Here is a 72089-nt window from a genome sequence, read left to right on the forward strand (position 1 = left end):
TTATTTTGTGTTCTGTTGTCTTTGTTCTTGTTTCATGCAGTAAATATATAAATAAATTATATTTTGTTGAAACTAAATGGGTTAATCAGCAGCATCCTTCCTGGAATATCTGCAATAAACCTGCTTAAAGCAAGTTCTAAAGTTAGGTTTGGGGCACGTTCATGAAATGCTCCTAATGTGGCTGATCTGATCCAAAACAGTGTTTGTTAATGAGAGAATGGATGTTATTTGCGTCAGTTTGCAAGTTATGTGGAAGGGTTTATTTCTCAAATTTGATTTTGAGATTTTTGTCACCATCCGAAATCAGATAAAAGACGTCTGGTTCCCTTACGTGAGACAAGCATTAGCCAAGCAACACTGACAAAACTTATATGAAATACAGCAGATAATGGAGAGCTGAAACGTGGGAAAATTTGGTGAAACTGCAGATGTGGCAGGGTCACCGAAAAGACAAAATGCATTAACGTTTCCAATCTGACATGTCTCTTTTGCAGAATAACAAAGAATGGTAAATAGTTTTCAGGCATACACTTTGGTTAAAGGAGGAACGAGGAGCGTTTGGAAGCTCTCCAACTTCAGTCATGATGCCCATTTTGATCTTCCAGCTTTGTATACTCCATCCGCAGCTCCAAAATCCTGCTTGAACCTCCCCTGTTTGAAAAGATCGATATTTTATATTAATTTGTACTTTGTGTATCGGATGAACTGGGAAAACAAACCATGAAAGCAAAACAAAAGGAGACTTTTCATGATACAGTTGATGCACATTTTTGAGGCACGGAGTCTCCCCAGTATTATGCAGCTGCTCGTTGATGAGAACCTTACGATGGGGAAAACTTGAGACTGTGCAAGAGTGAAGTTTCGCCTGACAAGTAATAACTGATTCAACTGCGGATTTCTGAGATATTGTTGATTAAATTCTTCTGGCTGAGAGTAACTATGTTATGGGTCTGAAAAGCTAAATATCTTGAGTTGTGAACAAAGCATTCAGAGGTTATCAGATCTTCACAAAAGCAAGAGCTGTTTTTAATCCCTCAAATGCAGTAACATGAAGAAGAAAGGAAATGTGTTTTTTTCAGCAGCTGCTGTGAATTTTACGTTTAATGATTAAGTGAATAGATCAGAGACGTTTCTCGCAACACCGAGCCTGCACGTCCAGCAGCCAAGTGAAATATGCCAAACTAAATTGCACAGAAGCATTGTTCTGGACAACTTCGAAATAGTACAAAGCATTTTTTTTATCGGAAGCTATGGGTAAGTTGAGGATAGAGATAATAAATGGGTTTGCAAATGGCAGGACGTTTATGTTGGTGTTCAAAAGTGCAGAAGCAGATATTCGGTTAAAGGAAGTTTTAGACGGTTTGCTCAAATGGGCAGATCAGCAGCCGATCGAATTTTTTAATGAAAGCTGTTCAATAATGCACTTTGCAAGACGCAACACGACAAAGAGTTACTCAATAATTGGAAGAACTTTCGAAAGCTCTGAGTAACAAAGGGAACTTGGGGTCCTTGTCCATCGACAATTGAAATCGGTACCAAACGTTGAAACTGTGCTTCAGAAGACAAATAAAGTTTCTGTTCTTTCCTGCAATGTGTACATCAGTGCAGAGAGCAGGGGCGTTTTCGATTAGAGTTGTACAAATATTCGCGTATGCCAGAGCCAGTTACAGTGTGCAGTCCCATTAGCCATGCCATATGATGCTGTGAATGCTCCGGCGAGGGTGCACCACATATTCGCCAAGGTGTTTGCTGGACAGAATAAATTTAGCCAGTAAGACAGTGTGGATAGACCTGAAGGGTTTCTTTAAAGCTGAGACGACTTTGTGGTTCCAGAGTGAGGATTAGGAGTTTATGAGAGGCAACGGAACTGTGGAATTATGTCGCAGTTTAGTAAACTGATGGATGAATAACGAAGAGGATATAATCTTACGTTAAGTGTTCAGGGGCTGTCAAGGATTTTGTTTCGCAGCCAAATGGTTTGGATGTCTGGAAGTGGCTGCCGGGGAGTGTAGGGGTCAGTCAGAGTGCTAAACCTCAACAATGTTAAAAAGAATGTCAATGAGCACTTGAATTGTGATGGCAGAGAACGTCATGGGCCAAGCCTTGGAATGTGGGATTAGTGTCAATAGGACAGTGCAAGATAATTTTTGAAAGTTCATTTTCATTGCTGATTTAGCCATGACACGATGCGTCTGGGAAACGTGTCAACTGATCTGTGGGCCGCGAGCACGGCTTTCCAATTCTTTCCCTTCAGCCAAAAACAGTTGAAACCACACACTAATTAACAGAATGTGCTTTCGACTTTGCCAGTCTCTCTGCATAGATCACAACATGGGAATCGATGCGGGAATGACAAGATATGACATTGCCAAATTGGACAGAGCATGAACATCTGATGCTTCGCAGCTAAGGAACATTTCTTAGCTTGTGATCTTTCCACATCATTTAATACTATGCATCAGGTATGGCTAGATGAGACAGAAGTAGGTTTGTACTGGGTAATCTGTGATTGTTGGAAATGCAGCAAAGAAGCATGAGTGGGGAATCTGGTGGAGGCATGCACGACTTTGAATGACATTGATTCGTTGAAACAAAAAAAAATCGCGTTGGTCGAGATGTCAATAAGACGATTGCATAAAATTGAAGGAGAAGACTTCCTGTTAAAAAAATACCTTGCTTTAAAATAGAATAAAGTTGACAAGCACACACACATAGGTGTGTCAGTTTCATATCATTATGTGACATATTACATTGAAAGCAATTATTTTGATTGCATTTGCTGTATGGCAGAAGACATAGACGAATAAAAAAGACAAGTTCCCCTGATGAGACACAGCTGTTCTAGCAAATTCTGTGGAAAGAAGACTCCGTTACTGTTTTGAGCACTGATTCCCTTCTTCAGAATCCATGAGACAGACCTGAAGTCATCAGTGTCGTACCACACAGAATGATTGATCTAAAGCGTTTGATGCGATGGTTCCAACCTTCCAACCCCCCGGATTACAAAACAAGCATAGCTGAACATCTGGTTCGGTTGTCGTTAATTGGTATAAAAATTAGATGGACTGATATGAATGTCGTACTAATTCTAAACGGGATTTTAAATGGGAATTTGGTTTGAAGATCACTCGAATGACATTACCTCTCAGCTCTGCTGAACTAAAGCATCCCTTCGGCTTTATGCACCTCCAGCATTGAGGTGGAGTGCGATACGACAGAGATGGGAGAAAACAATATTCGGTTTCCTCCTCCGCAAATCTTCATCATCAGGTGGCTTGCTTTCGCATGGCTTCTGACAGGGACAAATCTGAACGGTTTCCACTTTCACAAAGGGTTCGGAGAAACAATTTTTTTTGTATGTTATTTATAAAAAAAGTGAATGAACTGAAAACTTATTCACAATGACACCACCAAGAAGTAGAGTGGAAACAGATGACAAGAATGTTTGGATGGCTTTAAAATTTTTCAGGTGATATTTGAAAGTGTAACACAATGCAGAGAGCATGCAATTACTTAGGGGAAAAAAAGCAAGTCGGAGTTTATTCTAATATTATTTAAAATGTAAGAATCAACCAAAAAAAGAGAACGGAGCATAAACCCATGTCCAGCATTATACCGTGATAATCAACGTTTTGTTTTTGGTTAGATTGTGACAAATTGCCACTAAATTGCAGCATACTGTTTTCAGACGAAGATTTAATGCACATATCATTGAATACATTGTGTCAGGATCTGTTTTATGCAGCGATGACTGCATCAGTTGTTTGTGGTCTCTGTTGGTGGTCATGCCGCTGACAGTATCGAATACCACAATGAACATAGCTGCTAATTAACATAACCAGGATGTACAGAGTTGCCAGTTAAAAAAGTGATTTTCGCAAACCCGTGTCTGGGATTTCTTTTTGCATTGATCATAGGAATCAAAAATGCGCATGATAAATGCAGAAAATTTAGAATGCTTTAACTGCAGCGAATTGGCAGTGGCTTTGGTGAATTAGATTAGCCTGTGAATTAGATTGCAGATTGATGAGTCAAAGTAAGAAATTTCATCAAATGAACTTAAAATAACATTGTATTCAGACTCAGAAACCTGTTTGCATACTACCAAAGAAACCAGGAAATGTCATAGGAAATTTCACGGAGGTTACATTTGGGACAAATATTGTGGAGAAGCGACATAATTTCCAGATTTAAAGTTTGCACTTGCAAAACAACAAACTTTAGCAAGACTGGGGTTTTTGGAGGGTTTGGAAAATGTGTAAGGCCACTCAAAAAGCAGAACTCTAGTTTCAGTTTCATTAATAAAGGACAGCATACAGAAACAAGAAAGCCTTGCACAAATTATGCATTTCCCAATCACAGCAGTAATACTTTCATTTCTTCAATTACAACCTCAAATACATCTCTGGGTCAACCGTGACACATCTTTTGTGCACCTATATTTCATGGTGCATGAATCGAATTGGAAAGTCTAATTTTACTTTCTTGCATGCGAGAAGTGATGATTGCAACATGAGATATTCTGTCGTTTTCCGATCTTTATTTCTGCTTATGTTACAGTCCATTGCATTTTTTTCTAACTCAGTTTCGTTGATTGTAAACATGCATTACCGTGAACGTACAATTTATAAGGTTTGTGGAATATTTCATTTAATTCATATCCTGCAAGTATGTCACAGGCATCCTTGACATTTCCAGCAAAATCAAAATCGAAAAGTGTTAAATATGCAGCAGCAAGCCGATGTGAATTTCTTTTTAAATGCGCTTTATAATTAAATGGCAAATTTAAAATCACAGGAAACAATTATAAGTTTGGTAAGCTATTTTCCAATAAAAACAGAGGATACTCTTATAAGCCTGCTGAACAACTTTTCCACAATTAGTAGGACTTTGTATTACCTGTTTCCGAACATGCAGTTTCTTTGACGTTTACTTGATAATAATATCCAACATACTTTCAGCGATTCCACTGGGATGACTGTTCGTACCTTTAAAAAGCACGTTTTGATGACAGCCTCTTTACTCCTTCTGATTTCTCATCCTGATCTTATATTTCATCACATATAAATTGATCGCAGTATTCCTTTTAATAGTATGTTGTAATATATTTTCAATCAGCATTTCTCATTAAATATTCCCTTTCAACTTTCTACAGGTATATTTTCAATTTGAATTTTGTGACTACCATGCACAGGGTTAATTCCTTCAGCGTGTTAAATGCACTTGCAAATTCTCACTTCTCGGGGACAACCACGCCATTAAATCAGAATTGGAAATTGTTGACTATTACTTTAATAAGCAGTATTCATTCATCTACTTAGATTTCACAAGCAGAGAGAACATGTTACAGTGAAACATAGTCAATGCATGGATTTTAAACTAATTTACTAATCTCAAGAATACATGGTGTAATTATGAACTTTGTAGCATTCCACTTAAGTCGCTGCAATGTTTTACTCTTATATTTGTGGGAAATTCTTCCAATAATGTCTCACATAGTGTAAAGTCACTAATAAGCTGCTGGGATCGGGTGGCATTGAAAACTGAGAGCCAAAAACTGTGACATTTATGCAGGGGTCAGATTTTGAGAATTTTGCTCGAATTCCAGGGAAATATATTGGAGTGTGTCCTATTTGTCCGATTATGTTTGGGCAGATTGTTTGACGCTGGAATATGGCATTAGGTTTGTTCTTCTCATTATCCAGTCGTTATAGGTTTCATCGCACCTTCGCTGTTTTTGGCGTCCACAGTAAGTGAAGTATCGATTTCTAAACTTTACGAGCTGCCATGCTTGACATGTACTGGCCTCTCTGCTAGACTATTCCTGTGTCTGCAGGATACAGTAACCAGTTCTGGAGTTGCAGTTGAATGACCTCCTTCACCGCCAAACCATTATCACACGACACCTGTAGAAGGAACACGTTATATTCGGCCTTGGGACTCTGCAGCAACAGGGATAAATGTGGACTTCAACAGCTTCCTCATTTCCCATCCCCCACCATTATCCCAGTCTCAAGCGTACAAATCGGCATCGCCCTGTGGACCAGTCCATCACTCCTCCTCTGAAATATTACCTTGGGCCTCACCTTCACCAACCTATCACTTTTACAGCTACCTTCCCGCAACTCCATCTCCTCCCATTTATCTCTCAGCCCCGACTCACACGCCTCATTCCTAATGAAGTGCTTATGTCCGAAACATCAATTCTCCTGTTCTTCGAATGCTGGCTGACCTGCTATGCTTTCCCAGCACTACGTTCTCGACTCTGATCTCTCGCATCTGAAGTCCTGACTTAACCCCTAGACCTAAGTCCACCTTGCTTACCACACTTAACAACAACTTAACCAACTGCTAATTGCAATTCTGTCAAACCCCTCCTTCTATTGTCTCAATGTTGCAAAATACACCTCAATATGCTGCGGTGAATTCCGCAATTTGACAACGCTTTTGGAATGGTAATTCATCCTCGCCTTCGTTTTCTGTCTGCCATCCTGCATTTTTTTTCACATGAGGAAGCACCTATTCCATGTTTACGTTATGTACTGGAGGGCTGAAAATATTCAATGGTTTCCTTAATGTTTTCACAAAATATATGCAACGAGAAATGTCCACACTTGTGCGTATCTATGTCCCCTTCAATCCTTGTAAGATTCTGTAAATTCCACTTTGGAAATACAACGACTCTGACGCAAGATTTGTACACAGATAGACTATAACTTCACAAACCGAATTTAACCCGTTAAACTCTGATGGGGTAACCCTGACGAGTGGGACAACGTGTCTGCAACTAATACTGCATTGACTACAGAAGCATTGCAACAGTAGCCGTCCATTATGGGTGGCACGGTGGTACAGTCGTTAGCACTATTGCTTTTCAGCACCAGAAACCCAGGTTCAAATGCTGCCTCAGGTGTGGAGTTTGCACATTCTCCCCGTGTCTGCGTGGGTGTGCTCCAGTTTCCTCCTACAGTCCAAAGACGTGCAGTTAAGATGAATTGGCCATGCGAAATTGCCCATAGTGTTAGGTTAGGGGTATGGGTGGGTTGCGCTTTGTTGGTTCGGTGTGGACTTGTTGGGCCGAAGGGCCTGTTTCCACACTGTAATGTAATCTAATCGAATCTTAACCCGCTCTGCCATTCATCAGGATTATGGCTAAACGTTTTAACTCTACAGCCGAATACTTCTTTCACTCCATAACCTTTGATCCCTGTCGCCTCAGATTCTGTATTTAGCCTCTTTTCCGGTCACAATAATTGTTTTGGCATTCATTACTTCTGTTGGTAATGAATTTCAGAGTCTAACTGCACTTTTGGTGGCCTTAAAACTTGTTGTTGTCCTATACAGTGAACGCTGGATCCTCTGATTGTGATCTCCGTGTTCTCGACAAGCACTCATACCGTCAGAAACATCCTCCCTATATCTACCTTGTATAGTCCTGCTAGAATTTTATAACTCTCTGAGAGTAAACTGAGAGATTGTGAGTTTACTGAGACTTACCTACGGTGGTAAGCCTCGTGGAAATGATCGCTCAACGCGATGCGAAGATCGACGCTTTCATTGAAGAATCCCGAAGTTGATTGGACTCACTCTCGGCCGCGCTGCAAAAGCACGACCGAGTCATTAAAGAAATCGAGCGCCGAGTCGGAGGGGCGGAGCTAAAGGCCGCGGCCTCCGAAACTGCAGCACAATCGGTAGTCGATCGGATGCGGACTCTCAAACAGCGAGTCCGGACCATAGAGAATCATATTGATGACCTCGATAATCGAGGTCGTTGAAAAAATATTCGTTTGCTGGGCTTTCCCGAACGGGAAGAGGAAGGCCAGCTTACAGCGTTTCTCGAGCAGTGGCTGCCTTAGCTTTTAAATTTGGAAGCTGGATCAAGCCTGTGGTCGGCACGGTGGCACAGTGGTTAGCACTGCTGCCTCACAGCACCTGAGACCCGGGTTCAATTCCCGCCTCAGGCGACTGACTGTGTGGAGTTTGCACGTTCTCCCCGTGTCTGCGTGGGTTTCCTCCGGGTGCTCCGGTTTCCTCCCACAGTCCAAAGATGTGCAGGCCAGGTAAATTGGCCATGCTAAATTGCCCATAGTGTTAGGTTAGGGGTATGGGTGGGTTACGCTTCGGCGGGGCGGTGTGGACTTGTTGGGCCGAAGGGCCTGTTTCCACACTGTAAGTAATCTAATCTAATCTAATCTAAAAAAAGCCAGGTCAGGATGGAATTGGCCTACCATGTCGCAATACGCGGGCCGGGCTTGAACCAGCGTCCCCGCCCGGTCCTGTTCTGGCTGCAGAGCTGTAGGGAAAGGCAGATACTCCTATAAACCTCGAGACATCTTGGAAAAGATTCCGAAGCCATGATCTATGAAGGATCCAAGATCATGTTATTCCAGAACTTTTCCCCAGCTCTGGTCGAAAAGAGGAAGGCATTTGATGAGGCGAAGAAGTGTTTAAGGGATTTAAATATTCCCTACTCCTTACGCTACCAAGCGAGGCGACGCTTTAGCAATGAAGGATCCGTGTACAACTTCGGATCGCCAGAAAATGCTATGGAATTTTTGGACTGTCTGAGATAAATTGTAAGAGACAATGGATATTGGTTTGCCTTTCCCCCACCCCGGTTTATATCCTCCCCATTTTTCTTTTTTCTTACCTTACTGTTTAATATTATCTTGGGGGTGGTGAGAGGGATTTATTCATTTGTTCTCTATTTAACTATGTATGTATGTGCCGGGGGTTTAGTGAGTGTTGGTGGGGGGAGGTGGTGATCTTATTCTATTTTACCTCTTTCTCTAGGAGCGGGGTTGTTTTTCCCTTGGTATTTTGTATTATTATATGTAATTATTATTTGCTGAGGTTGTAATTTTATAGTTATGTATGTTTATACATGGTATTAACGTTACCAAATATATCCAGGTGTGAGTGGGGGGGTGGGGGTAGGGTGCTCACTGTTAACTCTAGCTTTGTATTATATCTGAATTCTCCTCATCCTATTGAGGAGTGCCTCGGTCAAGGGTGAGGTATTGGTTGAGAGACGATACGCTGGACCTTTGGAAAGGAAGTGACACCCCCTGGAAACAAGGGGGAAAATCTCCATTTAAATACGTTTCATATTTTTTTTTATTATTTAGAAACAGTTTTTTGTTATACTGTTGTGAGTGTATTCGAGAGCCTTTATTTTTGTGAATTTTATATGCTCTATGCTCGGGATGTTCTGGATAAGATTTCCCCTCCCGAGGAGTCTCGGATTTGCCCGGATGATTATGGTTGATCAGTCGGTTAAGTGGTGCACCTGGAATGTAAAGGATTGTAATTCGCCAATCAAAAGGAAGAAAGTATTATCAAATCTTAAGAAAGAAAGAGTTGATATAGCTCTCCTACGGGAGACACGTCTGTTGGATAAAGAACACTTGAAATTACGATAGGATGGATTTGATCAGGCCTTTGTTTTCTTCTTTTAGCCCAATAAGTAGGGAAGTTGTTATTCGTATTCGGAAGAAATTCCCTTTCAAAATCCTAAATCAGATAAAAGACGAAACTGGACGATATATTCTAATTAAAGCCCTTATAAATGGAGAAGAATATGGGATATTAAATTTGTATTGGCCCCAGGTACACTCCTTTAAATTTATAACGAAAGCCTTCTCAAAATTGATGGCTCTTGGTGCCCGTCATACAATTATAGGGGGAGACTTTAATTGTATTATGGATCCGAAAATAGATAGGATTCCCAAGAGTACTGCAGGAGTATCTCCCAGATCTAGAGAATTGGTGGATCTGAACAAAGAATTAGGATTAGTAGATGTATGGAGATTTCTTTATCCACAGGGCAGAGATTTTTCATTTTACTACAATCCATATAAATGCCATACCAGGATTGATATATTTTTTGCCCCCTTGATTTTTTTAAAATTCCATATCATCCTGTAAAATAGGTAGTATAGTAATTTCCGACCATGCTGCTGTATATTATGGAAACCAAAGCGAGAAATAATGGGACAACCCCTCTGCATTGCCGTATGGACCCCTTCCGAATGAAAGACAGTACATTTGGAAAGTACTTATCTCAAGAATTTAAAACTTATTTAGAAATTTATTTAGGTACGGCTCGCAACCAATCAATGATGTGGGAGACCATCAAAGCTTACGCACGAGGTTTGATCATCTCCTTCTCAGCGACCCAGAAAAAATTAAAGGGAGAACAACAGCGTCTGCTCGAAGCTCGCTTAAAAGCAGCTGAAACTGCATAAACTGATAGACCTTTAATTACTAAATTGCAAAGGACTACGGCCCTTAGGACAGCTCTAAAGACTACGCTTAACCAAACGGCTAAGCGGGAAATATTATTTGCAAAACAAAGGTTATATGAATTTGGCGACAAACCAGGTAGATACTTTGCATTTCTTGCAAAGAAAATAAAGGCTCCTCAAACTATCACGTCTATCAAGGAAAGTACGGGTATTTTGACTCATGATCACAAAAAGATGAATGCAATCTTTAGAAAATTTTATTCTGATTTATATAAATCACAGGATTGTGATGACAGGACTAGGAGGATGCAATCATTTTTTAAAACATTTGACCTTTCCTGGCCTAACTCTGGAATAGGTACCTCACTTAAATGCTCCCCTAACAGTCCAAGAAATACTTGACGCAATCAGGCCACTTCCGAGCGGTAAGGTACCTGGCCCAGAATGTTTTCAAGCTGAATTCTAGAAAGAATTTACAGAAATATTGGCTGGTCCACTTATGGACGTGTATAACTATGCATATAGTCAGGGCTGTGTCCAGCCTTTGCTGAAAGCAGCAAATATCTCTCATCCTTAAAAAAGGAAATGATCCAAAAGATTGTACGTCATACAGACCGATATCCTTGCAAAATGCAGATTTTATAATCCTTTCTAAAACGTTAGCATTGAGACTAGAAAGGGTACTGCCATATATAATAAAGGAGGATAAGACGGGGTTTATTATGGGCCATAGATCATCCAATAATATTAGAAGGATTTTGAATATAATTCAAGCCTGCCATCAGGGAAAGATACCAGGAGTAGTAGTTTCATTAGACGCGGAAAAGACATTTGATAGGTTTGAATGGTCCTGTTTTTTCACACATTGGAAAGGTTTGGTATTGGAAAGGTGTTTACCAAATGGGTCTCAATATTGTATAGTAATCCCAAAGCAGTGGTAGTTACCAATGGATTAGGTTTGGATAGCTTCAGTGTGTGTCGGGGCTGCCGTCAGGGATGTCCTCTCTCGGCATTGTAATTTATGCTAATTATTCAGCCACTAGCAGAAGCTATACGGGCTGATCGTAATATAACGGCCGCGATGATTGGTGCAGGTAAACATAAAAGTACCCTGTATGCAGATGATGTTCTTCTATTCCTCAGTGATCCTCTGATGTCCGTACCTCCCCTAATCCAAGTTATTAATACAATTAGTGCATTCTCAGGCTATAAAATTAATTTCTCAAAATCGGAGGCTATGCCAATGGGTGGTTTGATATGTTACCCCACTTAGTGGATGGATCCCATTTTCCCTTTCGTTGGTCCCTGGAGGGTTTCTTATATTTAGCCATTTTTATTCCCCAAGTATTTGGTCAGTTATACAAGGCTAACTTTGTGCATTTACTGGAAAGGATAAGGCAGGACCTTCAGCGATGGGGAGACCTTCCAATTTCCTGGCTGGGTAGAATAACACTAATTAAAATGTATGTCCTGCCCCGTCGCCTATACCCTATGTGAATGCTTCCGGTGATGCTGCCGAGGCTGGCACTACGTAAATTATATGGCTAATTGGGTTCCTTGATCTGGAATCATAGACGGACCCTCATACAGCTTCCACAGGCAACGGGAGGATTGGACTTTCCAGATTTTAGGAAATATCAGTTAAGTTCCTTATTAAGTTAAATAGCTGATTGAGTCTTGTCTGATCTACAATCAATCTGGCTGGACATAGAGACTTCTTAAGTAAAATGTCCACTTATTAACCTTTTATTTTCGACAAGAGGAAAATTATTACGGATTACTGTAAACACCCTATAATACTAAATACAATTAACGCTTGGAATATAATGCGGCAAAATGAGGGCAACTCACATAAAACATCCCCCTATGCGCCGATAGTGGGAGCATGTGGATTCCAACCGGGGTTTACAGATGCCACTTTTAAACTCTAGAGATCCAGGAGTATCTAATGTCTCGGGGACCTATTTAAAGATGGGGTATTGATGTCTTTTGAACAGCTGCGTCAGAAATTCGGATTACCGAATGGAGACCTCTATAGATACCTCCAAATTCGAGACGATATACAGAATAAGACAACGTTATTAGACAGTCTTTCTAAATCAGATAGAGAATATAGAGTACTTCGACCAAAGGGGTCTCCTCCATCAGTACCATTTATCATTTACTACATGATGAAATATCGTGAGATATGGACAATCTGCTTCAAACATGGGATCAGGGACTGGGACCAAAAATCTCTGTAGAAACGTGGAATGACATTTTGGAAAACGCCAAAAGAATCACCATCTGGAACAGAACTCAGGCTATCCAGCTGAAGATACTTCATAGGGCTCATATAGAACCGGATCGATTGGCATAATTTAAGACAGGAGTTTCTCCAATGTGTCCCAAATGGAAAATAGAGGTGGGCACTCTTGTACATTGTCTATGGACCTCTCATAAGATCCGTAGATACTGGACTAAAGTAGCAAGTGCCCTGACAGAAATTTTAGGAACGGAAATTAAAGTGGACCCCGTATCTCTCCTTTTGGGTTTTTCGTACTTATCCTCCCTGGCCATGGAAGAGACTATTTTCTATTCTCTCTTTCTGTGCAAGGAAAAAATATTTTGGTAAACTGGGTGGCTGAGCGCCCCCCCTGGACTTTCTTCTTGGCACAGATTAATTATGGAATGTATTCCCCTTGACGTCCTTACAAATATGGTGCTCCGAAAGACCAAAGTATTTTATAAAATATGGCAGCCCTTCTTGAATTATATGAATACAGATATTTCGGCTATCCTAACAAGGGCTCTTATTTAATTGAGATTACGAACTTGGCTGGTCCGGGGCCCCTTGGGAGAGGAATCCCGCACGAATACGGGTTTTGTTACACTTGATGTTAACACATTCCGAGCATGTATCTCACCACCCAATTTCTATGTTATCCACTGTGTTTTTTTTCTCTTTCTCTTGTTTGAATAATGTAAGAGACTGAAATATACATTCTGGTAAGTTCTAGGTCAGATTAGTAGTTAGTTGAATTTTGTTTATTTTTCTCGATATTTTTCTTTTGTTAAATTTTGGTTATTACATATTTAAGATTTAATTGTATATCAATGTTTGCACAGAAGAGTTTTGTTTATTTTTGTAAACTTGTAAAAATGTTAAAATTCTAATAAAAATATCTGTTAAAAAAACAAACCTGAATGATGTAAACATCCCAACAAAATGCAATGGTTCAATCTTGACCCTCTCAAAGTATTTTCAGAAGGTGGCCCTGACTGTTTTTTGTATGAAGGTTGATGTGAAGTGATTGATCCCCATCTGATATAAGTTATCAAAGCATTGGACTTTCAGGGAAAATACAAACAGTAATTTCAGGACAACAGTTGCAACCCCAACAAATGAAAACGTAATTTTGAATAACGTAACTGTTGAAATATTACACCAATCCGCTCCAATAGCTATCAGCAATAAACTTTTCCAATACTTTAACATTCCATGAACATATCCATGGCAAAAACAAATCAAACACAGACTCTTATAGACGGAAGAAAACAACTTCAAAATCATAACATTCAATATAAATTCAGAAAAGTCTTTTAAAGAAACTGGCGACTTCCCTGCACTCCACCAACTTGTGTCTGCTGCAGCTGAAATAAGTCGAAAAAAAGGGCATGAACTGAGAGCACTGTCCATTCCTTTCCCAGGTTTGAAAGGAAAAGTAATGCATGAAAATAAAACTGTTGGAGTATCACCTGGTGTTTTAATGCAACGATACCTCCAAATCATTATTAAAATCGACACTGCGGCAACTATGCCTTTATGACCTCTTCAAATAAAATAGGCAGAATGTCATTTATAAAGTAACAGCATTGTCACCAGTTTTTTTTTTCTGATCCCACATCTCTGGCAAAGGTATTGATGTTTAATTCCACACGCATATCCTTTATCATTCGTCAGTTGCTTAAATATCGTAGAAAGTATGCATGTCGTTAGTAAGGAATATTGATATTTATTCAGTGTTTCTTTGTCAAGTCCCAGGCGTTCAGATGAGTTAGAGTAAATTTCCAACTGGTCTGGAATGTGTTACTGGATAAGAGGATTGCATTCTTCACATGTGATGCATGAAAAGATATCCAATGTGGTAAGTCAATCTCTTCGTGTGCATTTTACTCTATTCGCCACTCAGTATGCAATTTCAGAAATTGGACAAATATTCGAATTTGATGAGCTCCGATATGCGTAAGGATTCAACACTTGGCAGCGATGAAGCACGGAGTACAATTGATAAACGTATTAATAACAAAAATAGTCAGGAGGCGGTGTTACTTTTCATAAAATTCGTCTGTCTAAATTCTGAAATAAGGTGATGTACATGACATCTGGCGTCCAATGCATAGAGAGCACAACGAAAGTGAAGTCGAGAATGTCAGGGCCAGACCTTATTTTGTTTCATTGTGGTATGCAATACAAAAACATTCTAAATGAGCGGAGCTAATGTAAGTGATGATTTGACGTAATCGACTCAATGGAGGTCTGATGTGTGCATGAATACAGCTTAGCATTTCCATGTGTTGGTCATATGGCAGCCAGAGACCTTCAACAACTACAACAGTCATTAATTTTCAGAAATGAGGAAACCATCGCTTTTGCTGTTGCAAGAGATTTACTATCCAATTCTTGCAGCTGCCGGTCTTCCAGGTCAGCCATTGAACTTGTTTCTTTCCGGTTGATTTTACTTTACCCGTGTAAGCGTTGAATAATCTATTTTTTCCACTGTCAGTTTTCACAGAAGATTGTCAAACCAGTGATTGAACACTTTCGGCTCCTCCATTTTAAATGGGAGCATAACTCGTGTATTAACAATTGCCACAATGTGCCGCCTGCAAGGAGTCGTGTCGTTCTTTAGACAGTCTGGTAATACCAAACAAAATGATGACTACAGCAGCATATTAAACATTTGCGTAAATGTAATGTTTTGTAAATCACTCAGAATGTGTTCACATCCTCTTAATAAATATCTACACCTCTATTTCAATCATACTTTGACATATTGCCGACTCTGTCTCTTATATCTGTCTTGATTACAGCGAAGACAATGACTATTTTACTTATTTTACGAAGAAACTGTGGTCTTTCCAAATGCATCACTGCTTCTATCGTGGCCATGGCAACATCGGATCTATTGGTCGTCATCAATAATGTTGTAGTGTATCGCATTTTAAGTTATCACTTTCCATTTTCCTTCTTCTCCCTTACACCTGTTTGCAAGCTCATGATATACATGACTGTCATCAGTCTCGATTTAACTGTTTGGTTCACTGTGTCCTTCACATTTGACAGATTTTTGATGATCGGCTGCCAGAGAATTAAAAGATTATATTGTACCGAAAGCACTGCAACCACGGTATTAATAATCATTTCGGTCTTGACTATGTCAAAGAATATTCCAATTTTGTTTGCATATAAGGCAGAAGAAATCATTGATGGAATCCAATGGGGCTGCCGATCAAATGTAACATCATCTGAATGGGTAGCGTTGGTCTGGCTTTGTAGTGCCTGGCTTGCTTGGCTTCCATTTCTCTTAATTTTCTCGTTTAATTCTTTAACCATCCACTGTATTGTGATGGCGAATCGAACTCGGATTAGGCTCAGTGGTCACAGAAATAAGAATGAAAGCAGTGCAGAGACGGAGAACAGGAGGAAGTCCATCGTTTTATTATTTTCGGTATCCGTCAGCTTCATATTGCTTTGGTTGACATATTCTGCTATTTTGGCCATTACCAGACTGGGAATCCCGAATTATTACGGAGGTGACTTTAACGAGCCTGAATATATCGCAACTGAAACAGGAAATATCCTCAAGTTATTGAGTTGTTTCCAGAATCCCTGTATTTATGCCACAACCCAGAAAAAATTCACCGAAGAACTAAAGAATGCAATGGAATCCCGATTGAAACAAACTCTCAGAGTATTTATAAAAAACGTGGACAAGAGCAATATATTTTAGCTGATTGTCTTTGTACCTGAGGCTAGATTTCACCCTGTTTTCCTTAATTCCCCGGATTGTTAAAAATGCTTTGCACAATTATCCCTTAGATTTTCAATCAGCATTTTGACATGTGATAATTTCAGTTTCGTGCGATTTTTGTTTGAAATATATATATTACACATCATTGAAAAGTGACATTTTCCAACTCAGGTGTCAATGTTCTAAAATTTCTCTTGAGCAGGATACTTTTCAAATAAATACATTAATATAAAATGGATACCGTGATTAAATACGTAAGTCTACAATCGAACTCATATTTATTGCTTTCAGAAAAAATTATCAAAGAGAGTATTGGTTCAAATTGGAAATTGGCTATTTTTGTGCAAATTTTGCAAGGGAAAGATTTTATAGTCTGACAAAATTACACATTTGAACGCCATAGTCGACAACTTCCAACAGGCAAGAAGAAACAAAGGAAACGTTCTGGCGGACCTGGCTCTTGTATGATACGGAACGGAGCATTAATTCATTCAATAGACAGATCAGACAACCTCTGTCAATCAGCCTACTATATACACAGAAATAGTGCCTATAACGCTCAGTGATGCGTACACGAACGAAAGGCAGATTTAGAGATATCGAAAATAAGACCAATCTTCCATCTCAAGATTTTTTTTCGTATTCTCCCGATGCTCAAGCATCCTCGGAGCCCTCAGAAATACGCATTGCTATTTCTTTAATACATTTAAGAAAACGACCACAACTGGTTTCTCTGACAGAGAACGCCACAGTCTCTGTTTTAAAACTCTCTCTTCATTGCAGTCATAAATATTCTGTCTCATCTTCCGAGATACTGAAGCATGACTCCATCCGACAGTGGCATTGTGATGGATCTTTTTTTTTGTTATCAAACATAAAGTAAAATTATCGGATGGAAACCCTAAAACTTCATATTTGAATCAATTTTCAGTCAGTGTCTAAGGCAAATTTAAAGTCTAATCCTTTTTTGCCTGCCTGAAGTTACATTGTACTTTCTTCTGTAACTTCTGAAATTGATGTGGGAATGCCAAACGTGCGAATGCAGGGTCTTGAGGTGGAAGAAGGGCATTTCGGGTAATTCCTCTTTATTTTAAATACAGATACAAACATCAATGAACAGTTGCTCTCTGAAGATTACAACATGATCACATAAATAACGCGTAGTGTCAAAGATTCACACAGCACAGACGCAGAAACGTTCATCTCGCCAGTTTGTGCCATCCACAATCAAAACTAAATTAGTCTCTGTGCTTGGCTCATCGACCTTCCAACAATTCTTGTTATTATACTGACGTTAATGAATGTTAAAAGTCGTAACTCGATGTCCAACTCTACCTGTGCAAGTTCATTCCACAATCGAACCATTCTTTGTGTTAAAAATACCAGCATGTATTTATAAAAGTTTCTCCTCTTACATTGAAAATATGTGACGGTTTTTTAAACTCCCCCAGACAATGGAAAACGCACCTGCAATTCTCCTCATCTGTGCATCTCATGATTTTAAAAACCTGTATAATTCCATCACTCAACGGCACACACTTCAGTAAAAATATCCTTGCCTATCCAGTCAATATTTCATAGGTAAACCCTTCATTCACAATAACATCTGACTGAATCTCTTCGGACGACTCTGCAGCTGAGCTACTAATCATATTCGGGGCTTTGACGGGTTGAAACTGAATGCTCACCCTTTCAACATTACAATCATGGTAGACTTGTCAAAGGAAGATTGTGAACAAATCGGTGCCCCATTTCATCTGATGTACCTTGGCAGGAACAACCTCGACCCTCCTGAGAAGCGAGTAAGGGGATCATTCTGCTGTACTTCCCAGTTGCTTCTATCCTCCATTAAATTAGCATAGTCAGCATTAACCGATCATCTCTCGTTCTAAATTTTAACACATTCTGGACAACATTGTTAACCAATCACATTACGATTTCGGGCGGATGACAATTCACTCCTTCATTCAGTGATGAAACGTTCGATGATGGATTGGGAATCGGTTTCCCATATCCTAACACCAAGAGAAAGGGGTATACCAGATGTTGCTTGGATAGGAATTCTCCTTCCTTTGACGTAAGCGCCATCAATGCTGAAAGAGGCTGCGTAACGTTTCCTGATTTCTTTCTGGGAAAACTGCGATTCCTCACATTCAGACCTGACTCCTCATCAAACAATTTCCTCTCTCTGCAGGGAGAGGAGATGCTGAAAGATCATCTCCCTTGCAAGAAACTGTTGCGAAAACTCCACATAAAACTGAAAGAAGGAAACCGTATTAGACAATAACATGAATAATAGTCAGTGTTTGTCGGGCTCTCAGAACTAGATCAATGAATAGTATGTTGTTGGGATACGTTATTGGTGCCGTAGTTTCGTGGAAATTGTTTTATTGTAGTTTATTTCTGGTATTGTGTTGGTGAAGGCGTTTTCTCATTTTGTGGAAAGTGAATTATTGTGTCCATGAAGGGGCTTTTAATGTCGTGTGACTTATGATTTATTATGTTGGAGTACTTTGCATAATACCCTTTTGCAGTGGAAGGAGGAAGATGTGAGCACGCAAAACTCGGGATCTCAAAGAAGATCAAAGCCAATTTTCGACAGGCAACAACGCAAAAAGAAAAATCACGCCGAATTCTTGATTCATTCTGCCAATGGATAAGGCATAGGAATGGACGACTTAGTCTCTGTGAAATAACTCTGGAAACATATTCGAATATGGGTAGAATGGCAAGTTTTTTTTTCAAAGAAACGACTGTGAATGCATTTAATGTCGTTCTCCAGAAGAAGATACTCTTGCCTCTTCTTCCAAATAAAACAGGAATAAAATATATTTTTGCAACTGTTTTGAAGGCATGAAGCTCATCAGAGAATTCGGAGAGGATTTTATCCTATATGAGCTCACTGAGACTGTGAAGTTGGGAGACTTGCAGACAGAGCAAATCTGATATGTGTGCTTTAGAATTTTGCCAGTATTTTGGAGGGAATGTAGTTGGAGCAAAGGCCTGCTTCATGAAATAAGCAGCATAGTCGAGCACAACTAGATCAGGAGGCTCTGGTTGGAGGCGAAATAAACTCGTGTTGCTTACTGTGGAGCAATAACAGTCTATGAGAGGCATGGTCATGGTGATAAGGAAATCGCTGTCTCCCTTCGACCACGGGATACAACAAAGGGGGCACAGTTGCCTTGGAAAGCAGGATGTTTACCGGGGCGTTGAGATATAATCAGTTAAAACCCGAAATGTTGGCATTCTCGAACGGATTGCCTCGGAGAATATTTGAGACGGGTATCATCTAAAGTTTTAACGATACGTGCATGAACAATTACAGTGTCATGACTTCCATGCCTATTGACCAAATCTGCAAATTGCACACCTGTAGTTATGGCATAGCTAAGTCAGAGTAGAATCGATGGATCGAAGTGTCTCTTCCGCACTATGTTATTCTAAAATTCCATAAGAGTTGGGAGACATGGGATTGTGCATGAGCAAAGACTCACTGATATCAACACAGGTTGGAACATATTTGAGGAAATTGTAGTTTCAAACATAAAGTATATGATGTTTGAACTGGTAATACAATATAAATTCAAAAGTTTGTATAAGTTAATAAACAAAATATGTTCTATACCACAGAAAATACCTTAAAGTCTTGGGCACAGAGACATTAAAAGCTTATCCAAAAAAAATGCACATAGTAGGCACGTGCGAATTGCTCTAACATTCAAGCCAAGGTTTCATTTGTTACAAGCTAGACACTGGAAGTGAAAAGAACGCTAATCAGAAAAATACATTTTTAAGGTTGCTGAGACCTTACAAGGGCAAAATAATTTGACAACTCCTTCTGAAAGGCAAGCCTGACTGTTCAGACGATGTATCAGTATTTTTAATTGTATCCTAACGTCCTCTTTACTAACAATTTTCAGCAAATTGACAAGTGGACTTTGTAACTTTGGTGACCGTCTTTAACATTACTCTCGAACTGAATTGAACACTCATCGAAAAAATAATGAATGAACAATGCAATTTCAGATAGTTTTATGAAATTTTGGTTGTTCACGTGTTTTGTTTATTTTGATGAATATATTAATGAAATCTCATGACCAGTTCAGCAACTGACATTGTTTTGAGTACACATCGCTGACAGGTGACGTGCATAAAATGTGGCAAGGCATTTAATAATGTTTCCCATGGTAGGGGCATTCAGAAATTACGAGGCATTGAATGTAAGGAAACCTCTCAGTCTGGATGCCGATCTGCCTGACCCACAAAAGACAAAACGCAATGGCAGATGATGAGTATACTGGTTGGAGCTTGTTGACCAGTGGTGTTCCACAGATATCTGTTTTGGAACCTCTGCTGCTTCTGATTTTATTAATGACTTGGATGAGGAACTAGAAGGAAGGATTATTCGTTTGCCCATGACACGAAGATTCGTGGTATTGTGGGTAGTGTGAAGGGCTGTTGTAGGTTGCAAGAGAACATGAACAGATTGCAGAACTGGGCTGATCAGTGCCAGCTGGAGTGCAACGAAGAAAAGTGTGAATTCTTTCACTTTGAAAGTTCGAATTTGAATGGTGAATACATGTTTGAACGTAACATTCTTGACAGTGTGGAGGAACAGAAGGATATGAGGTCCATTATCATGCATCGCTAAAAGTTGCCATCCAAGTTGATTGGATTTTCAGGACGGCATATTGTGTGCTGGCTTTTATTCGCAAGGGGGGGTTTTGATTTAGTGTTGCAAGTTAGTGCGGCAGATCTGTAGAGTTTGGTTAGACCACACTTGGAATGCTGTGTTCAATTGTAGTCACCTCATTATACGAAAGACGTGGAAGCTTCAGGCAGCGTGCAGAGGAGATTTAATAGGATGCTGCGTGGACTGGATGGCATGTCTTATGATGAAAGGTTGAGGGAACGAGGGCTAATCTCATTGGAGTGAAGAAGGATGAGAAATGTTTTGAAAGAGGTGTACAAGACGTTGAAAGTCATAGATGGAATAGATAAGTATAGACTGTTTCCCAGACCAGACATATCAATCAGGAGAAGGGATAACTTTCTGGAATTTCAATACAATGAAGTATTTCAGGCAGGTGATGACCATGGGACCATTGTTGATTTTAGGGTAAAAAAACAAACCAAACGAATCCCGTTGACTGTTGTCTTTGCGGAAGTCATTAGCTGCTCTTGCCTGAAGATGATACCAGATCATTAACAATTTACTTAATTCTAAACACCTCTATTGGCAAAAAGGGTCTGTCAATCACTTGTGTAATAGGCAGCAACACATATGCCCGAGGAATAAGTAACAAGAAAAAGTAAATCATGGAATGAAAATTAACAGAAGAGGCACGGCAGCACACCAGGTCGGTAGCATCGAAGTGACATGAAGTTTACATTCGTCCCATGGGCTCCAATGTTATCGCACTTCAAGAGATCACATGATGTCAGGTTTACACCTCAGTGGTCCTGTTGGCAATGCATTCCACACACCCATGATACTCTGGGTGAAAAGGACTTTTCTTCAAAGCCCCTTGAAATCTGCAGCCATATAAAATTATGGTCCCTTGCTATTCTCTCTTCAAATACGATGAACAACTGCTTCTCATCCACTCTTCCATTACACCTCATTTTATTATACATTTGATGTTTCATAAAAGGTTATCTCGTGTCTTCTCTGTTAACAGATGGCCTGTGCAACCCAAGGTTGAATTTGTTGTACAACAACTCCAGTGTAATCACATCCTTTACATCATGTGGTTTCCAGAAATGCATGAAGTACTGCGGCTGTTGACTGCACAAAGTCCTATAACAACTCAAACATAATCTCACTGCTGAAAGTCAAGGTCACATTTGAGTATGCAGAAAGGTTTACTCTGTGTTAACAAGATTGGAGGAATTGAGTTTTCAGAAGAAGCAGGATAGGTGGGGATATAATTCCCTTGGGGAGTAGAGGCTGAGGGATAGTTTTACAGATTCGGAGAGATCATTCGATATTTAAATTGCAATGTATTTTAACTAATGTATGGCATTCAAAAACTAGAAGTCATAGATCTAGCGGAGAGACCACAAAATGCAGAGACCCAAGGGACCAAGACGGTGGTCTGTATGTGAAACGAACTGAATAAAGGAAGTTAAAAATGGGAGTACAATAACAATAATTAATGAAAACATCTTTCGAATACATGGAAAGGAAAGGCTTTGTGGAATATTGGACGAATGCAGACAAATAAGAATTTTTCAGTTGAGGTAACCTGGACAATTTGGTTTGAATCGTCTGTTTCCATGTCGTTTGAATCTGTGACTGTACTATTCTGAATATATTTACAAGTTATAACTGACAGCAATTTTATCATGCGACCAAGTAAGATGACACTCTTGAGCACAATTGTTACACATTTTCTGATTCAATACACGTATAGTGACTCTCAAAGTACTGCATTGTCTATTAGAGTCATCGAGATGTATATCGTGGAAATGTATTGATGCAATTGACTGCAGTTACAGGGCGTGCCTGACGATTGTGATTGCCATCGTTAGAGTAACATAAGGACACAAGAACTGGGAGAAATAGTAGGTCATCAGTCACCTGCGTGATTCTACTATTTACTATTGAAAGAACTGCAACCAACATGGTCATTTTAAAAGATCAGAGACTTAACACATAATCCACGATTTTGTAGATATGATATTTCATCTGCAAAGCACTATGTAGTTTTCCTAGACATTCTTTGCCTTGTGCTCTCACACTCCGCAACCACCTGATAAAGGAGCAGCTTTCTTTCTTGGAATACAACTGCCTCCAAATAAATCTGTGGCAGAATAACCTTGAGTTATGTGCAGTTTAACGAAGTAAATCCGAGTCTAACACCTGCAACTCCAAATCATGTCTTCTTGGACACTTTGCGTTGTTAGTTGTCCCGATATCCGGCCGAATGTCCAGGACAACGGTCGTATTCCCGAACTGTGAGGGAACACCTTTGCCTGGTGATTGTTGTGCGGTGTTCATTCATGAGTTGTCTGCTCCGTTTCACCAATATACACTCCTCCACTTTGCGACTGTAAATAATTGCGAAATCTTGAAGAGATCATTATTCGCAGCTAAATGTCCAGCTTTCAGGAAGACATTGCCCACAACACCTTACAAGACTGTCAGGGTAGATGCTGCAAGACGTCTCAGGGTGAAGACTCAGAACCCACCATTACACGTGGCGACCTTCGCACTACCATCTTCCAAGGCAGACTTTGGGAAAAAGAAACAAATGCGTAAAGTAACCAAGCAGAGGCTGATAGCTTAGTTTGGTACACTGAGAATGATCTCAATCGGCAGGGTGGGTTCATGTCACACGACAGATGCCCCACTGCAGGACACACCCTCTATCTCTCTCTCACACACCCACACACAGACAAGCACAAGCTCACATACATATTTGCTCACAAACTGTAAGCATTTGCATACACTCACATGCACACAATAGATCTGTGTCTTATGCACGCGCACACATCTAAGTTTATACGGTATATGTTTTTTTGGAGAATCCGTATTTTATTTTGTTCAATATGCATAATGTACAGTCAATCCTTGTAAAATTCTGTAATTTCGACTTTCGAAACAGAACTAGTCCGACTCTAGATTTGGATACAGACTATACCTTCAAACCTTTCATGCATTGCCTGAGCTGAGATGACACCATATGTCAGGAAATCTGACGTTTTCTTGTAATGTGACTTAAAAGGTGATTTGGGATTTGCAGAATGATGAACCGAAACTAGAAAACCCATTTCACATGTGTCCAACACATTTGAGCTGCACGACACATTGATCTTTTGCTTGCAAATCTGTGTCTTAAGGTGCAGCTCCACAAATACCTGATGACGAGTTAGCGCTACGGAAGCTCGTACATACAAATACACCTGTTGAACTACAATCGGATGCTGTGTCATTTCTACCGTTATATGGTAACTAAATCTCTACGCAGCAATCCAGATGCAAACAAACCAAGGCCTTGCATAATTCAATGAAAAATGTTTAGTTTTTGTTTACTTTCTTCAGCAACATGTTCCAAAATTTAATTTGCCTTCCTTTTCACCTATTGGACGATAACAGTTTAATGAACGCTGAGAAATTCAGTACTACACTTCTGCAGACTTTGCCTGGTTCATAGAATTCGTACTCAAACAGAAGATGACTGTTCAAACATTGTTCTACAGGCACGTAATCGATGAAACTTCGGAAAAAAATGCTACAACATCAAAAGGCAAGAGTGACCAGTGAGACACGGGCATTTGTCTGCCTTTGTCAGTCATGTCGGAGTAAGTGAGTGCTGCAGATGCTGGAGATATAGGGCCTAGGTCATACGACTGGGCATATGACATAAAGATAAAAAATGAAGCATTCATTTTTTTCAATAAATATAAATAGTCTCAAAACTAAAGATGTATGGTAAGGCTGGATCTTTATTCTGAAGCTGTGTGATGTATTGCTGATGGTTCGTTTCTTTAACTCCCGAACGGTGGATCGAACATCATTGTCAAGTAATGAAACATTTTAGGCCCATTTACCCTTACGTTTAGAAGAATGAAACAATATATACTTGAGTTGATTAATGTGCGGAAGGAGGAAACAGAGTTCATAGTGGGTATAAACTTCATTTCTGGTAACGAGACCAAGAAGGGTTAATGGGTAAAATTAATAGAACATGGCAATGAATATTTAACGTGAAGTGGAAAATTCACAAACAGAGAACTGCTTGAGGAAATAAGACATGATTTTTTCAATGAGGCGGTGTTGGTGGCAGATGCCTTCCAGCTCAGCACGGTCGCCATGAACTGTCATACAGGCCTATCTTTCTTTCCACCTATCGACTCGTCCCTCCTCTCTGACCTAGCACCTTCATCCCCACCCCAAACTCCCATTGTCCATTTTGCTAACTTCCCCTAACCACGTCTCTGACCTTTCACCGCCATCCCATTCCCATTCACCTCTTGTATTCTATTCAACTTTCTCCACACCCACACCCTTCTCTCATTTATCCCTCTCTTGCAGAGTCCCTGCCTCTACTCCTGACGAAGGGCTTTTGCCCGAAACGTCAATTTTCCTGCTCCTTGAATGCTGCCTGACCTGCTGTGACTTTTTCCAGCACCACTCTAATCCAAGGAGGTGAAACTTGATTATCTTGATAACCCAGAGAACGGTTTCTTTTCGGTAGTTTTCATAAAACCAACTGGAGGTAGTTTCACCTTAATTTCTCCAAAATAGAATATTTGAAATAGTCTGTAAGTGAAAAGAATTAGTAATGCTGCACATATCTTGCTCTCAATGGTGTAGCTGTTGAAGGAGTGCAATGAACGTTTCCCAGTCTGATTCCAGGGATGGTGGCACTGAGGTATGGAGTGAGATTGATTGGTCAGGATTGTTTCACTCAAGTTCAAATTAATTAATGGGAAATCTCTCAGAGACTTATAAAATTCTAGCAGATCTATACAGGGTCGATGCAGGGAGGATGTTGCCGACGGTATTAGTGTATGTCGAGAACACGGAGATCATAATCTGAGGATCCAGCGTTCTCTGTATAGGACAACGACAAGTCTTAAGTCCACCGAAAGTAGAGTTAGACTCTGAAATTCATTACTATCGGAAGTAATGAGTACCAAAACAATTAATGTGATCGGAAAAGAGGCTAAGTAAAGAATCAGTGGTGACAGAGATCAAAGGCTATGGGGAGAAAGCAGAATTAGGCTGTTGAGTTCAAAGGTTTCGCCATAATCCTGATGAATGGTGGAGCGGGTTAAGGAGCAGAATGGCCGACTTCTGTTGCAATGCGTCTGTAGTCAATGCAGTATTAGTTGCAGGCACGTTGTCCCGCTCGTCAGGGTTACCCCATCAGAGTTGAACGGGTTTTATTCGGTTTGTGAAGTTATAGTCTGTCTGTGTACAAATCTTGAGTCAGACAAATTGTATTTCCAAAGTAGAATTTACAGAATCGTGGAAGGATTGCAGGGGACATAGATACGCACAAGTGTGCCGTTTCTCCATGCATATATTTTTGTGAAGATATTAAGGAAACCATTGAGCCCTCCAGTACATAACGTAAACATGAGGTGCTTCCTCATGTGAAAAAAAATGCAGGATGGCAGACAGAAAACGAAGGTGAGGATGAATTACCGTTCCAAAACGGATGTAAAATTGCGGAATTCACCGCAGCACATTGAGGTGTATTGTGCAATATTGAGACAATAGAAGAAGAGATTTGACAGAATTGCAATTAGCAGTTGGTTGAGTTGTTGTTAAGTGTGGTAAGCAAGGTGGACTTAGGTCTAGGGGTAAAGTCAGGACTGCAGATGCTAGACATCAGAGTCTGGAACGTAGTGCTGGGAAAGCATCGCAGGTCAGCCAGCATCCGAAGAACAGGAGAATTGATGTTTCGGACATAAGCGCTTCATTAGGAATGAGGCGTGTGAGTCGGGGCTGAGAGATAAATGGGAGGAGATGGAGTTGCGGGAAGGTGGTTGGAAAAGTGATAGGTCGGTGAAGGTGAGGCCCAAGGTGATATGTCAGAGGAGGAGTGATGGACTGGTCCACAGGGCGATGCCGATTTGTACGCTTGAGACTGGGATAATGGTTGGGGAAGGGAAATGAGGAAGCTGTTGAAGTCCACATTTATCCGTGTTGTTGCAGAGTCCCATAACGAATATAAGGTGTTCCTTCTCCAGGCGTCGTATGGTAATGGTTTGGCGGTGGAGGAGGTCCAGCAACTGCACCTCCAGAACTGGTTAATGTATTCGGCAGAGACAGGAATAGTCGAGCAGAGAGGCGAGTACATGTCAAGCATGGCAGCTCGTAAAGTTTAGAAATCGATACTTCACTTACTGTGGAAAAGCAGCGATGGTGCGATGAAAACTATAACAACTGGATAATGAGAAGAGCAAACTCAATGCCATATTTTAGCGTCAAACAATCTGAGCAAACATAATCAGACAAATAGGACACACTCCAATATATTTCCCTGGAATTCGAGCTAAATTCACAAAATCTGACCCTTCGCATAAACGTCACAGTTTATAGCTCTCAGTTTTCAATGCCACCCGATCCCAGCAGCTTTTAAGTGACGTTACACTATGTGAGACATTATTGGAAGAATTTCCCACAAATATAAGAGTAAAACATTCCAGCGACTTAAGTGCAATGTTACAAAGTTCAAAACTACACCATGTATTCTTGAGATTAATAAATCAGTTTAAAACCCATGCATTGACTAAATTTCTCTGTAACATATTCTCTCTGCTTGTGAAATCTAAGTAGATGAATTTGTCAATGAATACTGCCTTTTCAAGTAATAATCAACAATTTCCGATTCTGATTTAATGGTGTGTTTGTGCCCGATAAGGGAGAACTTGCAAGTGCATTAAAAACGGAGAAGTAATTAACCCTGTGCATGGTAGTCACAAAATTCAAATTGAAAATATACCCGTAGAAAGTTGAAAGGGAATATTTAATGAGAAATGCTGATTGAAAATATATTTCAACATACTATTAAAAGGAATACTGCGATCAATTTATATGTGATAAAATATAGGATCGGGATGAGAAATCAGAAGGAGTAAAGAGGCTGTCATCAAAACTTGTTTTTTCAAAGGTAACAACAATCTTCCCAGTGGAATCGTTCGAAATATGTTGGATATTATTATCTAGTAAACCTCAAAGAAACTGTATGTTCGGAAACAAGTGATACAAAGTCCAACTAATTGTGGGAAAGTTGTTTAGTAGTCTTATAAGAGTATCCTCTGCTTTTATTTGAAAATGGCTTACCGTACTTATAATTGTTTCCTGTGATTTTAAATTTGTAATTTAATTATAAAGCGCTATAAAAAGAAATTCACATCGGCTTGCTGCTGCATATTTAACACTTTTCGATTATGATTTTGCTGGAAATGTCAAGGGTGCCTATGACGTACTTGCAGAATATGAATTAAAGTAATATTGCACAAACCTTATAAATTGTACGTTTAAGGTAATGCATGTTTACAATCAACGAAACTGAGTCAGAAAAAAACAATGGACTGTAACATTAGCAGAAATAAAGATCGGGAAAAGACAGACTATCTATTATTTCAATCATCACTTATCGTATGCAAAAAGTAAAATTAGACTTTCCAATTCGATTCATGCACCAATAGATGTGTCACGGTTGACCCAGAGATACATTAGAGGTTGTAAACGGTCTATCCTAATTGAAGAAATGATAGTACATCTGCTATGATCGGGAAATCCATATTTTGTGCAAGGCTTTCTTGCTTCTATATGCTGTCCTTTATTTATGAAGCGAGAGTCCTGTTTTTTGAGTGGTCTTACACATTTTTCAAACCCTCCAAAAACTCCAGGCTTGCTAAATTTTGTTCTTTTGCGAGTGCAAACTTTAAATCTGGAAATTATGTCGCTTCTCCACAATCTCCCAAATTAACCTCCGTGAAATTTCCTATGTGATTTCCTCGTTTCTTTGGTAGCATGTGAACAGGATTCTGAGTCTGAATACAATGTTATCGTAAAGTTCATTAGATGGAATTTCTGCCTTTGACTCATCAATCAACAACCTAATTCACAGACTAATCTAATTCACCAATGTCATTGCCAATTCGCTGCAGTTAAAGCATTCTAAATTTTCTGCATTTATCATATGCATTTTTGATTTCCATGATTAATGCGAAAAGAAATCCCAGACATGGGTTTGCAAAAATCATTTTTAACTGGCATCTCTGTACATGATGGATATGTTAATCAGCAGCTATGTTCAATGCGGTATTCGATACTATCAGCAGCATGACCACCAACAGAGACAACAAACAACTAATGCAGTCATCGCTGGATAAAACAGATCCTGACACAACGTATTCAATGATATGAGCATTCAGTCTTCGTCTGAAAACAGTATGCTGGAATTTAGTGGCAATTTGTCACAGTCTAACCAAAAACAAAACGTTGATTATCACGGTATAAGGTTGGACATGGGTTTATGCTGCGTTCTCTTTTTTTGGTTGATTCTTACATTTTAAATAATAATAGAATAAATTCTGACGTACATTTATTTCCCTTCGTACGATTATGTACTTAATCGCATGCTCTCTGTGATGTGTGATACTTTCAAATATCAGCTGAAAAATTTTAAAGCCATCCAAACATTCTTGTCATTTGCTTCCACTCTACTTCTTGGTGGTGTCATTGTGAATATGTTTCCAGTTCATGAACTGCTTCTGTAAATAACATACAAAAAAATATTTCGTTTCTCCAAATCCTTTGCGAAATTGGAAACGATTCAGATTTGTCCCTGTCGGAAGCCATGCGAAAGCGACCCATCCGATGATGAAGATTTGCGCAGGAGAAAATTGATGCTGCTTTCTCCCATCTCCGTAATCTCGCACTACATCTCAATATATGAGGTGTATAAAGCCGCAGGGATGCTTCAGTTCAGCAGAGCTGAGAGGTAATGTTATTCCAGTGATCTCCAAACCAAATTCCCATTTAAAATCCTGTTTAGAATTGGTACAAAATTCATATCAGTCCATCTAATTTGTCTACCAATTTACGCCAACCGAAACTGATTTTCAGCTATGCTTTTTTGTAATCCTGGGGGTTGGAAGGTTGGAAACATCGCATCAAACGCTTCAGCTCAATCATTCTGTGTGGTATGACACTGATGCGTTCAGGTCTGTCTCATGTATTCTGAAGAAGGGAATCAGTGTTCAAAACATTAACGGAGTCTTCTTTCCACAGAATTTGCTAGAACAGCTGTGTTTCATAAGGCAAAGTTGTTTTTGTTTTATTCGTCAATGTCTTCTGCCAAACAGCAAATGCAATCAAAATAATTGCTTTCAATGTAATATGTCACACAATGATACGAAACTGACACACCTATATATGTGTGTGCTTGTCTACTTTATTTTGTTGTTAATCAAGGTCTTGTTTTAACAGTAAGTCTTCCACTTTAATTTACGCAATCGTCTTATTGGCATCTGGACCAACGAGAATTTTTTTTTGTTTCACAGAATCTATGCCATTCAAAGTCGTGCATGCCTCCACCAGATTCCTCACTCATGCTTCTCTGCTGTATTTCCAACAATCACAGATTACCCAGTACAAACCTACTTCTGTCTCATCTAGCCATACTTAATGCATATTATTAAATGGAGCAGAACGATCACGAGCTAAGAAAAGTTCCTTATCTGCGAAGCATCAGATGTGCATGCTCTGTCCAATTTGGCAATACCGTATCTTATCATTCCTGCATCGATTCACATGTCGTGATCCTTGCAGAGAGACTTGCAAAGTCGGAAGCACATTCTGTTAATTAGTGTGTGGTTTCAAAGCTTTTTGGTTGAAGGGAAAGAATTGGAAAGCCGTGCTCGCGGCCCACAGACCAGTTGACACGTTTCCAGGACGCATCGTGTCATGGCTAAATCAGCAAAGAAAATGAACTTTCAAAAATAATATGCACTGTACTATTGACACTAATCCCACATTCAAAGGCTTGGCCCATGACGTTCTCTGCCATCACAATTTAAGTGTACATTGAACTCTTTTTAACAATGTTGAGGTTTAGCACTTTGACTAACCCCTACACTCTCCGGCAGCCACTTCCAGACATCCAAACCCTTTGGCTGCGAAACAAAATCCTTGATATCCCCGAAACACATAACGTAAGACTATGTCCTCTTCGTTATTCATCCATCAGTTTAATAAACTGCTACATAATTCCACTGCTCCGTTGCCTCTCATAAACTCATAATCCTCACTCTGGAAACCCAAAGCCGTCTCAGCTATAAAGATAACCCTCAGGTCTATCCACACTGTCTTCCTGGCTAAATTTATTCTGTCCAGCAAACATCTTGGCGTATATGTGGTGCACCCTCGCCGGAGAATTCACAGCATCATATAGCATGGCTAATTGGACTGCACACTGTAATCTGGCTCTGGCATACGCGAAGATTTGTACAACTCTAATCAAACGCCCCTGCTCACTGCACTGATCTACACGTGGCAGGAAAGGACAGACGCTTTATTTGTCTTTTGAAGCACAGTTTCAACGTTTGGTGCCAATTTCAATTGTCCATGGACAAGGACCCCAAGTTCCCTTTGTTACTCGGAACTTTCGAACGTTCTTCCATTCATTGAGTAACTGTTTGTCGTGTTACGTCTTGCAAAGTGCATTATTGAACAGCTTTCATGGCAAATTTCGATCGGCTGCTGATCTGCCCATTTGAGCAACCCGTCGAAAACTTCCTTAAACCTAATATCTGCTTCTGCACTTTTGAACACCAACATAAACGTCCTACCATATGCACACCCATTTATTATCTCTATCCTCAACTTAACTATAGCTTCTGATAAAAAAAAATGTTTTGTGCGATTTCGAAGTTGTCCAGAACAATGCTTCTTTGCAACTTAGTTTGGCATATATCTTTTGGCTGCTGGACGTGCAGGCTAAGTGTTGCGAGAAACGTCTCTGATCTATTCACTTATCTTTAAACGTAAATTTCACGACAGCTGCCCGAAAAAAGCACATTTTTTTCTTCTTTATGTTACTGCATTAGAGAGAGTAAAAACAACTCTTGCTTTTGTGAAGATCTGATTATCTCTGAATGCTTTGTTCACAACTTAAGATGTTTAGCTTATCAGAGCCATAACATAGTTCCTCTCAGCCAGAAGAATTTAATCAACAATATCTCAGAAATCTGCAGTTGAATCAGTTATTACTTGTCAGGCGAAACTTCACACGTGCACAGTCTCAAGTTTTCCTCATCGTAACGTTCTCATCAACGAGCAGCTGCATAATACTGGGGAGACTCTGTGCCTCAAAAATGTGCATCAACTGTATCATGAAGAAGGCTCCTTTTATTTTGCTTTCATGATTTGTTTTCCCAGTTCATCCGATAAGCAAAGTACAAATTAATATAAAATATCGATCTTTTCAATCAGGGGAGGTTCAAGCCGGATTTCGGAGCTGCGGATGGAGTGTACAAAGCTGGAAGATATATATAGGCAACATGACTGAAGTTGGAGAACTTCCAAATGCTCCTCGTTCCTCCTTTTACCAAAGTGTATTCCTGAAAAATATTGACCATTCTTTGCTATTCTGCAAAAGAGACATGTCGGATTGGAAACGTTAACGCATTTTGTCTTTTCACTGACCCTGCCACATCTGCTGTTTCACCAAAATTTCCCACGTTTCAGCTCTCCATTATCTGCTGTATTTCATATAAATTTTCTTTGTGTTGCTTGGCTAATGCTAGTCTCATGTAAGGGAACCAGACATCTTATATCTGTTTTCGGGTGGTGATAAAATTCTAAAAATCAAAACTGGGAAACAACCCCGTTCCCATAAATTACAAAGTCACGCAAATAACATCCATTCTCTCATTAACAAACACTGTTTTGGATCAGTTCAGGTACCTTCAAAGTATTTCAAGAACGTGGCCTAAACCTAACTTTAGAAGTTGCTTTAAGCACGTTTATTGAAGATATTCAAGGAAGAATGCAGCTGGTTAACCCATTTCGTTTTAAACAAAATATAATTTATTTACATATTTACTGCATGAAACAAGAACAAGCCAACAGAACACAAAATAACTTAAACTATCAGAAAAGCCAAAAGATAATCACAACATTCTCCTGTTGATTTCAATGCTTGCAAAAACACCTATTTACCTCTTGTCAAAAAAGGTAAAATCAAACAAAAGGTCTCGCGGGGAAGAGGTCACAGAGCGTTGGCGAGTATGGACCAGCAGTTTAAAACTGTCTCACTGCTTTTAGTGAGCAACCAGACGATCAAACACGACATCAAACCAGAGAAAACCTCAGCTGGGAAAACGAAAAACCCTTAACTCCACTTTCATTGGACAGGTATTTCTTTTGAGACTACGGTTTTTTTTTGCCTTCGGCGGTATCAGTTAGCTGTGATCAAATTGGCCCTAAAGCTCTTTAAACTTAAACGTTTCAGAGGCTCTGTCTATGACGAACTCGACGAGTAAATGCCAAGGACAACGTAAACTATTTACAGGCGCAGCAACATCACAACATCTGCATTGGCCCTGACTGATGCGCGCGCGCATGTGCGCACGCACACACGCACACACAAATACACACACACACTCTCTCTCTCACACACACTCTCTCTCACACACACACAAACGAACACACACACACTCTCATACAAAAACATACACACACACGTATCTGTACATCTCTCACACATGCACAGACACACATGCACGAATGAACGTTTCATTTTGTATTGAGTGTGAAGTTCAGAATCCGAGATCGTTTGCAGTGATTTGCGTTCAGTTTTCATTCCGTCTTCCCCAACGTATTTTCCTGGGATTTTGAATCAGCCCAACGGAAAATGTGACCTTTCCTCCTGTACTGTTCACTACTTTGTGGCCATGGCAATAGCCAATCTCCTTGTTATTGTCACGGAGGTTATCTTGAGGCATATTAGTAATGATTGCTTCCCATTGTCTTTCCTGGATCTCGCTTCCAGGTGAAGTTTTATTGCAGTCCTTCTTCCTTCAGCCTCAGACTGTTTCCTGTTATGTTATCTTTCGATTGATTTGTTGTCATTTGTTTACCAGCAACTGAAAACAAGATATTCCACTACGACAATTGTAACAGTTGTTCTGGCATCAAAATGTGTTCTACACGTTTGAAAAAACATTGTTTTCTCCTCCAACCCCTTCACCCTTCCCTGTCTCCCTGTCTCCGTTACCCAACGTTTCCCTACACCTCTCCAGATATCTCCGATCTCCTCCAACCTCGACAACATTCCTATATATCTAAAACCCAGAACCGACATTGCTTCCTTTCACTCTCAACTCTTTCAGACCCCTCACCTCTTCCGACATTTTTCACATACACACCTCTACACCCCTGTCTATCTCTCCAGTGCCCAGCCGTTACCCCTCATTCTACCTGGTGCAGAGCAACAGAGGAGATCATTTCCTCATTTCCTCATCAAATCAATCACATAAAGTTTGCTGTAGGTTGGAAAAATGCTCGTGAAAAATGGGCCTGGATACAAAAGAGTCCCCTCCTTTGTCTTTACAGTTCCACCAGCAATGAGATGGTGACTAATCTGCGTGGGGTCGAAGCAAACATTCCCGTCTATACCCCAATACACAGACACATGCCTGTACAGTCCGTCAATGTGAAAAAACTTTGTCCAAACAATACCTAAACACTTGAGAAATGAAAAAAAAAATGATTCCCAAATAGTATTCTGCACCTGAAAGTTATTCTGCTCAAATATTCTGTTGGCAATGGGATTTCCACCTTGAACAAGTGGATTTTACGGATTTCCTTCAATTCAGATTTTGGGGAAGTTTCAGTGCATCGTCGATTGGAATCCTGTTCGAGTGGTAAAGATGAGTGAAAAGTTTTCTGTTGCCCCAGTTTGGTCTGAGGAGGAAGAGAGAACGACCGAATGGGCAGCAGACCATTCCTTCTCAGGCAGGTTCCATTTTCTCCCTCTTTCATCTGAATCGTACAATAGTCTTACTCGACCCTCAAATTGGAACATGTTGAGGTCAGCATGGGGAAGCTGCTCCTACGCCACAGTTAAAAATGTTTGAATGTCTTCGGCCCTTCCTTTGTCATTACGTAAAGAGCTGAGTGGCTTCATTCTATTCCTGTGTAACTCTCGAGGGGATAGAATAGTCGTCTCCTAACTGGTTGAATGGGATATTCCTCTCACTGCGCAATGATGTTGAGGGCTTGAGTGAGAACGAAACGCATAGAGTTGGCCACTCCGCTGCGCGGACTGTTGCCCAATTCAGAATGCTCATTGATGATATGATTGTGTCTGAACATTATTTGCTCAATAATTATTGATTGTAATGCCCAAAGGTTCGTTGAGCTCAGCCTTGAACAGCTACAAAGACACAGTTTTTGCTATTCCCTGGGGATGAGGGCCTCTGCAGACGGCACAGTGCAAAAGAGAAAGGGACAGATTTATCTCAATCGGGATTATGATCAAAGTATGTTAAACCCATACTAAGGAACCAACTATTTTGAGACCTACAGGCAACAATTAGAAACAGAAATATATAATTCAAGCTCTTAAACCTCTCCCACATTACCATTTAATCCTCAATCAAATGTTCAGCAGCCTTAATGGACTCTGGACTCTAAGGACGCGTTTTAAGATCCCATAATACAATAAGAGCGTAAAAAGGAACAGAATGCAGCCATTTGTACCGTTAAGTCCGCTCTGCTGTCCAATAATGGTTGCTATGTTCCTCAACGTCATTATCCTGCTGTTCCCCATAATGCTTGATCCCTTATGAATCAAAAACTTTTTTTTTATTTTTTTATTAAGAATATATTGTTTCTGTATGACTCTGTGATTAAGGTTTTATGTATTTGTCTGTATCTGTGTTTTTTATGTGGCACTGGGTGTATACCTGTTCCATATGCCGCCGTAATTATCTGCTGCACCTGCAAACCAATTTGTTCTGATTAATGAACAAGGACACCCAGGTCCCTCTGCACTGCAGAATGCTGCAATGTTTTTACGATTTAAATAATAGGACAATTTATTAATTTGAACATGCGCGTGAATATTGTGCATTTAAGAGAGCATGAAACCTGGCAAAGAAAGACTGAAAGCACAGAGTGTGCTGAACAATTTAAAAAGGTAACATTTGGTTGTGAAAAGTATAGCTTGAGCTGCGTTGCCATCGTACACAACGAATTAGAATTTGAACAATCAGTTTATATTTTGTCTCAAGATACCAAAATGCATTCGAATTTGAATTTTAATCTTTTGATGATATTAAACCAATTCGACGATTCGATGTTATGGGTGACAAAATCGGGCACTTTGACTAGTTGCGAGAAACGCAAAGATCAGCCAACTGCTAACTGAATAGCTCTTTGAAAGCTACCTGCCCATCAGAGATTTGTGCAGAAGACCAAAGAATAGATGACACTGAAAAATCGACTGAGGAAAATCAGCAGAGGAATATCGACGCAGAGAAAATGATAGAGGAAAATGACAGAGGTAAGTCGACATCGAGAATTGATCATGCTGGCTGGCTATGAAACGCGTTTTTTTTTATTAATCTCATACGGTGATTTTATCAAACCAGTGTTGTAGAGTGGGATGTAACTGATATGTTTAAGAGTAAGATTTTCAAACAGTTGTTGACTAATGTTCTTTGTTTGTTCTTAAAGAATGAAATTATTATTTTTATTTTCTTGAGGTGGTGAAATTTGGAATATTTCTTTTCCTCTCCAAATTTAACAGATTACGGAACGAGGTGTCAGAATTCTGGCTGAGCAAATCCTCCTTAATAAATTTCAACTAACCTCTCACATCATGCCTAAAATTGGTTTAAATAGACTGAATTTCATCGATTCGTGTAGTGCATTTCTGATCGCAAGAAAGCACAAACAGAATTTTCTTACCCCATGCATCAGGATAGTCTTCACTCTAAGTAGTTAACGTGGCATTTAATTTCCGTGCCACCAATCTAGTACTCGCTGTGACTCAGGATGGTATGCAGTAGATTTAAATTGTTATATTGCGAGCTGTCCATAACTTAATTGAATACTGTTGATGTGAGTTTTGACACTGATGTGATTGTATCACTGTGGGTAGTCCGTATCTTGTGAAACATTTGAGTCATTTTTTACAATTATTCATTTAGCTGTGATATTGCATCATGGAACGGTCTTTGGAAATCCATGAGACACATCCATTTTTGTTAACTAATACTGAATACACCTTTTGTTTTGGGTACGGGTGTTGCACAAACAATTCAGACTCTTGGAATAGGTAGTATGGTGCGAATTTGATTTTCCAATTACCTGACATGTAACACACGGCTGGCAAAATGTAAATACTTCCTTGTGCACTCGAGGCTAATGAAAACGCTTTTATTTGTTTTAATTTCAGTTGTTCTCAATCGTAAATGAGCGATTGGTGGTAGCATCTGTGCCACCCGCAACAGCTCTTTCCATAAACCAATGGCAATCGAATTTGATGAACTTCTGCACGTTACACGTCTGCCTGAATATGTGATGGTCTCCATTTGCCCATTAAGACATAATTTTAAAGATGAAGGAATACATTCCAATTATTTTTTGTGTATGAATTTTGACATTATTAATTTCAGCGTTCATATTTCTGCTCTAAGTGAGTTAATTTATCTGAGCTATAGATACTTGCTTAGTCATTTTCCTGCTCCTGAAGTGTTTCAACCATCTGATCAAACCAAATCTCTGCTAATGGAACGTCAACTCGCTTATCTGTGATCTAGTTTTCTCGTCTTTCAGCTTGTGACTTTGTAACCTCGATACCACTGAGTCAGCAAAAATTCTCGATTATGTGTTATGGAATAATTCAGTTACCTGAGTTCCCATTCAGTTTCAACCACTTCGAGCGGTGAATCATCTTTATCATTATCAATGACAAATTACATTCCTGGAACAGAGCGCTTGTCCGACCATGACTTCCCCACTATTCTTGAGACATTGTAACATCACTTTACATCATTGAGCGTTCCTTGTTTCACCATGAATGATTGTCTCTGGGACCTGTTCCAGCAATAGATTTTCAGAGATATATAACGCCTCATTTTTCAGCATCAGATATTGAGAGGTATTTCGGAATTTTGTCAATTTTTCACTTCCTGCTCCTGCCATATGGGAGTAAATTTTACATACGCAGGAAAATGATTTAAGAAAATATTTTCCTCCTCAACCAAACTCCGACCAGATTGTACGTTCTGTTTCAGTTTTATAGCCTTAACTCGAGTTTCTGTCACCAGTGCAACAAATGTTTTTGGCGTATCGTGTTTCCTTACTGTTGGTTTCCCAAAGCTTTTCCTCACCTACCAGCAGTGTGATTTCCTAAGTCCTACTTTATTGCAATGCCATCACGGGAGGTTTTTTTTTTCTTTTCTCTGTTCCTTTTAACGGATTGATTTTAACCTGTGGTAAGTTATCCTCATGAATTTCATCGATATCTTCCTTTCCATGTCCACGTGAGAAATTCTCTTTTGCAGAACTTAAGTCCCTGACTGATTGAAAATTTATTACGGAAGCCAAACTTGACAACTGACCCAATTCATAGCCATCAGCCATTTCAGCTGCAAATCTGTCCGTCTTGATCGTCTGCTTTTCCGCATGGATTTTTGCTATTTCATGACGTGATTTTGTGAATTCCTCCAAACTGGTTTTGTCTCGTAGAGCGTCGTAGGTTGGCTCTATATTGAATGCCTTACCCATAAACAAAATTACTTTATTTGATCCTTTCAAACTCAATGGAAGTTTAACCAGGTCCCCTCCTTATATTCCTGAAGCGTTTTCTGTAGGCTTCTTGCACCAGTTTCAATGGAATTGCGATGGCTTTCTTCAACTCCTCATAAACCCCAGATCCGTCCTGTTACAGTAATGGAAATACCTCATCAGCTCAAACCACAAATTTTGTTTAGATCAGCATAACTCACATGAGATTAACAAAAAAGGCATCCACATCCTTCTCATCAAAACTAAGTGATACATGAATGCATTTAAGCAGATTGTCACCATATCTTTGAATGTCAGGGTTTTGCTCATCTTCACTCTCTTCCTCACGAACATTATCTTCAGCATTCATCTCCATCCTTTTACGTCGAATTTCCTGTATAATTGCCAATTTCTAAAATTCAAAATGCCTGTCTGCCTTCCTTTCCTCTCTCTCAATTTCTCTCTTCCGACTGTCTTTTCTTTTCTCTCTCACCTGCTTTTATTCCTGCATCAAAATCTTTTGTTTCTGTTGTACCTCATTGTATTTAGCCTCTAACTTTAGGTACTTTGACAATTGAAATTTCACCAGCTTTAATTTCTTTTGATTTTGATTACATTTCCAGCATGTTTGAATGCTGAGCAATTACTGGACTTATCTGTCCTTTCCTCGGGCAAGAAATAATTTCTAAATCCAGGGTGTCTGCTCATCCCAGCAGGTTGGCCTTGATCGCCTTTTGTAAAACCCCGAATAATAATTCTTCCACTCTTCACAAACTCTTCGTAATTTGTTGTTTCAAGCGTAGTTTTAACCAACTGAACTCTACATTTGGGGGGGAAAAACGAGCCTAATACCTCCCATATGCTTCCGTCGAATCCAAGATTTCGTATTTCAAATCGAAAGTACAGAACAAATCCCTCAACGAGCCCACAAACGGTTACGGACCAAGGAAGACACCCCCCAAAAATTCAAGACGACCATAACTTTGCTGGTTTGTTTGAAGCAGCTTGAACGTGATGTTTTAGGTAAAATGCCAATGTTGAAATCATTTACTTTTAAACAAGGCAGAACTTATTGAGGGGATTATCGATGAACCACATTTAACAGAAGACAGCATACCGAGTAACTTAGTCTCTCCGAAAACCCAACCTATCATCCCAGTTAATAATGGGCAAATATTTGCAACAATCCGCATAAACATTCCGGAAACATGAAGTAAAGTCAATTAAAGCTTCTTGCAGGATAGAAATCAGAAGGAGAATACCTGCCTGGATCTGCTTCTTTGTGTCCAGTAACTTCTTCCACACTCGTGCTAGAAACCAAGCCAAAACTGACAAAAGTTCAGCTGCGTGAACTGGCAACTCCCCTTTCACTTCGCAACTTTTCTTTTTAAAGTGAAAGCCTTAAGCCTAAGAAAGCATCGGTTATCTATTATCAACTTGGCCCTCAATCTCTTCAAACGTTGAGTTTTTGTACTCTGTCACGTTTACGAACTCTGGAAAGAAAAATAAAACTAAGGCCAACATAATGTTTTTAGTCAGCAGCCTCTTCGCTTATTTACGCACAACAGTGTATTAACCTTTGACTAAAAATCCTTAAAGGTTTCTGCATTAACTTCATTTTGTCAAAGTGAATTGCAGAGAACCAAAAAACGTCTGAGGTATTTATTTTGCCAGTATTTCTCTCCAGATTAGGTCATCTCCTTTTTTAAAAAAAAGAAATGTTGTATCTTCACATGTTGGTGCTCTTTAAAAAGGAAGCACGATTTCCAAATGCAACGAGTGAATTCTCCTCAGGATCCTTTTTTTTTGTTTCAATTATGTCACCTCTGATTCTCTCAACTCCAGCTTCGCTGGTCGAGGCTCTCCATTATGTTTCGAACACAGCAACATACCAGTGCCATCACAAATACCATTCTCAAATCCAGATTTGACATTACCAATTAATAATACGACCTAAAACATTTATGTCTCCTTTACAATAGAAAGAGTGTTTTTGAATTTTGAAGGACCCTTGAGGTGCATGCTCAGGTGCACAAATGGAAAGGCTGTGAATCAAGATAGATACATGTGACAGATGGCTGTGAAATTGGTAGCTGAGTTTTGGTTGCTGAATCGCAACAATTCATATATAACCAATTTGTTTATTAAGTCTTATGATACAACAAACAAATCAAATTTGAATTAATTGTTTTGACAACATCAGTCCAATGCAAAGTTCCGACGTTGGGGGTGCCTGAAATACAAGGGAATTTTGACAATTGGAAGAGTGTGCAACTGCCACCGATCAGCTAAGTATCGGTCATCAAGCTGGAGACGTTGCTGGCCATCTAACATCTTTCTTTCAACGAAATTAGAAAACGTCTCTACTGAAGGTGCCTTTTCATGTAAAACATGCTAACAATTAAAACCAAATAAAGTTGAGCGATCAGCTGACAAAGATTAAAGTCAGCTAACAAGACAGATACTGTGTGGTCTTGAGATTAAGATGGGATGTATAATAATTGCACTGGAACAGCAAATTGTTTTGATTTGCGTGAGTGAGTAAAACGTTAAGAAAAGGGAGCTTGCATTTGAAAACAGCTTCTTTGTTCAGTGTTCACTATTAGAATGAGGGCAATCAATTGATATTTTTATTTAAATGTGACATGGGAACTCTCCTCGACCGCATATTGAATATATTACAAGGCAAGGCGTTGTCTGGTTGTTTTGTTTTAACTAACGCCAGAACCTATGGCAGCACTTAGTTTGTCATCCAAGCTCGAGCATATCTCCTCAGGAATCCCTAAGTTTCTTCTCTTCCCAACCATCTCCAGCTGCTTCATCAATGATCTTCCCACAATAACAGCGATTTTCAACAATGACATATTTATGTACTGTATCAAAATCAATTCTTGAAATCCACAATCTTTCCATATCCAATTGAAGGAAGATCTGGACAAAGTCAAGACATGCATTGGGAAGTTTGGGAGAAGATTTGTCGCTCGGGTGCTCGTTGTTGTGGTTCTGTTCGCCGAGCTGTGAATTTGTGTTGCAGACGTTTCGTCCCCTGTCTCGGTGGCATCCTCAGTGCTTGGGAGCCTCCTGTGAAGCGCTTCTGTGATGTTTCCTCCGGCATTTATACGGATTTGTTTCTGCCACGTCCGGTTGTCATTTCCAGCTGTCCACTGCGGTGAGCGGTGTATTGGCTCCAGGTCGATATGCTTATTGATTGAATCTATGGATATGTGCCATGTCTCTAGGAATTGCCTGGCTGTTCTATGTTTGGCTTGTCCTATAATAGTAGTGTTGTCCCAGTCAAACTCATGTTGCTTCTCATCTGAGTGTGTGGCTACTAAGGAAATACCAAATAAACAACCAAATATATGAACAAATCAACGGCACACCCATGGGCTCACCCATCTCTGGACTCATAGCAGAAGCGGTAATGCAAAGGATAGACCAAACAGTCTTACCTTAAATTCAGCCCAAACTCTGGGTCAGATATGTCGATGATACCTTTGTAATCATTAAAAACACAGAAATATAGAACACACGCCAGATCATCAAAGTCACACTCACAGGAATCTGATTCACGAGAGAGGAAGGAAAGGCCAACCAACTCCCATTCCTAGACGTGATGGTACAGAGAACACCGAACGGAGAATTCACCACAAAACTATACAGGAAAGCCACACACACAGACAAAGTCCTAAGCTACGAAAGCCACTACCCCAACACACAAAGAATTTGCATCAAGACACTGTTCAAAAGGGCCACAACACTCTGCAGTACACCAGAACTGCAAAAAGAGGAAGAAGAACACCGATACTCTGTATTCGCCAAAAACGGATACCCCCGCAATTTCATCAACAGATGCCCAAGGGAAAGACAACGGAATGAGAACATGTCACAATCCAAAGGACTAGCCACACTACCATACATCAAAAACATTTCTGAACTGACAGCCAGACTACTGCGACCACTAGGACTCTTAAAAGCACGCAAACCAACAGCCACTCAGACAACAACTCTCCAGGACGAAGGACCCGATACCTATCATGAGCAAAACCAATGTAGTGTACAAAATCCCATGCAAGGATTGCACAAAAAAATTACATAGGACAAAAAGGAAGACAGCTAACGATCCGCATCCATGAACACCAACTACCATGAAACGACATGACTAGCTATCCTTAGTAGCCACACATTCAGAAGACAAGCCACATGAGTTCGACTGGGACAACACTACTGTTATAAGAAAAGGCAAACAGAGAACAGCCAGGGAATTCTTCGAGGCATGGCACTCATCCACAGATTTTATATGCCTCCAAATAATTCCAGGGATGTATTGGAAATGATAGCAAAGATTATTCTCGATAGGAGTGAGAGACACAGGGTGGTTTTCACAGGGGTCTTCAACTTTCAAAATATTGACTGGGAACTGTACATTACTAATCCTAGAGATGGGTCAGTTTTTGTCCAGTGTGTGCAGGAGGGCTTCCTGACAATATGCAGACAGGCCAACAGGGGGCGAAGCCACATTAGGTTTGGTACTGGGTAATGGATCCCGCCAGGTATTAGACTTGGAAGTGGGTTAGCACTTTGGTGATACCGATCACAATTCTGTTATGTTTACTTTGGTGATAGAAATGAATAGGTGTATACCACTGGGCAAGAGTTACAGCTGGGGGAAAGGCAATTACGAGCAATTAGGCAAGATTTACGAAGCATTGGATGGGGAAGGAAACAGCAGGGGATGGGCACATTAGAAATGTGGAGCTTATTCAAGGAAAGTCTCCTGAGTGTCCTCGATAAATATGTAGCTTTCAGGCAGGGAGGAAGCTGTAGAGTGCGGGAGACGTGGTTTACAAAGGAAGTTGAAACTCTGGTCAAGAGGAAGAAGAAGGCTGATGTTAGGATGAGAGAGCTCAGAAGAGCCAGGTGGAGGTACGAGAAGTTGTTGGCGGATAAGATCAGGGTACGCCCTAAGGCTTTCTAAAGGTATTTATGGAATAAATGAACGATGAGATTAAGATTAGTGCCAATCAAGGATAGTAGTGGGAAGTTGTGCTTGGAGTCAGATGAGATTGGCGAAGCACTAAATGAATATTTTTCGAAAGTATTCACTCTAGAAATCGACAATGTTGTCGAGGAGAATACTGAGATATAGGTTAGTAGACTAGGTAGGATTGAAGTTCAGAAGGACGAGGTATTAGAAATCCTGGGGAGTGTGAAAATAGATAACTCCCATGGGCCCGATGAGACGTATCCGAAGAACCTCTTTGAAGACAGCGAGGAGATTTCTGAGCCTCTGGCACTTGTCTTGAAATCGTCATTGTCTTCTGGAAGAGCGCCAGAAGACTGCAGGATGGCAAATGTGGTTCCCCTATTTCAGAAGGGGAATAGAGACAACCCTGATAATGATAGACCAGTGAGCCTTACTTCAGTATTTGATAAAATCTTGGAAAAGTTTATAAGAGATAGGATTTGTAATAATTTGAAAAGAATAATTTGATTAGGCATAGTCAGAACGGTTTTGTGAAGGGTAGGTTGTGCCTCACAAACCTTACTGATTTCATTGAGAAGGTGACCAAACAGGTAGATCATAGTAAACCGGTTGATGTGTTGTGTATGGATTTCAACAAGGCGTTCGATAAGGTTCCCCAAAGTAGGCTATTGTGCAAAATGTGCAGGAATAGGATTGTGGGAGATACAGCAGTTTGGATCAATAATTGGCTTGCTGAAAGTAAACAGAGGGTGGTGGTTGATGGAAATGATCATCCTGGAGTCCAGTTACTGGTGGTGTACCGCAAGGGTCGGTGTTGGGACGACTGCTGTTCGTCATTTTTATAAACGACCTGGTTGAGGGCGAAAAAGGGCGGGTTAGTAAATTTGCAGACGACACTAAGTGGAGTTGTGAATAGTGACGTAGGTTACAAAGAGGCATAGATAAGTTTCAGAGATGAGTCTGAGACATGGAAAATAGAGTATAATGCGAACAAGTGTGAGGTGATTCACTTTGGTCTGAGTAACCGGAATGCAAAGTACTGGGCTAATGGTAAGATTTGTGGTAGTGCAGATGAGCAGAGAGATCTCGCTGGCCAGGTACACAGATCCTTGAAAGTTACCATCCAGGTTGACATGGTTGTTAAGAATGCATACAGTGTTCGAGCTGATATAAATTGAGTCATTGGGTTCCAGAACCATGAGGTTATGCTACAGCTTCCACCCTCCCTCATCTCCCTTCCCAATTCTCTGTCCTTTCCCATCTGTTCTGCTTCTCTCCACCCACCGTCATTGACTTTCAACTACCTCACTCACTGTCTCTCTTCCCCCTTTCACTCTCCCTGTCCACACACTCTGTCCCCTTCAGTATCTCTGACCACGAGCATGCCCCTCTCTTTCCTACCCCTCCTCCCACCGCTTTTTCAAGCCCCATCTCTTCCTCTCTCTCTCCGTCCCTCCCTTTCACTCTCTCCTTCCACTTTTTGACTCTCTCCTCCTCGCTCTTCGCTCCCTTTCCACTCTTCCACTCTCACTACCTTCCTTCCCGCTCACTCATCCTTCTTGTACTCGTTGTACCTCTCCATCTCCCGGTCTCTCCCAACCCCTCTCTCTCCTTCAGGCTCGCTCCTCGTCCCCTCTCCCAAGTACACATCAGTGCCTCTACCACACACTCCCCCTCCTTATCCACACGCTCCTTCCCTCTCCCGAGTCTCACGCTCTTTACACCTACCTCTTTGTCTCCCCTCCCCCTCTCTTGCTCCGTGACTGTCTCTCTCCCCCTGCTCCTGCCCTTCTCCCCTCCCTCTGTTTATCTCTTCCCTCTCAGCCCTCCCAATCTCTTACTTCCCCGTCCCTCACTCTCTGCTCCGTCTCTCTCCCGCCTCCATTTCTCTAACCCCCTCCATCACTGTCTCTCATTTTCCTCTCTTTTGCTGGATCTTACTTCCCGCACCTCTCTCCTCCTGCCTTTTTTTCTCTGTTGCTCCTGTCACCACTCTCCTGCTCTATCGCTGCCATCCCTCTCTTGCACCCTCACTCCCTCTCTTTATCACTCTCCCTCCTTTTATCACTAAATCATTCTCTGTCCTCTCTCTCACTTGTCCCTGTCTCTCTCCCTTCACTTCTGCTTTTCCAGTCTCTCTCACTCCATTCCAATCTCTCTCCCTTCCCCCTGTCTCCTTCTCTCTTCCTACCGCCTCAGTCTGTATCCCTTCTACTCCCCTCCACCTCTTCCCCTCTCTCTACCTTCCCTTCCTCTCACCCCCCCGTCTGTCTCTCCTCACTGCCCTCTCTCTCCGTCCCTCTACCTCTTTCTTCACCTCCTCTGCCTCTGCCACTGCCCTTTCTCCGTCTCTCTCTCACCCATTCTCTCTCACACCCTCCAGCTCTTACTCTCCCCACATCCCTGCTTCCCCTCTCCACCTATCTATCCCTTCAGCCCTCTCTCACTTTTCATCACCTCTCTACTCCTGCTCTTTGTTTCTCGCAACGCTCTCTCTTTCACTCTCCCCACTTCCTTTATTTCTCTCACTCGCCTCCTTCGTATATTACTCTGCCATCCTCCCTCCAGGAGAAAGTGAGTATTGCAGATGCTGGAGATCAGGGCTTACAAATGTGTTGCTGGAAAAGCGCAGCAGGTAAGGCAGCAGCAAAGGAGAAGGAGAATCGACGTTTCAGGCATAAGACTGGAGAAGGGCTTATGCCCGAAACGTTGATTCTCCTTCTCCTTTGATGCTGCCTGACCTGCTGCGCTTTTCCAGCAACATTTTTCAGTTCATCCTCCCTCCCACCCTCTGTCCTCTCTTCACTCCCACTCTCGAATCCCTTCCTCTGACTGTCCCATTCCTCTCGCTCCCCTTCCACTCTTTTTCCCCTTCGCTCCCATTGTCGTCTCCCCTACCTCTCTATCTTGACCTCTCTCTCTCCCTTGCCTGTTTATTTCTCCCCCACTGTCTTTCCAATCTCTCTCGCTCTGTCTTTATCTTCCTCTCCCTGTTTAACTCTTCCCTCCCTCTCTCATCCATTTCCCTGTCTCTCCCCCTCGCTCTCATCTCCACGACCATCGTTCTCTTTCTCTCTGCCTCTTCCTCTCTCTATCCTCCGTTTCCATCCACTGTTTCTCTCTTCCATCTCTCTCCTTCTCTCGTTTCTCCCTTCCCTCTTCCCTTGCACCTCCTTCTGTCCCTTTCCATCCCTTTCCTCTCTCACCCCTCCTTCGCTATCTCTACCCCCTCTATCTATCCACCCTCATTCTCTCGCCACCGACCCTCGGTCTGACTCTCACTCCACTTCGCTAGCACTATCCATCTCTCTATCCACTCCATCTCTCCCTTTCCGTCAAACTATCACTGTCTCTCCCCGACCACACTCTCCTGTTGCCTCACTCCCTTTTCCACGCCCCAAACTCTACATTCAAACCTTTATTTCCTCCTCTTTCTCTTGCCTCTCACTTGGTCGCTCCAGATCTCCCTCCCCTATCTCCTTCACCCTGCCTCTCTAAACCTCCCCCTGACTCGATCTCTGTCTCAAATTTCTCTTTCGGTCACACTCTCTCTCCATCCTCCCTGAAACTTTACCCCTCCGGCTATCCTGCTATCCCCATTCTCTTTCCACTTCCCTGAGTTTCTCACTCTGTCCCACTACACTGCCTTTCCCTGTCTGCACCCTCATTCTCTATCTCTCCCACTCCCCTACCATTTCTCTCTTTCAACCCTGTCTCAGCACCCCTATCATTCGCCCACTATGTCTTGCTTCTCTCTCGCTCTCTCCCCACTGCCCAATCTCTTTTGCTTCATAGAACAGAGAACAATACAGCACAGAACAGGCCCTTTGGCCCACGATGTTGTGCCGAACTTCTATCCTAGATTAAGCACCCATCCATGTACCTATCCAAATGCCGCTTAAAGGTCGCCAATGATTCTGACTCTACCACTCCCAAGGGCAGCGCATTCCATGCCCCCACAACTCTGGGTAAAGGAACCACCCCTGACATCTCCCCTATACCTTCCACCCTTCACCTTAAATTTATGTCCCCTTTTAACATTGTTTTACCCGGGGAAAAAGTTTCTGACTGTCTACTCTATCTATTCCTCTGATCATCTTATAAACCTCTATCAAGTCACCCCTCATCCTTCGCCGTTCCAACCAGAAAAGGCCGAGAACTCTCAGCCTATCCTCGTACGACCTACTCTCCATTCCAGGCAACATCCTGGTAGATCTTCTCTGCACCCTCTCCAAAGCTTCCACATCTTTCCTAAAGTGAGGCGACCAGAACTGCACACAGTACTCCAACTGTGGCCTAACCAAAGTCCTGTACAGCTGCAACATCACTTCATGACTCTTGAATTCAATCCCTCTGCTAATGAACGATAATACTCCATAGGCCTTCTTACAAACTCTATCCACCTGAGTGGCAACCTTCAAAGATCTATGTACATAGACCCCAAGATCCCTCTGTTCCTCCACCTGACTAAGAACCCTACCATTAACCCTGTATTCCACATTCTTATTTGTTCTTCCAAATTGGACAACCTCACACTTGACAGGGTTGAACTCCATCTGCCACTCCTCAGTCCAGCTCTGCATCATATCTAAGTCCCTCTGCAGCCGACAACATCCCTCCTCACTGTCCACAACTCCACCTATCTTCGTATCATCTGCAAATTTACTGACCCACCCTTCGACTCCCTCCTCTAAGTCATTAATAAAAATTACAAAGAGCAGAGGACCCAGAACTGAACCCTGCGGAACTCCACTTGTAACTGGGCTCCAGGATGAATATTTACCATCTACCACCACTGACTTCGACCGGTTAGCAAGTTTTCTATCCAATTGGCCAAATTTCCCTCTATCCCATGCCTCCTGACTTTCCGCATAAGCCTACCATGGGGAACCTTATCAAATGCCTTACGAAAATCCATGTACACTACATCCACTGCTCTACCCTCATCCACATGCTTGGTCACCTCCTCGAAGAATTCAATAAGACTTGTAAGGCAAGACCTACCCTTCACAAATCCGTGCTGGCTGTCCCTAATCAAGCAGTGTCTTTCCAGATACTCGTAAATCCCATCCCTCAGTACCCTTTCCATTACTTTGCCTACCACAGATAGAAGACTAACTGGCCTGTAATTCCCGGGGTTATCCCTATTCCCTTTTTTGAACAGGGGCACAACATTCGCTACTCTCCAGTCCCCTGGTACCAACCCCGTTGCCAGTGAAGACGAGAAGATCATTGCTAACGGTACTGCAATTTCCTCTCTTGCTTCCCACATAATCCTAGGATATATCCCGTCAGGCCCGGGGGACTTGTCTATCCTCAAATTGTTCAAAATGTCCAATACATCTTCCTTCCTAACAGGTATCTCTTCTAGCTTAACAGTCCGTTTCACACTCTCCTCTTCAACAATACGGTCCCTCTCGTTCGTAAATACTGAAGAGAAGTACTTGTTCAAGACCTCTCCTATCTCTTCCGACTCAATACACAGTCTCCAACTACTGTCCTTGATCGGACCTACCCTCGTTCTCGTCATTCTCAGGTTTCTCACAAACGCATAAAATGCCTTGGGGTTATCCTTGATCCTATCCGCCAAGGATTTGTCTTAGCTCTCCTAATCCCTTTCTTCAGGTCCCTTCTGGCTATCCTGTATCCCTCCACTGCTCTGCCTGAACCCTGTTTCCTCAACCTTATGGAAGCCTCCTTCCTCTTTACTAGACATTCAACCTCCCTCGTCAACCAAGGCTCCCTCACACGACCATTTCTTTCCTGCCTGATCGGTACATACATATCAAGGACACGTCGTATCTGCTCCTTGAAAAAGTTCCACATTTCCACCACATCCTTCCCTGACAGCCTATGCTCCCAACGTATGCTCCTCAAATCCTGTCTTACAGCATCGTAATTTCCCTTCCCCCAATTGTAAAATCTACCTTGTTGTGCGCACCTATCTCTCTCCATAACCAAGGTGAAAGTCACAGAATTGTGGTCACCATCACCAAAATGTTCACCCACTAACAAGACCACCATTTGTCCCGGTTCATTACCGAGTACCAAATCCAATATGGCCTCCCCTCTGGTTGGACACTCTGCATACTGCGTTAGAAAAGCTTCCTGGACACACTGCACAAACACCGTCCCATCCAATCTACTTGATCTAAAGAGCTTCCAATCAATATTTGGGAAGTTGAAGTCGCCCATGACTACGACCCTGTGGCTTCTGCACCTTTCCAAAATCTGTTTCCCAATATGTTTCTCCACATCTCTGCTGCTATTGGGGGGCCTATAATAAACACCCAAGGTGACTGCACCTTTCCTATTTCTGACTTCAGCCCATATTACCTCCAGAGGCAGATCCCCCTCAAACTTCCTTTCTGCAGCCGTTATACCATTTCTAATTAGCAATGCCACACCCCCTCCTTTTTTCCCACCCTCCCTAATCTTACTGAAACATCTGTAACCAGGAACCTCCAACAGGCATTCCTGTCCCTCATCTATCCATGTTTCCGTGATGGCCACAACATCGTAGTCCCAGGTACCGATCCACGCCTTAAGTTCACCCACCTTATTTCTGATACTCCTTGCGTTGAAGTATACGCACTTGAGCCCATCTCTGTGTCCGCAAGTAGTCCCTGTCAGTGCTACCTTCTCCACAGCCTCCCTACAGTCTTGGGCATCCTGACACACAGCTAGCTTACTTGCTGGACTACAAGTCCGGATCCCATCCCCCTGCCAAATTAGTTTAAATCCCCCTGAAGAGAGCTAGCAAACCTACCCCCCAGGACATTGGTGCCCTTCTGGTTCAGGTGCAAACCGTCCTGTTTATACAGGTCCCACCTTCCCCAGAATGCAGTCCAATTGTCCAAATATCTGAAGCCCTCCCTCCTACACCATCCTTGCAGCCACGTGTTCAACTGCACTCTCTCCCTATTCTTTGCCTCACTGTCACGTGGCACTGGCAACAACCCAGATATGACGACTCTGTCTGTCCTAGCTTTTAGCTTCCAGCCTAACTCCGAGCTCTTGAATGACCTCCCCACCCCTCTTCCTACCTATGTCGTTGGTGCCAATGTGTACCACGACTTCTGGCGGCACACCCTCCCCCTTAAGGATTCTGAAGGCACGGTCCGAGACGTCTCGGACCCTAGCACCCAGGAGGCAACAAACCATCCGAGAGTCTCGCCCATGTCCACAGAACCGCCTGTCCGTCCCTCTAACTCGAGAGTCCCCTATAACTAGCGCTCTCCTCTTCTCCCCCTTTCCCTTTTGAGTCTCAGAGCCACAGACCCCTTCACTGCAGCTTACACCTGCAAGGCTGTCCCCCCCAACAGTTTCCAAAGCTGTATACTTAATTTTTAGGGGAACGACCACAGGGGAACCCTGCACTGCCTTCTTCTTCCCTTTCCCACCTCTAACTGTTACCCAGCTCCTCTGTTCTCCGGCGAAATTATGTCCCTGTAGCTTCTATCAATCACCCTCTCAGCCTCTCGAATAATCCTCAGTCATCCAGCTCCAGTTCCAGTTCCCTAACTCGTTCGGTGAGGATCAGGATCTGACTGCATTTCCTGCAGACGAAGTCGGCAGGAGTATCGGTGGTCACCCCTACCTCAAACATCCTGCAGGAGGAACATTCCACCGCCTGCGCTGCCATGACTGTACACTTTGTCCCAAAAACAAGAACACTGAGTCACTAACACTGAGTCACTTACCTGTGGACTTTAAAGTTAGGTTAGAGGAGGAGAGTGGGAGGGAGGCCCTACGAAAGTCGGACCTGGGGTCTAGAACACACCCACTCAAATACTAATCACTTACCTTCCCGCCCAGCTATGCGCTCCAACCTCACTTCCGCTGCCCGCTACAGGTAAGTAATTTGGAAACAAACTGTCTTACCTTAGCTGTAGTCTCCCGGGTTCGCTTTTCCTCGGCCGCTGCTCCCGCTCAAATGACCGTTGGTGATTAAAGGGTGAGTATTTATACTCACAGTTCTCCTTCCCGGCTGCCCCTCTGTTTGCCGTCACTTCCTCTGCTGCTCCCGCTCTTTTTGTGAAGAGAAAAAAACACCGCTGCCCTCTCTCTTTCTCCATTACCCCATCCCTTTCCTCTCCACCACATCTATCTCTCCCGTCCTCTATCTTTCTTCTCCCACTTTCACCTTCTCTGTACCAGGCACCTCCCTCTCACTCAAACCCTCCTTCTGACTCTCCCCTCCATCTCATACCCCCTTCCTCCCTCTAACTCTCCCCTCCATCTCATTCCCCCTTCCTCCCTCTGACTCTCCCCTCCATCTCATTCCCCCTTCCTCCCTCTGACTCTCCCGTCCATCTCATTCCCCCTTCCTCCCTCTTACTCTCCCCTCCATCTCATTCCCCCTTCCTCCCTCTGACTCTCCCCTCCATCTCATACCCCCTTCCTCCCTCTTACCCTCCCCTCCATCTCATACCCCCTTCCTCCCTCTGACTCTCCCCTCCATCTCATACCCCCTTCCTCCCTCTTACCCTCCCCTCCATCTCATTCCCCCTTCCTCCCTCTGACTCTCCCCTCCATCTCATACCCCCTTCCTCACTCTAACTCTCCCCAACTCGGTCACTCCCCTCAAGCTCACACCTCACCATTTCTCCATCACTTTCCGAAATTTCGTTTCCCTCCTCTTTCTTTCTATCTCGCTTCTCCCTCTTTCGCGCTCACCTCCCTTCGCCTTCTAACTCCTCCTCCATGTACCTTTTCTCCCGTCTCTCCCCATCCTCCTTCTCTCCCCACTTTCTCCCCCCACACTATTTTCCCTCCCTTTATGCCGCTCTCTCTTCCCCTCTCTCTCCCCTCCATTTCCATTTCTCTCCCCTCGCTCTCCCCCACTCTCTTCATCTACTCCATCCCCTCTCTGTCTCTATTTCTCCCCTTTCTCTCTCCCGTCTCCCTCTCGACTTCACCCTCTCTCTGCTTCCACTCTCCCTCTGTCTCTCCTCACCTCCCTGTCTATATCTCTCTCCCTACCCTCTTCCCAATTTCTGTCTATCCGTCTCCACTCCATCTCCGCGCCACTCTCTTCCTCCCCGTCCCCATACCTCTCACATCCCTCAAACTCCCGCTCTCCCCCTTTGTCTCTCTTTACCTCCTCCTCATTCTCTGTCTCTTTGGCCCTACCACTATCTCTCTTACACCCTCTTCCTCCGTCTGTTTCCTTCCTTTCGTCTCTTTCTCTCTTTCCACCCCCATTTTCCCTGTATCGGTCCCGACCTCTTAATCTCACTCCCCATATGTTCTCTTTCTCCACCCCGAAGGCTCTCTCGGCACTGCCTCTCTCTCCCACTGTCTCTCTCCACTCGCTCATTCACTCCCACGTCCCTCATTCTCTCTACCTCAGTTTTTCTCTCTCTGCGCCCTCACTCTCTTTCTCCCACTCTCCAAGACTCCTCCTCTCCCCCACTTACCTTCCTTTTCTCTTCTGCACCCTCACTCTCTCTCTGACGTCTCCCTCTTTCTCACCACTTCTCTCTCGCCTCTCCCTCTCTCATTCTCCCCTGCCGTATCCCTCTCTACCTCCTCCCACTCACACTTCCTCGCCTCCCTCTCTCGCTCTTCCCCTCCCTCTGTCCCCAATCATTCCCTCTTCCTCTTCCACCTCACTCTCTCAAACTCTCTAACTTCCATTCCCACTTTAAATGTCTATTCCCTCCTTTCTCTCTCTCTTTTGCTTCTATATCTCTCCCTCATCCTCTCTCCATCTAGCCTCTCTTAAATCCCTCGCCAGCGACTCTCTCTTCCCCTTCCCTGTCTCTCTCTCTCTCACTCTCTTCTTCCCCTCCCTCTCACTCGCCCACTTCCCTCTCTCTCTCAACCCCCCTCTCTCGAGCCTCCCTATCACTCTCTCTGCCCCTTCCCTTTATTTATCCTCCCTCCCCGTCTTTGTATTCTCTCCTCCCTCACTCTCATTCTCTGTCCACTTCAATCCGTCTCTACCCCGTGATTCACTCTCTCTCTCCCATCCTCCCACTCTCTTTCACTCACCTTCCCTCTATTTCTCTCTCCACCCCCTTTCTCTGTACTCTCTCCCTCCCAGCATCCCTACCTCTCCCTGTTCTTACCCTCAGTATCTCTAAGCTCATGTCTCTATCTCGCCGACATTCTCTCTCCGCCTCACTCTCCCCTCTCCACTCCTTTCTTCATCTCCTTGCCGTTCTATCCCATCCTCTCCCTGTCATTCACTCCCCCTTTCCCTCTCTCTCCCAACACTCTTCCAATAAACCTCTCCCTATATGTCTCTCTCCCCTCCCTCTCTCTTTCCGCTCGTTGTCCCCACCTCTCTATTTCGTTCCTCACACCTGCATCTCTCTCTTCACCCCTCCCTCTCTATACTCTCCCTCTCGGCCTCACTATCTCTCGATATCTCTCTGTTTTTTTCTCTCTCTGTTCCAAATCCGTCTTTCTCTCACCATCCGCCGTCTCTTTGTTCCCCTGTCTCTCAGTCTCCCTCTCTCCCACTTTTCCTCACTTTCACTCTGCACCTTCCCTCTCTTTCTGACCCCTCGTTCTTTCTCGCCGCTTCTCTCTCACCTCTTCCTCACACTCTCCACTGCTGTCTCCCTCTTTCCTTTCTTCCACTCACTCTTTCTCACTTCTCTCTCTCTCTCGCTCTTCACCTCTCTCTATCCCCAATCACTCTTTGTTCCTCTTCCACCTCACTCTCTTTGTCTCGACACCCTCTCTCTCTCTTTCTCCCACGTTTTCCAGCCTTCCTATCTTGATTTCTCTCACTATCCCTCTCTCTCTCTGCACGCCCTCTTTCTGTTGGGTCTCTCTTTCTCACCCCTATTCTGTCGCCTGTCCCTGCCACTCTCCCCCGCCGTCTCTCTCTCTCCCAATTGCCACTCATTCTCTCTCCAGCCGCCTGTCTCTCCCAAATCAGTCCACGCTCCGCATCTCTCTCTTCCCAACCTCTTACTCTCTCTCGGCCCCACTTTGTCCTCTTCCGTCCTCTCTGCCCCCAATCTCTCCGTCTCGCTCTTCCACCTCACACTCTGTCTCCCACTCGCTCTTTAACTGTCTCTCCCGTTCCCTCACTCTGTCGTTTCCTATCTGTCTCTCTCACCATCTACCCGTCCTCCCCGCCTCTCTTAACCACCCCTGTCTTCGACTCTCTCCCCCTTCTTTGTCTCTATCCTCCTCATTCCATCCCCCCACTCTCACTCCTCCGCTCCCCCGTTTCTCTCTTAACACCTCTCTCTCCCCAGCCTCCCGATCCCTTTCTCTACCCAGCCTCCCGATCACTTTCTCTACCCACCCCCTCGTCCCTTCTCTTTCACTCCTCACTGCCTCCTCTGTCTCACTCGCTCTCCATAAGTCCCTCTCCTTCTCTCTCTGCCTACCTCTCTTTCTCTCTCTCTCGCTCCCCCACTTCTCTCTTTCTCCCCCACTTCTCTCTTTCTCCCTCCCCATCTAACTCGCTCTCCCCATGGTTTTCTGTGTCTCCCCACTCATTCCTCTCTCCACACCCTTCCTCTAACCATTCTCTCTACATCTCTTTTTCCTCTCCCTCTCCCCCCACTGTCTTTCTTAAACATCACTCAGCCCCTCTAGTGCCCTCCTTCTGTCTGTACCCCCACCCTCTCTCTTGCTCATCCCCTCTGTCTGCCGGTCCATGTCATCTCTCTTTCTCAACATCCTTCGCTCTCTATCTACTCCAACTGTCTCTCTTCTGATGCATCTCTTCTCGCTCTGTCATCCCGCTTCCCCAAACTTTATCACCCTGCAATATCTTTCACCTTCCTGTCTGTCTCACTCCATACTCCCACTCTTTCTCCACACGCTCTCAGCCTCCCTATCTCGCTCTCTCCGTTTCTCTGCTTTTCTCTCTGCAACTTCCATCTATCTCTCGCCCACTTTCATTCTCGCCACTTCCTCTCGCTCCCACTCCCCGTCTCTTCCACATGTCTCCATCTCTCCTACCCTCCGTATTTATCTTTCTCCACTTCTGCCACTCTGTGTCGCCCCCTCCCGCTCGTACGTCCCAATGTCTCTGTCCCCATTAGTCCCTTTCCCTCTCCCTCCTCACTCCGTCTTCCCCCTCCATTTCTCTCGCCACCTCCCTGTCTCCCATCACCCTCTCACCCTCTGACGCCACTATCTATTCGTTTTTGCTCGTTTCCCTTTTTGTAAGCTCCCCCTCCTCTCTGTACCCGACTATCTCTTTCTGTCTCTCGCGTTAGCCACAGCTCTCTCTTCCTCTCTCGCCACCTGCCTTCTCTCTCCTCCGCCGTCCATCTCTCTCTCTACCAGTCCAAATTATCTCTCCTCCCTTCACTCTCTTTCGATTCCCACTATCACTATCCAAAACGCTCCCTCGCTTGATCCACCTCCTTCTCTCTCTCTCACGTCTATTTCTTTCTCTTCCTTCAGACACTCTCTCTTCTCTGCTTCCTGTCTTTGTCTGCACTCTGTCTGTCTTCCCCAGCTCCCTCCCTCTCTGTCATTTTCCTCTCTTTCTCTCCCTCAACCACCCGCGTCTCTTTCTCCCCCATCAGTTTCTATTTATATCCTTTCCTCCATCTATGCCTTCGTCCCTCTCCCCCTCTTTCCCATTCCCTCTTTTCACCCTTCGCTTTTGCCTCACAATCTCTCACTCTCTCACACACTAATGCCCCCTCTTTCTCTCTCGATCATTCCCCCAGGTTACTCTTCCCATCTGCCTCCTTCTCTCCACCCAGCCCTCTCTGTCCTCTCCTCCTCTCTCTCTCGCTCCCCAATCTCTTTTTCTCTCTGTCTCCCCTCCCTCTCTCTCTCTCTTCTCTCTAACCCTATCTCTCTTTTTCAACAACAGACTGTCCTTTCTCTCTCCCCTCCATGTGTATCTATCTTTCTCTCTCCCCTAGCTGCCTGTTTCACTCCGAACTCCCTCTCCTCTCCCTCTCTCTCCCACTCCACTCCCACTCTATTCCACCTCCCTCTCTCTCTGCGCCCCCATCTACCTTCTCTGAACCTCTCTCCGTATATCTCCAGCTCACTTCGTCACTCGCTCTCCCTCCCTCTGTCCCTCTTACTCTTTGCACTTTCTCTCCCCTTCTCTTATGCTCTCTCTCTCTAACCCCCTCCCTGTCTCTCTCGATAGCGCTTCATTCCCTCTCTAACCATCTTCCTCTGTCTTTCTCGGTCCCAACCTCTTCGCTCTCTCTGACCACGTCCCTCCATTTCTGTTCCCTTCTCGATCTCCTCTAGCTGCCGCTATTGCTCAACCCACCCTCTCTCCAACCCTTCCTCTCTCTCCTGCCTTCCCCCTCCCACAATCTCACTCATTTTTCTTCCAGTCCTCCCTCACTCTCTCCCCATTCACCATCTTGCTTCACTCTCCCTCAGTCTCCGACGTGCCTTCTTCATTCACTCTGTCGCCCCCTCTCTCTAGCTCCACAGCTCTCTCTATCTCTCTCACTCGCGATGTCCTGTCTCACTCTTTATACTCTCTCTTTTCCCCTTTTACGTCGTCCCTCTCTCTATTGCCCTTAGTCCTTGTCTTTCTTATCACCAACCCTCTCTCTTCCCCCGCCTCTCTCCCCGCGCCATGACATCCGCTCTCCCTCAACCTCTCCGTCTCTCTACCCCGGCTCTCTCCACCACTCTCTCTCTTGGACTCCCTCCCTCTCTCACTCTCTACTCTCTTGCTCCACTGCTCTTCCCTCCCATTCTCTCTATCCATCTCCCTCTCTGTCCTTCTGCCAGTCCCTGTCCTCTCTCTCTTTCACACCCCCTCTGTCTCTGTCCCTCTCTCACTCTAGTCAAGCTGCTTCTTTTGCTCCACCTCCCTCTCTCTCTTTTGCTCCTCCCTCTCTATCTCTCCCGCCTTCCTCTCCCAAAAATCTCTCAGCACTGCCTCTCTTTCATCCCTCTCTCGCCTCTCTCAACATCCCCCGTCTCTCTTACATCTCCCTCTCTCTCAATCCCTCCCCCTCTCCCCTCGTACACTCCCACTCCTCCTCTTTATCATTGGCTACACCAGGCCCCTCCGTCTCTCTCTCTCTCCCTGCCTCTGTCGTATCTCATTCGCTACACCCTCTTTCCTACCTTTCCTCCTCCCTCTCTGTATTGCCCCTCGATCTCTCTCTCTGTCACTTTGTCATCTCCTCTCATTGTCTCTTGCCCTACGTGCTCTTTCCCTGCTGTGCTTCCTCTCTTTCACTCCACCCTCTCCCTCTGCCCCTTCTACTCTCACTCACTCTCTCCCACCCCTCCCAGACACTCCTCTATCCCCTCCCACTCTCTCCCTCCTCTAGCTCACACTCTTCCGTAACGACACTCACGCATATCCCTCCCTCTCCATCCCTCCCCTCCAACTGTCACCCCTCCCTCTCTGATTCTACCCCCTTAATTTTATTCGCGCTTCTTACTCTTCCCATCACGCTATTTCCTTCTCACCCCTCCCTCCCTCTCTCTCTTACATCTCCCTTGCACTTTCTCTCCTTCCCTCCCTCTCTTCCTCCCTCCCCGTCTATCATTCCTCCGTCTTTTCCCCTCCTTCTCTCAGAACTTTAGCTCCCCCACTCGCTGCACCTTCCCCTTGCTTTCTACCCCCTCTTTCTCTCTCTACCATTCACTCTCACCTTTACATCCCCACTTGTCTCCCATTCTCCGTCACGCCCTGTCGCTCCCCGTCACCACAATCTCCGTCCCCCACTCTCTGATCACTCGCTCTCTCCCCTTCATCCTCTTTCTTCACCCTCAGTCTCTCCCTATACTCCACTCAAGTCCCCGGCTCTCGTCCTACTCTCCCATCTCCCTCAGTCTCACTCCTATTCACTCTTATGCCCCCAATCTTTCTCAACCTTCCCTCTCTCTCTCTCCCCGTCCGTCTCGCTCCCCTCCCTCTCTGTGTCTGTACCCCCTCCATCTCTTTATCTCTGCCTCCTGTCTCTCCCCATGACGGTCGCTCACTCTCACCACTCCCTCTCTCCCCTCTCCATTTGTGTATCCCTCTCTATCTGCCGCACCACCCTCTCTTTCTCTCTCGCATTCCCCCAACTCTCTTCCTCTCTCCCATATGCCTTCTCTACGTCCACAATTCCATCTCTCTCCTGTCTCTTTCTCGCCCTCCTCCTCTCACTGGATTTAATTGTCTCTCATCCCCCTCTCTCTCTCCAACCCACCCTCTCTCTCTTCCAGCCTGTATCACTCTAACCACTCTGTTTCTAAACTCTTCCATCTCTGTCTGTCCTCCTCCCTCTTTTATTCCACATGTGTTTTTCGCTCTCTGCCCTTCCCACTCTCTCTCCGTCAACTTTGCTGCCTGCCTTTCGCTGCTCCCTCATTCTCTCTTCCATCCATTCCTCTTTCTCTATTTCGCCTCCTTCTCTTTCTCCTCTCCCACGCCCTGCCACCCCGTCTCTCTATCCCCCTTTAATTTTCTCTCCATCCCTCGCTCTCTCCCATCCGCCCTCTCTCTTTCCCCTCTATCCTCTCACTCTCTCAAGCCTCTCTCTCTCGCTGTCTCTGCCCTCCTCGCTTTCTCTCCATGCCATCCGTGCCTCCCTGTAACTCTGCCATTCTCTCTCCCTTTCTGAGCCCACTCTTCCTTTCCCTCTCTGGCTCTCTCCCTCCTCCCTCTTTATTTTTCCCTGATCTCTCTGCCTTCCCATCTCTCCCTCTCTCACGTCTGCTGTCTTCCTCTCTCCACTCACTCTCTCTCAATGAACTATCTCTCTCCACTTATCCCAGCCTGCTAATCTCTCTTTCCTCTTTCCCTCCCTCTTTTTCTCTGCCCCTGCACTCTCTCTTCCCCTTTGCTCTCGCTCTCTGCCCATTCTCGTATTCTCCACTCTTGTCTCTACCCACTCTCTCACCCAAATGTCTTGCTCCGTGTCTTGATCGCTTCTCATCTCCCTTACTTTTCCTCTCCCCCTCTCTCTCCTCTCTTGCCTCTTTTTCGCTCCACCATTCCTATGTCCTCCCCTCCCTCTCTCTCTTCTGCCCTTATGCTCCTCTCATCTGTCTCTTTCACCCCAATCTCTCTCATCCCTCCCTCTATCTCGACTCCCTCATACCCTATGTCGACCATTCACCTTCCCTTCCCCGTGTCCCTCTCAATCCCCTCTCTCACCCTCCTGTCCTCCCCCACTGTCACATTCTCTAATCGCTCTCCTATTCGTCTCTCTCTATCTCATTCTCTCTCTGTCCACCCCGCAATCACTCTCCCTTCCCTGCTTCAATCTCTAATGCTACCTCCCTCCCTATATCTACACCTATCGTCTGTCATTTTTTCACTCTCTATGTCTCTCTCTCTCCCACTCACTTCTACGCAGCCTCTACCCTCTCTCTCCTTCCCTCTCTCTCCCCTCCATCTCTCTGCACCTTCTCTCTGTCTTGTCCTCTCTCTCCTTCCATCCCTCCCTCTCTCTTCTCACTTTCACCGTCTCTCTAACCTATGCCTTCCTCTCTCTCCCTCGCCGTATACACCTCTCTCTCGCACCCTTTTCTCTCTCCACCACTCTTACACCTCCCCTCTCTCTTTCTCTCTCCTTCCATTTTCTGTCCCTCACCCCTCTCTCTCCACCCGCTGCCTTTCTCGACCTCTTCCGTCTCTCGGCACCAACCTCTCTCCCTCTAATACCTCTCCGTCTCCCTGTGTCACCGCGCCTCACTCTCTACTACCCTCTTTTTCTATATCTCTCTTGCTCCACCTCTCTTTCTCTCTCCTCATCTACCTCTCTCTGTCTCCACAGCTGCCTCTCTCTCCCCTGTTTTTTGTCTGTCCCTACCACCTTTCGATATCCACTGTCTCTCACCACTCATCTCTCTCTCCTCCTCTTTGACTCAATTTCCTCCCCTCCTGTCAGTCTTCCCTCCGTCTCTCTCTGTCTCTACAACCTCTCTCTCTATCTCTGCTTCCCTTCTATCTAAAATTTCCCTCCATCTATCTCCCAATTCACTCCTCCTCGCTCTCTCTTCATTCTTCTCTCTCTTCACACCCTCCTCCCTATCCCTCCCTTTCACCCTTGACTCCGCCTGCCGCCTGCACATTTTCCCTCTCTTTCTCTATCACTTGCCTCCCTTTCCCTATCTCTATCGCCTCCACTCTTAAGTGTCTCCATCTCTTCTCCTGCCTATCCCACCGTCCATCTCTCGCCCGCTCCGTCTCTTGCCCACCTCCCCTTCCAAACATCCCCAGGTCTCTCTTTCTTCCATTCCCCCCTCTATTCCTCTGTCTCACTCATACCCTCTCTCCACCCTGAAGTCTTCCTGCCACTTTTGCTGTTGAAAGGCATTTGCCCGAAACGTTGATTTTCCTGTTCCTTGGGATGCTGCCTGACCTGCTGTTCTTTTCCAGCACCGCTCTAATACTCCCTGTCAATTTAGCACAGTTGGTTGCGCAGCTAGTTTACAATGCAGAATAGTGATAAACGCAGGGGTTTAAATCCTACACAAGCTGAGATTACTGTGAACTTTGTTACTTATAAAACCAGAGGTCGTATTTTCAAATCTCACTCGTGCGTTTTTCAGATTCAGTCAAGTGGGTGGCATGGTGGCTCGGTAGTTAGCACTTCTGCCTTACATCAACAGGGTTCTCGTTTGAATTCAAGCCTCGATATGGAGTTTGCATATTCTCTCCATGTCTGCTTGGGTTTTCTCCGGGTGCCCTGTTTTCCTCTCGTAGTCCAAAGATGTGCAGATCTCGTGAATTTGCCATGCTCTCTTGCCCGTAGTGTTAGCTTCATTAGTCAGAGGGTCGGTAGGGACATGTTGGGCCGACGGGCCTGTTTCCACACTGTAGAGAATCTAAACTAATCTGTCCCGATCCCTCCTACTCTCCACTCTCTCCCTTCTCCCATCTTTCTCTCGCCTCTTTCGCTCACTTTATCTCTTGCCCGTCCCTCTCTCTCCATATCCCCAATAACTCTCTCGCTTTCCAACCTCTCTCTCTTTGCTTCCTCCGCCTCCGTCTCTCTCTAATTCTCCTGTCTGTCTCTCCCCACGGAGCTATCTCTCTCTCCCACAATATCTTTCTCTCTCTGCCCACGATCTCTCTTCCGCCCCCTTTCTCTTCCATTTCCCCTGCTCCCCATCTCCTTTTCTCTCCCTCTTCTCTTACCACATGCTCTACCCCACCACTCGCCCTGTAGCGGACCTTCTCCCTCCTTTCTCATGCCATCTCTCAATCTCTCTCCATCTCCTCTTCCTCTCTCGCTATCACTGTCCACCCTCCCTCTCTCACTCCTATCTCTCTCTTCCAATACCCTCTCTCTCCCTCACCATCTCCCCAACCTCTCACATTCTGTCTCTGCCATTACCTCTCTCCCCTTTTCCCCAAATCTATCTCTCCCCTTCCCCATAACTCTCTCACTACCTCTGTCTCTGTACCTCTCCCTCTCCCTCTCCTGCTCTCCCTCCCGTGCAACTGTCTCTCTCATATTCTCCTATTTCCCTCTTTCTCTCTCTCCCAAACTCTCCTTGCTCCACCTCTGCCCACTTTCTACTCTTGTCTCTCAACACATTGTCTCTCCTCCTGCCCCTCCCTTTTCTCCCCTCTCCCTCGCCCCGTCACACTCTCTCCTCCAACTGTCTACCCCACACTCTCCACACCTGTCATCCTCTATAATCTCTCTTAAAATCTCTCTCCCCATCAACTCCCTCTTCCCCCAATCGCCCAGACTCTCTCTGCCAGCCCTAATTGTCTTTTTCCGACTCTCTGCCCTCTTGCCCTTTCCCTCACGCCCCATCTCTCCCCGCCCAATCTCACTCCCCGGAATTTCTCTCTTTCCCCCTCTACCTCCCTACACTCTCTCTCCCCTTCCCTCACCCATTCTCTCTATTCCTCTGTCTCCGCACTTGCCAATCTCTCCCCACCTCGCCGTCCATCTACCTCCCATCCCACTCTCTCTACACCCTTCATTATCACTGTCTCTGTTTCCCTCTTTCCACTTTCTGTCACCCACTCTCCCACCTCTATCTTCATCACTTTCCCATTCTCTTCTCCTTCTTTCCCGTTCTATCTATCCTTCCCTCCCTGCCCACTGTCACTCCCACCTGCTTTCCCACTTTGTCTCCCGCTTCCCTCTCTCTCTCTCGCGATCCCGCTCTCACTCTCCTCCTACACCTTCCCACTCTTTTTTTCTCGCCTCCCCTTCCGTTCTCTCTCCTTCCTCTCTTGCTCATCCCTCCCTTTCTGTATCTCTGCTCTCTCGCCACCTTCCCGCCTGTTTTCCGCCTCTTTTCCTCTTAGTTCCTCGCTCCTAACTCCCCGCTGCATCGCTGCCTCTCTCCCTCTCTCTCTCTCGTACCCTCTCTCTCTGTGTGACTTCTTCTCACCGTCTCCCTCTGACTCTCGCATTCTCCCCGCCCTCACTCCGGTTCTCTCTGACTGTGAGTAGGGAGAAAATGGGAGAGGAATGTGAAGGTGGGAGTCAGAGTTAGAGAGAAGGTGGTGGAGAGAGAGAAGAGTGGACAAGGGTGGAGGAGCCGTGGAGGTAAGAGAGAGTGAGACAAAAAGTGAGCTGGCAAGAGACGGAAGTGAAAGTGAGAGTGGAGAGAAAGGGCGAGTGCTCAGAGGGAGTGAGGGAGGAAAGTGAGATGAAATAGCAGGGGAGATAAATTTGGGACTGTGTGTAAATGAAGGTCTCGAGAGGGAGCCAGTGATAGGGAAAGCGAAATAAAGATAAGGTTGATTGGAGATAGCGGCAACGGGGTAGAGAGATGAACTGTGCCGAAGACCAGGTCGGAGTGGGGGACGCAGAGGTGAAAGCAATGACAGAGCGACTTAAATCGAACTCCTGAGCTAAGGCCCCGGTCCCCTCCCCTTCCCCAAGGACCAAGACTTGTGGTTTACTCTGTCTCTGTCCAGCTCAGCTTCTTCAAAACAACGACAAACATCAATATCCTTCACTCTGCTGCTCGGTAAATTTTAATGCAAATTTTTATTGTTTATACTTTGAAGTGATCGATGCAGTCAGTGGGATAGTGCCTTTACTTACTGGCACCTGAGTTGATAGAATCATTGAAATGTCCCTGTAACCCGCCTGTCGGATAAGGTTGGACAAACCCGCGCTCCCCACAGGCTGATACGAAAGCGACAGGCTGCTTCATCGCTGAAAAAATCAACTAAAATGAGAGACTCCCAGATGGATTGATTTATAAGTGAATCTGATTGATTGATGTATTTGGGTGAAGGGATATTTCAGCACATTCTTCAGCTGCTGTCTGAACTTTGTCTGCGTCACAGCATAAATTGCGGTGTTTGTGCAGCAACTGAGGAGCTGCAGCATGAAGCCCAGTTCCTTCAAAAAGCCATGTACAGTCACAGGTCGACGCCCAATCACATCCATCCGGTACCATATGGAACGCATCATTAATATTGACCATAACAGGATGAAATTGCCCGAGATCACAAACAGTAAAATGATAGATCTTTTGCGATTGCTCATTTCTGTGTCAAACTGAGCGTCCCCACTGGTGTGAGCCCTGAGTCTCCTGCGGGCTCTGCTGCTCACTAAAATGTGTCTGACGGTGAATACATTCAGCAGCAGGATCAGGAGAAATGGGAGAAATGGGGTTAGAATGTGGTGGAGGAACTCGATTGCCACCCAGAAAGGGGAGACATGAACACCGTCTGTTACTTTACAAAACCAGGGCTGGTTCGCCAGCCGATATTGACCTGTGAACATAAAATACCAGAAAATATTTTTTAAACAGCTCAGCACAGTCACTGTTTCCAGAACAACAGCTGCCGTTTTCTCACTGCAATATTTCCTTTTCAGCTTCTGGCAACAAATGGCCGCAAATCGATCAAAGGTGAAAGTGACGGTGAACCAGACAGAACAGTCAGTGGCTGCATAAAGCAGGACGGCGTGGATATTACACACGGGCATGTCCCGCATGAAATAAAACTGTTCCCGATAAACAATGGGAATGTGTCTCAGTATCAGGTCGAGGATAATCACCAGTAGATCCGCCACTGCCATGGCTGCCAGATAACGTCTGACACATGGGGACAATCCACAATCTTTATAAAGCAGGACGTATGTCGTCACTACGTTAGCTGTGAGGAAGGTAAAAAACACATTGCACATCAACATGGAGGAAAAGAGACTTGTTTGTTTGAGGACAGATAGAGATTTTCAAATGCATCACTGAAATCAGGGATTTAGTAAAACAGTTGGAGCTGAAATGACAAATGTGAAAATCTGAATTTCTGACAGAAATGTATTATAAACCACAAGAGACATTCCCTCCCCAAACATACTGAGTCACATCCAAAGGAACAGATGATTTCGAGGAAACTCCCACATACTCGATCGTTGGAGAGCAGACAGAGATCACTTTTTTTCCATAATCGAAAACGGACGGTGAAATCTTGCTTTATTGAAGGATTCTCTCCCAGTTCCTTGAAGACAAATGGAGTTTGGAAATTTCTGACTTTTAGACTCGATTGTGATCGATCATGCTAACTGAACAAGTGTTCACGGAGGGAAAATGTATTCACAATTTTAACTGCCTGTGGGGACTCCGGAACAGTGTCTCCCTCACCCTGCAACTGGGCCTCTTCACTTGGGATCTGATCATTTCTTTCAATTCACTGACGTCCGGCCGTTCCCAACTAATGTTGGGTGTAGAATGTAACAGAGAATGATGGTTAGAGTATTTTCGAGGGAATTCCAGTTACAGACAGAATGTTTTGTGCAGAATGCTGCGAGGAAACTTCACAGTTAAACTGGCAACATTCCCTACCTTTCTTGCCGCTACTTTGATGAATTTATCGGCGCCAAATCGTGCTCACACAAGAAGGTTGTACAGTTCATCAACTGCACCAACACGTTCCATCCCAAACTCAACTTAACCTGTGCCATCCCGGACGCCTCCCTCCCCTTCCTCTAAATCTGCATCTCCATCTCTGGCGATCAACACCCTCTCCCAATCCACCAAGAATATGCAGGTCGTGGTCTTCCTCCATCACCAACCCGAACCACTGGAGGAATACGTCTCAACTTCAATCATTGGATCCTGCAATCCCACGGTATTAATGTGGATTTCACGAGTTTGCTCATTTCGCCTCCCCAAGAATTATCCGAGTCTCAAGTCTCCAACTCGGCACCGCTCACTTGATAAGTCCATCGCCTTTCCCATCTATCTACTCTACTATGTTTCCTAAACTATCAACTACTCCCTCAGATCAATTTTAATATCGAATTCGCAGCTACCTTGCCCCCAGCCACAGCACTCCTCCCATTTATTTCTCGACCCCTCCCACCGCCCAAAAAAACGATACACAAGCCTCTTTCGTGGTAAAGGGCTTATGCCAGAAATATCGATTCTCCAGCTCGTATAATTCTGCCTGACGGGCTGTGTTTAAAGATCACTGGTCAGGAAACAGTCTGATACTGCCATACTCACAGAATCATGCCTGATGGGTAATATTGAATGAAGCTGCATCACCATCCCTGGCTATATCCTCTCCCGTGGAGAGGGCAGACCCACCCGTGGTGGGAAAATCCCCGGGGATAAAGTCAGAAAAGGAGTTACTCTGCAATTCTCCAACATTGATTCCAGAAGCCGGGAAATCTCATGGAGCCAGGTCCAGAAAATCTCCTGATGGTCGGCATCTACTGGATTCCACCATACCCCTTGGTGATAACTCAATTCCTCAGAGGAAGCAGTGACAGTGACAAGGAAACAGAACGCACTCAGGGTGTGGGACTTCAATGTCCATTATAAAGCGTGTCTCCACAGATCCATCACTGACTGAGCAGGCAGAAGCTTCCAAGATACAGCAGCCAGTCTGTGAGAAGCAATGGGGGAAACAAGAAGGAAGCATTCTCAACATACACCTTGGCACAGATGGATCTGTCTCTGCCAACTTCTGTAGGAATACCGAGCAGACAGTTCAGATGGAACGAATGTCTCAGTCGCATTCTGAAGGTACTGCCCACTGTGTTATGTGGCACTACCTCCTGTGAAGTAGGACATTCTTCTGAAGGTCTAAGCAAATGGAAACTGGGTACCCATCAGTTACTTTAGTTCATCAGCAATTGCAGCATCGATGCACTTCCCTCCATCAAAAGTTCAGAAGTCGGCTGTTCACTGATTGTTCCAAAATATTCAGCAACTTTCATAACTGCACATATACTGAAACAGGCTATTCAGACCATATAGAGTTTTCCATGGGAACGGAATGAGGCCATTCACCATTCGAGCCTTTTACTCAGCAATTGGAACAGATCTTTTAACTCTCACGGCTGTTACACAGGGAATGAAAGGGAATATTCAGCATTCCAAAGTAACTTCATGTGAATGGGGGAAGACAAGTCATTGAGCCGGAAATAGGAATAAATTAGGGATAGATCGATTTTTATCATTTTTACACAAATCAACGACTGCAATGACAGAGTGGCCAGTGCTGGGCCTCAACTATTTGCAAACGATATCAAAGATTTAGATAAATGCAAAAGATGCATTCTAACTAAGATAGTTCGGTACTGAAGTTATTAAAAGGTGGTCGAGGCACTCTGATTGGATAAGCATAGGACAATAGCTGGGCAGCTGGAAAATAACGTGTTTAAACGTCAACCTTTGAACTTTTCAGTCAGAATGAAATGCAGTATGCTACTGAAACGGAAAGAGATTACAGGACTCAGCGACACAGTGATTACTGAAGGGTTCACTCTGACCAGTTCTGACATGGGAAGTGTTACTCCATCTCCCTGATAGTCTGCTCCCTAATGTTTCCAGTGTTCGCATTGCTCTCATTATACACTGAATATTTTGCTTGGCGGTGTAAAGTAGTGAGGGGGAGCATGTTTTGAACGATGTACCAAGGGGACGGCCTTTTTCCTAGAGGCCATCCTTTCTTTCTACGTGAAGACACAAAGACGATGGGAATTGCTGACGGCTTCTGAATAAAGAGACGGTGGCTGCTACCATAAACAGTGCGAATTCACAAACATGATGAACTGTAAATGGGCTCACTGCAACATTAACAGAGAAAGAGAAACGGAGGTTCCAAACACAAGAAGGAGAACAAAAATATAATGCAGTGTCAGATCAACTCAAATGGTTAGTTATATCAAGTTCTCAATCCACCACAGAGAGCCATTAACCAAGAGGGCCTATCTGTCCGGTCAGGACACAGAGCTGCATAGATCAAGCTGTGCTCGGTTCAACCCAGAAAATTGCCAAGTGTGGAAAACTGTGTCGACGGCAGCAGAGCATTGATCTATAAATCTGGAAGGGATGTCTGTCCAGCACGGGGAGCTATACCGTAAATTAATCTAAAGAAACCTCTCCAGCAAGAGGAGCTATACCGTGAATTAATCTAAAAAAAACCTCTCCAGCAAGGGGAGCTATACTGAGCACAGCAGTACGATTGCATCCAGGCCACTCTGAGTGAAGCACTTTGGAAGAGGTTGAGATGAAGGTAATATCACTTTATCTAACTTTCAATGTGTTTTGATGTACTTTTCCAAATTGCAGTGAGAATGGATTATAAAATCCTGAAATAAAGCCAATGTCAGCATACAGGATAGTAATGGTCATGTTCATCTCCCTCTGTTCATATTTCAGGGACACCATTGCATGGAATCGGACAAAACTGCTCTGAGTCTCCAAGTTATATGTGGAAGATGGAAACAGCGTGAATATGCTGCGTGAAACATTAAAGTAAACAGCGTGATGGCGGCAGTGTAGGAACCCATCTGCTTCCACCCACTTTGTGTCTCTTATTTTCATTCTGCTTTCTGGTGTATTTTTGCTTCACAATCTTTTAATTTTTTAAAGTGACGATAATGGTAATGGTGAAGGTGAGTCCCAGAACAGAGGCTTGCTGAAGTAGTCAAGGCATCGCGATTTAATGCACAGTGCGGCCTGGAGACTGGGCTTTGTGTACTTTGGAGACTGGGCTGGTGCGTCCTGTTCACTGGCCCTGATGCGGTTTGGAAACTGGGTCTGGTGTGTTCTGGACATGAGGCCCGGTGCGGTCAAGAAACTCGTTGCTGGCACACACTCGGGTGTAAGGGTCAGTAATTCTAATCCGTTCTGTTTACCTTAATATTCTTCTGCACCAAATACTGAAAAATGTGTACCGAGATTTCTTGCTCCTGAGGTGGTGTCATAAAAGAAGACATTACTAAAATGTCACTGCTTTCGTTCGAGTGAACGTGAAAATGTCGGGAACTTTTTTCAATTCTGAGCGAGTCACTGTCTTTGGTGCCTTTTCCCAACAAAGCTGCTGCTTCTGAAATGGCCTGTGGCGGCCAGCAGAGGATCGTAATACATCACTTGAAACAAAGAGAATTGACAGAGAGAGAGAAGGGACATTTTGATTGCCATTTCAATGGATTCACAAACATGCACATGCGCACGTCCACAAACAGACACACAGACAAACACACACACACACACACACACACACACACACTCTCACACACATACACAAACAGACACACACACAAAAACACACACACACACACATACAACCATAAACACGAAATTATATGAAATCATTCCTATTCCGCCCCTCATTCTGGCCTCACCTTTATTTCCTCTTGGAAATTATGGAAGAGCACCTCACTGTGCTGTTAGAGTGCGAGCACATTCGGACCAGTGACCATAATTCTATGAGTTTGAAAATAGTTCTGGAAAAGGATATGCCTGTTTCACAAGTTAATGTTGTAAATTGGGATACCCGCGCAATTTCATCGACAGATGCCTAAGTGAAAGAAAATGGAACGAGGACATGCCGCAACCCAAAGGACTAGCCACACTACCATACATCAGGAGCATTTCCGAACTGACAGCCAGACTACTGCGACCACTAGGACTCGTAACAGCACACAAACCAACAGCCACACTCAGACAACAAGTCATCAGAACGAAGGGCCCGATACCCATCATGAGCAAAACCAATGTAGTGTACAAAATCCCATGCAAGGACTGCACAAAACACTACATCGGACAAACAGGAAGACAGCTAACGATCCGCATCCATGAACACCAACTAGCCACGAAACGACACGACCAGCTATCCTTAGTAGCCACACACGCAGATGACAAGCAACACGAATTCGACTGGGTTCAACACGACTATTATAGGGCAAGCCAAACAGAGAACAGCCAGGGAATTCCTAGAGGCATGGCACTCATCCACCGATTCTATCAACAAACACATCGACCGGGACCCAATATACCGGCCACTGCAGCGGACAGCTGGAACTGACAACCAGAAGCAGCAGAGACAAGCCAGTATAAATGCCAGAGGAAACATCACAGAAGTGCTTCACAGGAGGCTCCCAAGCACTGACGATGTCACCTAGACAGGGGACGAAACGTTTGCAACACAAATTCCCAGCTTGGCGAACAGAACCACAACACAGTTAACAGTTCAACAGCACAGCCCATAAGTTCCTGGCAATGCCAGGCTCACACACCTCACAAGGAATCGCCCTCCCCCGCTGCCTTATAGCCTGTTACTGTTGCATGGGTGAGATTCCACATGAATATATTACGCCAGTATTTACTGTGGAGAACGACATGGAAGCGAGGGAAATCGGGGAAATAAAAATAAGTGATTTTTGAAACGTGACCACATTCCAGAAGAAGAAATGCTGGAGGTCTTAAAATGCATAATGGTGGATAAATACCCGGGATCTGTTCACCTGCATCCCAGGCTTTTGCAGAATGCGGGGAAGAAACTGCGGGGTCACTAGCTCAGATATTCGTGTCATTCGTCAGATTTCTGCGGAAGGATCACTGGACCTGAAACTTTAGCTCTGATTTTTCTGCACAGATTCTGCCAGACCTGCTGAGCTTTCGCAGGACCTTCTGGCTGTGTGTCTGATTTGCAGAATCTGCAGTTCTTTCTATTTAAATTTGTACCACTGACAGCCACGGGTGAGGTGCTGGAAGACTGGAAAACAGTTAATGTTGTTACATCAAATATAAAAAAGTCTGCAAGGAAAAGCCATGGAACTACAGACTGTTGAGTCTGATGTCAGGTGTGGGTAAGTGTTTGTAGAAGATTCTCAGAGGCAGAATTTACTTGCATTTCGAAAGGCAAGGACTGCCATGATAGTCAGCATGTTTTTATGTGTGGGAAAGCGTGTCTCACAAACTAGATTGCAATTTCTGAAGAGGTGACTTAGAAGACAGGGGAAGATAAACAGCATCAGTAATCTGCATACAACTTAGTGAGGCTCAACAGAAATCCGTATGGTAGATTGATTACGAAGGTTAAATCACAGGGAGGGCAAGCCAATCAGATTTAAAAATGGCTTGACAGTAAAACACTGAGGGCGATGAGAGTGATTAGTTGTTCGAATTAGCCGCCTGTGACCAGCTTTATGCCACAGTGACCAGGTTGCTGTTGTTCATTGTTTTCGTAAAAGATTTGGATGACAATATAGGAACCATGTATAGTTTGCAGATGATAAGAAAAATTTGTGTGATAATGGACAGTGACAAAGGTTATCTAAGAGAACAATGAGATCTTGATCAACTGGGTCAGTAGTCTGAGGTATGGAAGATCGAGCTTGATGCAGATAAATGTGAGACATTGCATTTTGTTCGACCAACCAGGGCAGGATTTAGTCACTTAACGGCAGGGACCTGGGGAGTGTTATTGAACAGAGAGATGCAGGGACCAGCTCGTTAGTAACTTGAAAGTGGAGTCGCAGTCGCAGGTAGACAGGGCTGTGAAGAAGACATTAGCACTGAGTAAAAGAGTTGGGGCATTATGCTGTGGCTGCACAAGGGAATGCTAAGGCCACATTTGGATCACTGAGTACAATTATTAAAGGCCTGCGACAGGAAGAATGCTATAAAGTGGAAAGGGGATAAAATATTTAAAATTAAGGGGTCGATACTGGAGGTTTTGAGACATATGAATGGCCTGGGATTTTGTTAGTTTTGCATTGGAGGCTGAGGGGTGGCTTAATATAGGTTTATAAAATCATGAGGGGCAGAGATAGGATGAACAGCAAAGTCTTTTCCCGAGCGTAGGGAGAGTGGGGTCCAAATCCAGAGAGGTTAGGTTGAAGTTGAGAGTGGAGAGATTTAAAATAAATCTAAGGGGCAGCTGTTTCTCACAGTGGGTGGTGCATTAATGTAGCGCGCTGTCAGAGGAAGGAGTATTGTTGAATACAATTACAACATTTTAAAGACAAGTTGATGGGTACCTGAGTAGGGAACTGTTTGGAGGTGTATTTGCCAAAAGAAGAGAAATAGAACTAGTTCAGATCAGGAAAACTGGTGAGCATGGACGGGTTGGGTCGAATGCTCTGTCTGAATATTGCATGACTCTGACCGTCTATGACTCAATTATTCATCACTAATTCTTAACTGCAATCAATTCATTTACAAGTCAAACCAATCTCTGTACATGCTTTCAAACTCTAGCTTTCAGAAATTCCCTAAGTAGAGAATTCGTGACATTGATGTGGTGCTGGAAACCACAACAGCAGCAGAAACAGAATTATATTCAACAACAATCTGAAACCTATTTACCCAGGATAATCTATCATCACTATCAAGCTGCTCTATGGTTCAGTAACGAGTGCGGGTGAACATACCAAAGTCAGAACCATGTGTAGCAAAAACTGACGATAACCCAT

The sequence above is a fragment of the Chiloscyllium punctatum genome, chromosome 28 (assembly GCF_047496795.1).
Source record: "Chiloscyllium punctatum isolate Juve2018m chromosome 28, sChiPun1.3, whole genome shotgun sequence".
In the NCBI taxonomy this organism is placed as follows: domain Eukaryota; kingdom Metazoa; phylum Chordata; class Chondrichthyes; order Orectolobiformes; family Hemiscylliidae; genus Chiloscyllium; species Chiloscyllium punctatum.